The sequence below is a fragment of the Oreochromis aureus genome, linkage group 3 (genome assembly GCF_013358895.1).
Source record: "Oreochromis aureus strain Israel breed Guangdong linkage group 3, ZZ_aureus, whole genome shotgun sequence".
In the NCBI taxonomy this organism is placed as follows: domain Eukaryota; kingdom Metazoa; phylum Chordata; class Actinopteri; order Cichliformes; family Cichlidae; genus Oreochromis; species Oreochromis aureus.
Genome location: NC_052944.1, coordinates 2,254,563 through 2,326,651, shown reverse-complemented (window position 1 = coordinate 2,326,651; position 72,089 = coordinate 2,254,563). Strand labels below are relative to the sequence as shown.

Genomic DNA, 72,089 nt, shown 5'->3' with positions numbered 1-72,089 from the left:
GCCACTCGCCTAGCTTGGGAGTCACCGCACCTAGTGCTCCGATTACCACGGGACCACCGTCACCTTCACCCTCCACATCCTCTCGAGCTCTTCTCTGAGCCCTTGGTATTTCTCCAGCTTCTCGTGTTCCTTCTTCCTGATATTGCTGTCATTCGAACGGCTACATCGATCACTACAGCCGCCTTCTTCTGTTTGTCTACCACCACTATGTCCGGTTGGTTAGCCACCACCATTTTGTCCGTCTGCATCTGGAAGTCCCACAGGATCTTAGCTCGGTCATTCTCCACCACCCTTGGGGGCATCTCCCATTTTGACCTCGGGACTTCCAGGTTATACTCGGCACAGATGTTCCTGTACACTATGCCGCCACTTGGTTATGGCGCTCCATGTATGCCTTGCCTGCTAGCATTTTGCACCCTGCTGTTATGTGCTGGATTGTCTCTGGGGCATCTTTACACAGCCTGCACCTGGGGTCTTGCCTGGTGTGATAGACCCCAGCCTCTATGGATCTTGTACTCAGAGCTTGTTCTTGTGCTGCCATGATTAGTGCCTCTGTGCTGTCTTTCAGTCCAGCTTTGTCCAGCCACTGGTAGGATTTCTGTATATCAGCCACCTCCTCTATCTGCCGGTGGTACATACCGTGCAGGGGCCTGTCCTTCCATGATGGTTCCTCGCCTTCCTCCTCTTTCTTGGGTTTCTGCTGCCTGAGGTATTCACTGAGCACGCTGTCAGTTGGGGCCATCTTCGTGATGTATTCGTGGATGTTTCTTGTCTCATCCTGGACTGTGGTGCTGACACTCACCAGTCCCCGCCCCCTTCCTTCCGCTTAGCGTACAACCTCAGGGTGCTAGACTTGGGGTGAAACCCTCCATGCATGGTAAGGAGCTTTCTTGTCTTGATGTCAGTGGCTTCTATCTCCTCCTTTGGCCAGCCTATTACCCCAGCAGGGTACCTGATCACGGGCAGGGCGTGGTGTTGATGGCCCGGATCTTGTTCTTACCGTTCAGCTGACTCCTCAGGACTTGCCTGACCCTCTGCAGGTACTTGGTGGTTGCAGCTTTCCTAGCGGCCTCTTCATCGCTCCCATTCGCCTGTGGGATCCCCAGGTACTTGTAACTGTCCTCTATGTCTGCAATGTTGCCTTCTGGTAGTTCAATCCCCTCAGTTCTGACTACCTTCCCTCTCTTTGTTACCATCCGACTACACTTCTCCAGCCCGAATGACATTCCAATGTCATTGCTGTATAGCCTGGTAGTGTGTATCAGTGAATCGATGTCTCGTTCACTCTTGGCATACAGCTTGATGTCATCCATGTACAGGAGGTGGCTGACAACCGCTCCGTTCCGTAGTCGGTATCCGTAGCCAGTCTTGTTAATGATCTCACTGAGGGGGTTCAGGCCTATGCAGAACAGCAGTGGGGACAGAGCATCTCCTTGGTAGATCCCGCACTTGATGGTGACTTGTGCTATGGGCTTGGAGTTGGCCTCTAGTGTTGTGTGCCACATTCCCATTGAGTTCCTGATGAAGGCTCTTAGGGTCCTGTTGATCTTGTACAAATCTAGGCATTCCAGTATCCAGCTGTGGGGCATTGAGTCATAGGCCTTCTTGTAATCAATCCAGGCTGTGCACAGGTTGGTCAGTCTGGTCTTTGTTAGGGTTCAATATTGAGAGAAGAATCCATAAAAACCACAGATCCAGGCGTGTGCAATTTAGACGGCATTTTAATGAACACATGTGTGAGTTCAACAACCCAATCAGTGTTGAACTGAACTTACAATCATGAGACAAGGTTTTATATGGGTACAATAACAAAGCCCCCCTCTTTTACAAAAATAGACAATAGTACAGCTTACGTCAATCCAAACCACAAAATGTTCCCTGACCTTTAACATTGCTCTAAAAACATTGTCTTCGGTCGGTGCTTCCCCTCTTCGCTGTCGCCGTCTGGTGCACTTCCTCTAAGTACGTCGGCACACTTCTGCATTTCTGTGTGTATGTGTCTGCAGTGTATGCTACGTGCGTGTCATGACCTCTCTCACTATTTGTCTGTCTGTGCGTGCAGAGTTTGCATCTGCTTTTCTGATCCTTAGTTGACCTCAACTTAAGCAACCAACCAGGCTAAGGCCATCCTGTGTGTAATGATCTTGACTTATATGTGAAATATATAAACAACTGTTTCAATCTACCACAACTGCTTAAGGCTTAATCCGCAATAAATGCATACTAAACACCCTTGCACTTAAACTTCTGGCTTCAGTTTCACTTCTGCAAAACATGCTCTGCAGACGCGTTTTGTTTCCTGTCTCATTTTGGCACAGAGAGTATTTTCCCTGTCTCTGCCCTCTACACAGAGATCATAAAAGCATTAATAACATTTAAATTATAGATTCAACAGAACCATTTAAAATGGTTCTTCTTTGGACCTGTAATAAAGGCTATAACCATATATCTGAACATCTGAATGCATCTAAATGCAACCTCACTATTAATACTGAAATGTTAATGATGATTATAAAAATAGCAGCAACTAATAGCAGGACAATATTTCTATTCCTGACACTCCCTCTCTTGACCTCTTGACCACAAGAGGTCACCATACTGTGTGTTAGGTCACTGCTTGGCCCATTCAGCTGCTCCCTGTCCATCCCAGACATCATGGACATTTAGGATCACTGTTCTTAGCTCTGACCCTCTCTTGGCATCCTGTGACTTAACAAATCAGACAACCTCATGTCATCTAGGTGGTCTTAGTTATAAAATGCCCGCTCCCACTTGAGAACACTTCATGCTTAAGTGGTCTCTGCTCCTCTTCTGGGTCCCTCTCTTCTGGGCCTCCTGCAAAGGATAGAAAACACTTTCTCCCTACTATGCTCTAAGTTACTCTGTTCCTCGACTGTTCTCAAAACATGAACCTAATTTCATATTTGGTTTTGACTTTTATTCCTATATAATCTTAAACATCACTCATCTCAATCTACAGCTTTCTAACAGTCTTACAGCACTGCTGTCATACGTTTCCTGTTTTTCCTTATCTGATCATCAACATCCTGTGCACAAAACTGTCCCTGCTGCTGCAAGTGCCTCTCATCTAAAGTCACCTCTCACCAGCAAAATCATCATAAAATCATTATAAGGGCTTATTCTACTAAAAGGATCAAAGAAAAAACGACCACTTTAATCACTAAGTGTAAGCACATAGTTAATTGCTCCTAGATAAACTTCATCATAGCTAAAACTGAACTCTAACAGTATTTTGAACTCCCATTTTCTGGGTAATAACCTGTTTGAATCTATCATTTTATTTCATTTTGCTGCTTTTAATGTAATGCCTCCTCTAACTTAAACTTTATCAGACTTAACCAACATATATAAGCTTTCTCCCTTTGCTTCTGTTTTCTGTATTTCTGTATTCTGTAACTGCTTTTTATATAAGAGGACTAAGTTAGAGCTGCATCTGTTATCTCAATATTTTATATGTCACTCAGTTTAGTTACAAGCAAAACTCCTATTCAGTTCCTCTTTCTGTCATTTGTTATTGGGCCAACTCAAATTCAGTTAAAAGCTAAAGGAATTTCAGGCCCTAGGCCTCAAATCAATACTGTCCTGTGTGTTGATGAACTCTGTATGTCTGTAAGCGTGTGCAATCCTTCAAAACTCAGGTCATTCTCACAGTAGATTGGCTAATCATAACGTTAACCAAAAGTTTGTGACCCTCAAGAGACGACTCTCTGAGCCACAACTCCGTCAAAGGCACAAAAATGCAATGTGTATGAAAAATCATTTCTACATATATAATCTCCAATATTATTCATCTTATCCTAAAATCAAAAGAAATCACACTTTTTCTACTCATAAAATGTTCACTATTTTCCCCAAAGCATATCCTTTATTCCCACAATTTCCCTTTAAGTTTGGTGTACAACTTCTTATTAACCCCAGCAATTTATCTTCTAAACAGAATTCAGTTCATTTTACTCCTTTCTTTAGAATTAACAATCTCTGCCTCAGTTTTACCATATCTAAATTATCAAACAACCCCAATCATTATAAAATCCTAGTAAAACCCTTTCAAATTAAACACATTAAATCTTAAACCCCTCTCTTTTTTTTGACACATCTCATGTGGCAAAAACTCAACATGCTCCACCCAAGCTTAACAAATTAAAAGGAAAAAAGGTTAGTCATTTCATTTCCCAGAACCGCTCAGCAATTCTCCTCTCCGGTGTTTTGCTTCAGCCCTGAAAACCTGTGTTTAAGGAACAAAATCAATTTAATCATCATGTCAAATCTTCTCCAACTCGTTGCTCCATTGAACTCTGGATCCTTGGAATTTCCTGAAAACAAAACCTGTAGTTTACATTTCATACTCTCCCTCTATGATCCAGTCTGTGTCATGGCAAAAACAAACTTAAACAAAACAGTTATTAATCATGTGTCACCTCAGTTCATGGTAACTTAAGTTACACCAAACAATGTTTCCCTTGTAGCATTTAGCATTCTATAATGTAATAACATGGTCTAACCCAAATCAACAAAGCAGAAATTCACCCAAAGGAACATCAGCATCCCCAGATTTAAGTCTTCCACTTCTCCTGTTTGTCAACCTTTTATTTATTTCCCCCCTTGGTCCAACCACTCACATTCACTCCCATGCATTCACACATGATATTTTTTGCTGATCTGCAGCCTTCCGCGCACGTCATCAGATGCTCCACATCAGCAAAATGAGCTCAATCATTTGTTTTATTTCGTTTTCCTTTTTAGGAAAATAGTTCGCTATACTTTTGACTGGATTGAATCGGTCAATCCATTTTTAGACAGAGACTTGCCGCCAATCAGTCTCTGATTGTAATCAATTATAATTCTGTAAAGCCCACCTGATTTCCGTACTTGGTAATTTTGTCAACGCCGTCCGTTCACTCTCTTCCAGGCCTGCTTAGAACAAAAATGAAAAAAGAGAGCTGATTATTAGCTCATCAAAGTACAAAACAAAATCACCTGACAGGTTTTTTCTAAGTGCACTGTTATAAAAACTATGGGCCCTTTTAGACATGTCCATGTTTATCAAAACTCCCTCTATTAAAAATAAAACAACAACCTCAAAAATCTTCAACAATCTGAAATTTCACCCGTTCGACACACTGAAAACCTCGCCAAAAGCTGCACCGTTTCGTACACAACAATAACCCCGGTTAGGCACTTTACCATACTCAGATTCAGCCTAACACCTTACAACAATGTGTCAACACTAATTTATAGACCTCCTAATCAAATTTGCACCTCTGAACAATCTACCCCTCCTTTAAGGCCTCAATCACACACACACAGGAAGTGTTAAGAAAAATGAAGAGAGGAAGTGTCTCTGCTCATAGACTCACAGCTCAACTGCCAACTTGACAAGAAAAATACATGTTTACACCTTATCACATTATTGAACGATTTTCATATTCTTTCTATACTAATCACTTACTTTGATCAATCAGTGCAAGAGCACTCCTGAGTCACTCTTATAGACACTTTTCTTTTGTTTTTCCATCTATTTTATGAACCATTCACACCATTCTCTCACTCATACAAGCAGCAAGCAGATCTTCATTGCATATGCTTATGTTCTTAGCCAGGTTTTTAATCAATATCTGTTCATTAAGCTTCAGGAGCTTGTCTTTATAAGGTTAATGCATTTTCTGTTTGTGTGTGTATGGGTATATGTTATTTTGCATCTATGACTTCACAGTCTCCCAGACTTCTTCCCAACTCTCCAGTTAAGCAGTCAGTTTTCTTTTTCCCCGAGTTACTAACCCACATTTTGATTTCCCACCTTAAATTACCGCCCTCCTGGTCTTCAGCCAGGAGCTGGGGCTTGCTTTTCAGGTTCCTGGACACATCATGCTGTGAACAATTCAACCAGAAACTTGCCTTAACTTATCCATAGATGTTAACCTCTAACTTTCTTCCGACTGCTGGATCTGGAGAGCCGGTCCAAGTCTGCTTTACTCCTGAAAATAACAAAACTAAGACATTTTCATTATTATCACCAGTGGTTAAATAACCCATTTCTCTGTCTCTGGTCAGAAACACCAATTATGCCATGCATGTAAGCGTGTTCTTCCCTGCATTTTATGTTAATTGAGTGTAAACTGCTTCTTCATTAAATTAATTCATTGAGTTCTTCGTTGCCTTGCGATGTATTCATGTTAATGTACACTACGTGTAAGCTGTTTCTTCATTGCATCCTATATATTCATATTTAATTTATGCATTTCACCACTGAGCTTTAGATTCAAACTATCTCACTTCTGATTCATTTCAAAAATAATCTCACATGTAACAATTTGTATGTGTGTTTTCTATTCATTAAGGTAATAACAATTATTTCTTTCATTATTCTTACCTTTTCTAATGTTTACCTCTTTGTTATGCTATGGTGGACATCCCTAAACAATTCATGAGTTCAGGCTTCAATTTTCAATCCAATTATATCCTATATTCTCGCAGTCAAACTCGTCCAGCTTCATCTCTCACTGGTCCTCTCTGCACAATGTCCTGTTCGGGCTTCAAAGCTCCAGCAAACACAGTCTCAACTCAGCTGTTGTCTTCTTCTCTGTTTCTTTACAGTCTTTCTTTCAGATTAAGTCCCAGCCTGGCAAAATATCACTCAATGTGTAGTGCTCTTCCACAATTCTTTATCCCACTGTTCAACTGCCCAGCCTGTATTTTCACAGTACATGTTACATTACTCTTACATGCTGCTGCTGGTCGTCAGTCGTCATCAGTGTTACTGGATCAGTGGCACTGCCGTTTGCCTGCTGTATTCAAATCCACGATGTTCTATCGGTCTTCATCAGGCGATTGACTGTCCTTTGAACTTCTTCTCCGCTTCAGGGACAAAGTGAGAGATCCAGCCGCACAATTTCGAGCCAAAAACTGGCTTATTCTCCCAATTCTTTTAATCTACTTTTCTGCTGCTGAACTCAAGGTTGCAAAGTTGAAAGACGCCCACCTGTATTGACACACTAAACCATACAATTAGTATCATATTCATTTTTATCTTAAAACCTCCCTTTTGCTTCATCTGCCCAGAGTTAAATCTCTCTCTCTACTCTGGGTGCACACTTGTCACCGTGAGCTTCCCTTTTTATGGGCATGCATTTCCTGTCCCACACACACACATACTTCCTGTTGCAGCAGCCTGGTTACACAGAGCCATATTTCCTGTTCCTCAAACTAATCTAACTCCTTTGTTTTTTGTTTTCTTGAATTAAAAGCACTTTCAAACTTTAGCACATCCTACTTTTCATCACACAAGAAATATATTTCACACTCCTTTATTCCATACACACCTTTTAAATGCTCTAACCTCTTTCAGACGCCATAACTCGTCTCACACGCACTGCCTTTCTCTCTCTCAAACTTCTCCCTTTTTCACTCACTCCGGCAAATCATCCAGAGACATTCAAATCAAATACTGACAGCATTCACACGGTTAAAATCACTCAAAATACGCTTTCATACGAGTATCTTGGACATGCCTTCCATGATCAGACAGAGCAAGCCAAAAGAAAAAAGAAAAAGAAAGACTGAAACCTCTCATCGTCTCACACACAACTTCTCACCAGACACACATAACTGAAAATAAAACACACCAGCCTTTATGGCTCAAAATATATACATCTATCAAAATTCAGTCATTTTCTAATCATCCACACTAATATATTCACACTGTATTTACACTCTCATAATAAGCAAAACCAACCTCTTATATACAGGCATTTAGCAAAAAGCTCAGTCCTCTCGAAAACTGAAACCACCCTCTCTGCGCGTCACTGCTGCTCATTTGCATTTACACACACAATCAGTGCACATCCGGCTGTGCATTACTGACACAGAGACTGATCCTGCTCATAGATCTCATATTTTATATTACAGACGTCTTTAATTACAACTGCACAGATTTTTTTAGGCCTCTTAAATCCTATAAATTTCGACAAATTTATCCATAACGGTCCGACCGATAAAAGTCCCTGACTTTTTTGCGACCAATTTTAGCCAGTATTCCGTCCCTGACGGTGGCCCGATTGCTAATGCCCTAACCAAATTTATCGTAGCCAAAAAAGCGCAAGAATAGGGGACTTGAACCCCTAGCTTATCTCAGGATGCCCTGTACCCCACGGTCAAGCCAAACCGAGCTAACCCTACTCGCCGGTAGGTCAACAATGCGCGTCCGCATCGAGGAGGGATCGCAACGTCCGGGCTATGCGCTTCTTAAGGGTCCCAGACTCCTCGTCCTAAAGTAATTTAGAATAATTTGAAACAACAATCTACACCCAAAACAGGATTAAGATTAAGGACAACCCTCAACAGTTTTGGAGATTCCCGAGTCCTCCTCGAATGTTGCCCGAAACTATCCCTAGTCGCCGCTAGGTGAAGGATAGATTTCTCTATCCAGCAGGGAGCGTCACCTCCGAGAAAGTTCTTAAGGGTTGCATAACCAATGGGACTTGAACCCACACAATGACCAAATTCCCTATCATTCTAAAAGTTCACTTAGCAGTCCAACTGCTTTAATTCTCTTTTCATTCCTTTATTCTCATTACTCAGTACTGTCACTTATACTTCCTTATCATTACTTCAACCGGTAAACTTCATCAAAATTTCGCCAAAATTAAAAACAGACATTTACCAGTAATTCCAGTGAGTAGACTTTAATTTGACATGCCCAATGTGACACCTTTTGGAAATATATTTCAACAGGCAGTGTCTTACCTTTAAATGCCCCGGGGAATGCCTGCTCACTTTCACCACTGATTACCGTCTGCCCGTCCAATTACCACGGACCCCGGATCTCACCAAAACCCCAACATTCCTCTCTCTCACCGGAACGAGCCCCCAAATGTTAGGGTTCAATGTTGAGAGAAGAATCCATAAAACCACAGATCCAGGCGTGTGCAATTTAGACGGCATTTTAATGAACACATGTGTGAGTTCAACAACCCAATCAGTGTTGAACTGAACTTACAATCATGAGACAAGGTTTTATATGGGTACAATAACAAAGCCCCCTCTTTTACAAAAATAGACAATAGTACAGCTTACGTCAATCCAAACCACAAAATGTTCCCTGACCTTTAACATTGCTCTAAAAACATTGTCTTCGGTCGGTGCTTCCCCTCTTCGCTGTCGCTCGTCTGGTGCACTTCCTCTAAGTACGTCGGCACACTTCTGCATTTCTGTGTGTATGTGTCTGCAGTGTATGCTACGTGACGTGTCATGACCTCTCACTATTTGTCTGTCTGTGCGTGCAGAGTTTGCATCTGCTTTTCTGATCCTTAGTTGACCTCAACTTAAGCAACCAACCAGGCTAAGGCCATCCTGTGTGTAATGATCTTGACTTATATGTGAAATATATAAACAACTGTTTCAATCTACCACAACTGCTTAAGGCTTAATCCGCAATAAATGCATACTAAACACCCTTGCACTTAAACTTCTGGCTTCAGTTTCACTTCTGCAAAACATGCTCTGCAGACGCGTTTTGTTTCCTGTCTCATTTTGGCACAGAGAGTATTTTCCTGTCTCTGCCCTCTACACAGAGATCATAAAAGCATTAATAACATTTAAATTATAGATTCAACAGAACCATTTAAAATGGTTCTTCTTTGGACCTGTAATAAAGGCTATAACCATATATCTGAACATCTGAATGCATCTAAATGCAACCTCACTATTAATACTGAAATGTTAATGATGATTATAAAAATAGCAGCAACTAATAGCAGGACAATATTTCTATTCCTGACATCTTGCAGTCTCGGCTGACTGTTCTGTCTACCAGTAGCTGGTGTTTTGCGCCTCTGGTATTCTTGCCAATCCCTTTCTGTGCCCCGCTCATGTATTGACCCATGTGCCTGTTCATCTTAGCCGATATGATGCCTGACAGGAGCTTCCATGTAGTACTGAGGCAGGTTATTGGTCGGTAGTTGGATGGGACCGGTCCCTTCTTGGGGTCCTTGGGGATCAGGACCGTCCGACCTTCGGTTAGCCATTCCGGGTGTCTCTCGTTAACTAGCAGCTGGTTCATTTGTGCTGCCAGACGCTCGTGGCATATATATATATATATATATATATATTTATATATATATATATATATATATATATATTTGAGAGAGAGAGAGAGAGAGAGAGAGAAAGTAAATAATAACCTCACGGGAGAATCGATATCTCTCTATGAGCACACCGTCGCGCCCGAGCTAAAGGATCCCGTCTATCCCGCAATATACGCTAAATTCTGTAAACTCTCCTTATCAATCTTGCACCTTCCTTGCTCGCAGTACAAACGGACAGGACATGGCTGCGACAGACTTCCCAAATCCACCTTCGCTTTTTTAGCCGTGGTCTCTCATCTTGATTGCACGTAGTAATTTACTATTACTACTCTAAAATATGAATTACATCTGACATGATCTACTACATGTAATAGAATGATTAATAGTACATTTCCCTTTTTTTCGGAAATGACCTGTATGTATCTGTATGAAATCAATAAAAGAATCAAATACATTATCTTTAGTTACATTGATAATATTTATTTATGGTAAAACAGTGGCGAAATATCGCTCTTGCTTTCATATAACTGCAGCGGACATACCTGAGAGGCCGCGATCTAATCCTGTTTACATAAAGTAAACCTGCTCCCGAGCAGGCTTACTTTTACGGCTCTGTTGCTATGACAGCAAGTCCCAGATGAGCTTCGGAGAACCGAACGATCCAAGATCACGCCAAATCGTCAACATTCAAATCCGGCTAACTTGCTTAGCGAGGTACGAAGAACAGGCCCCTGGTCATCAGTCAGGACTGTTTCCGCCATCACCAACCGGCTTACAACCCAAATCTGTGCCGAAATCATGGATGAATTTTATAAAATCCACTTAGAGAAGTTCAAAAACTTCCACAAGGTGATTTTCAAAGCCCTCTGTAAAAGGTGGAAACATGCAAAAAATATTCTGGAATTTATGGCATTGGATTGTCCAGACCACAACATCACAATTGTTAACATTTTCATAGACGAGGCAGCCAAACTATCTAAAAAACCAAGTCGCATACGTTGTATTTTTGCATTTGTAGGCCGAATGTTCACCAGGAAATGAAATAAGGTTTCTGTAATGTAGGGAAATCCTGATATAGACTCAAAATATTTTTATAAAACTAATTAGAGACTTTAAATTGGCTAGTTTTAAATCATAATGGCTCTTTAATCAATCGAGTCATTTCTGAAAACCTTGACAGGTCGCAGCAGATGGCCCCGCCCCTCCCTGAGCCTGGTTCTGCTGAAGGTTTCTTCCTATTAAAAGGGAGTTTTTCCTTCCCACTGTCGCCTAGAGCTTGCTCAGAGGGGTTTGTCTGTTGGGTTTTCTTTTTAATACTGTAAGGTAACAAACTCACAGTAATACACTGTAAAGTTGTTACCTTACAGTATGAAGCGCCTTAAAAAGACCATCATGTCATTTCCTTTGGCGCGATACAGACTGAAGTGAATTGAACTACCAACATAACTAATTCAGCACTTCAAGTTAAAATCAACAAAAAATGTAAAATTTTACACCCTGATTTCTGTTCATTTTTATTGCTTGTGAGTTGAATATGTGCTATTTAACCTACTTCCTGTTTCCTGCAAATGTGTAACCTATTTTGAAATCTTTAAACACACTAAACATGGCAGAATACATACAGTACACACACACATTTAATAAAGGAGAATGTGACAGTTTTATTTCTTATCTTATTTCAAAACACACATTGATTTATGTGTTAATGTTTTTGTTTTTTTAGAAAGAGACCAGTGTAAAGAAAAGGGGAGAGGGTGATTGACAGCAGAGAAATAAGAATAAATGAGATCTTCAAAGACATGCAAGTGAAAATAAAATTGTATTTTATCCCAATGATCTTGTGTGATTAACTGTTTAAAAGAATTGTGATTTAAATCATAATTCATCTCCCAGCCCTGTTATTAATTACTATTATAGGATTATTCCAATCATACTCCTCACTTCTAGTATGACAACAGTAAACTGTGGAGGAAAGTCTGTGTCTCAAAGAATCTGTCCGCAGTCTGGTGACTGCGTCTTTGTGTTTTTGGATTATTAAAATGTTTCGTTTCAGTTTGTTTCTGGTTACATTTTGGTGATTTCTAGTTCTTAGGTTTTGTTCCCGTGCCTCCCATGTTTAGTGTGTCATGTCTCCAGCGTAGGTTTCGTTCTGTCTTCATGTTTATTCATCTGTTTCTCAGTCGCATCTCTTGCTCCCTCTGCTCCTCATGTCACAGTGTCAAGTCTGTGTCTTTGAATGTCTCTCGGTTGCTGCAAGGACCTGTGGACACAGGTGTTCTGAAGCTCCGCCTTAAATTTATATTAGTCATGAAATTAGATGCATAGGTTCTAAGTAACCGTTTAAACAGCAGCATACGTTGCATCAGAAAATCCTTGGCTCTTTCAAACGCTCCCTGAAAGGGTCAGGGAATGTTAAGGGTTGCTCCGGAGGCTCCAGGAGACGCTGAAACTGCAGTGGAGAGGATGGAGCAGGAGAGGTAGGCAGAAGGTGGAGGGGGCAGAGCCACAGAAATAGTGGAGGTGGAGGGTACAGCAGCAACTCCAGGAGTGGAATTAGAAAATGAGGAAAAAGTTTGGCTTTGTCCAAAACACAAATGAAACATTCCAATTATTTCCACTACCTTTTGGAGAGGAAATTCCTGGTTCCTGTATGCATGATTAAAGTGAGTCAGAGCTAACTACAAACTGTGCTGGGAGAAAAACTTTTTTAAATGGCGAGTAATTTCAAGTGCAAAGTTTCTCAGCACGGTGTCACGGTGGTTTGCACTGTTGCCGCACAGCAAGAAGGTCCTGAGTCCAGTTCTAGTGATGTGTCGGTCGCGAACGAAACGGCTCTTAGGCTACGTTCACACTGCAGGCGAAAGCGCATCAAATCCGATTTTTTCGCCCCTATGCGACCCGTATCCGATCATGGTATGACAGTGTGAACGGCACAAATCCGATATTTTCAAATCCGATCTGGGTCACTTTCGTATGTGGTACTGAATCCGATACATATCCGATGTTTTAGAAAGCGACTGCTGTTTGAACGGTCATGTCGCATTAAATCTGTCTTTTACGTCACTGACACGAGACAGACGCCGATTATCAGCGCCGGAGAAGACATCGCGAACGCTTCCTGGCCATCCCGTGTAGATGTCAGTGAAACTGTTGGGAAGACAACATGAACATTTTATTTTTACTGTATTTTCTGCAGATTCTGACAGAAACCTGCAACTATCCTTTGAAGCACCGCTCCTCTAAAACAGCAATAAGGATCATTATTAGGTTATTTACATTATTATGTAAATAACAAAATAACTTAAAGCAAAAGTTGGGAAACATAAAGTCCGAAGTCTTTATATTAAGGGCAATCAGTCAAACAATATTGTTTGCTCTGGGTCTAAACAGAGCGCGTTGTGTGTGACGTCTTCTTTTGCGCATGCGGGTCGCTTTGAGCGTTCACACTGGAGAGCGTTTGCTGTCGCATTTTATTTGTAGTGTGAACAAGCAGACAAAAAAAACGGATTTGATCAAAAAATCGGATTTGAGCATTAAGACCTGCAATGTGAACTGTTGAGACAACGCCGGTCTCTGCGATTCTTTTGGTCCTGGTAGAGATCACTCTGAGATGTTTCCATGTTTTACACCAGAGGTTCCCAAAGTGTGGGGCCCGCCCCCTAGGGGGGGCGCAGAGCCATTGCAGGGGGGGCACGGTATGAAAAGAAAAAAAAAAAAAGCGCTTGGACACTGTGGACAGGTTTTTGACGGGGCTCCCACATAAACGCAAAGCAGGAGATGAAGCATCGCCAAATATGTTTCCAAACCAACTTCCCTCCAAGCCAAAGACTAGAAAATATGGTGAAGCATATCTTCCCTTTGGCTTCACCTGCACAAGTGCCGAGGTAGGTCTCCCCTGCAAAATTAGTTTCCCTGCGTCGGGAGCAGCGCTGGGCTCTCCAAATCACGGACAAACATTATCCCACATTCTTGATTTTTGGTTCACAAACACTTCTTGTAATAACTAACTACTCCTGACATTTTGGACATGTTAGCTCTTTATGCAGTAAAGTTACAGCGGGATACAAATAATATCAGGCTGATCCTGCCGTAATTTGTTCCCCCGGTTCAAATCACGGACTAACAGTATCCCACAGCTGTTTATGTGTTAAAACCTATTTTGCACAGAGAGACATTTTTTGAAAAATGTATTGACAGCAATGTTGAATATTATTACACAGGAAAAAAACAACTACACGTAAAATAATCACACCGTGATGCCTCTGCCTTTCTAAATGGAGGGACAGTAACTGCGTGTAAAACCTGAAGATAGTCAGATTAACAGTATTTTGTCTCTATCTGCCATTCTGCAATTCATCTCATGTAAACAATAACGTGGCGCACAGCGTGACGTGAAAAGAGGCACATCCCTTTGACGTTGCGTGACGAACTCCGTAATCCTCGTCCACACGTAAACGCAATAAAGGAGTTTTAAATAATCTCCGTTTTCGGTAAAAGAGTTAGTAGTATATTTTATTACTACCTGTAATTTATTGCCATTTACTTGTATTTGCTTAATTGTTTACTAAATGTTTGAGGTGTGAAATAAACCGCAATGGAGCAAAATATGTGTGTGTGTGTTTGGAGGATGTGTTTGTGGGGGGGCGCGAACATTTTCCTTGTAAAAAAGGGGGGCCTGGCAAAAAAAGTTTGGGAACCACTGTTTTACACAATCCTTTTATTACCCATTATTCTTACAGATGCATCTGGAGATCAGCACACTGCATCCCTATGCAGTCCGATGCTAAAGGCTGATCTAAAGAACTCCACACAACAGTTACAGTTATAACCTCTGGTCTCCTCCCCCCTACAGTAAACACCCCCACAATGGAAATACACTAGTACAGTGGCCAAGGGTGCTGACACCCTGACCCCCATCTCCTTTTAAGGTAGTGTCCGTTTGCCCTTTGTCTGCCCCTCACCCTCAGTAACTCTTGCTACTGTCCTGGGGGTTGATTGTCCTTCTGCCCTGTACCTCAGTTCTTTGTTTCCATCCCAGGCCTATTTTGTATCCTTACACCCATTACCACAATATTATAATGCTGCAAGCAATCACAACTATATTCTCTTTCACTTTGATGTACATTAAGGAATCTATTCTAAACAGAACGTAGCCTTAGAGCCGAATCTTTGAAGTGAACGACGCGAGCCGGCTCCTTATTGGGAGCCGTGGGTTGTTTTTTTTTTTCTTTCTCTCACCCTCTCTCGCACTTTTTTTCCGCTTCACTCCGCACGCGAGCCTTGTACTTTGCTGGGCAGAGGGGGGAGGGGCGGCAGTAGCACAGGAACAGAGCCGGAGGGAGAGAGAGAGAGAGAGAAAGAGAGCCAGGAACAACAAGGTCACATTAGAAAGGTATAGTAATCATCCACAACTGTTTTCAGTTGGATGATAAAGGATTCAGAAAGTTTATTCATGCAGGCCCATATGACAGAGGATGTGCATCTTCTTTTTGTTTTCATATTTTAATGTATATTTAATTGTGTTGTGGTTTGCAGTGTTTTGTGTTGTTTCACTTTAAATTTGTTTAAAAGGAAAAAGCTGAAAATTTAAATAGTTAAAAGTTGAAATGTGAATAGTTTTTGTATTATTTGATTTATTTATTACATTTTATGTGGAGTGAATAAATAAAAGTATATTTACGGTGGCCCCTAGAGACAAAACACGTAAAAACTCCAAAACACGTACAAAAGACAACAGAAGTGCTGCAGGATGCTCGGCGCAGTGTTGAGCTTTTGTTACCTAGTGGCTACACAAGCCAGGAAGTATTAATGACCGGTTTGGTGTGTGGTAGTAGCAGGTAAATTAACTTTGTTTTTAATTATTTGAATATATGAGTGCTCGTGTATAAATACACAAACAATACACATATGCTTTCATTTGTGTAATTTAAGTGATCTCGGTAGCTGTTTTGGAAGTTCAGTTAACCCTAGAAATGTGTTTTAGAGTTTGTACGTGCTTCGGAGTTTGTACGTGCTTCGTCTCTAGAGGCCACCACATATATTTATATATAAATATATATAAATAAAACCACTTTTTTACATTAGTAATTCATTTCGTGCATAATTTTATATTATTGTAATAATAAATTAATTAAAGCAACAAAACAACCTGAAGAGAGCCGGAAATCCCATCACTAGTATCAAAATACTTTCTGACTTTGAGTACATTTTAGAGCCTGTACTTTTTAAATTTCACTCGTGTAAAGTACTCGGTACTTAAACTTTTACTTTTAATCTTTAAACATGTATCTGTAGTACTTGTTAAGTAAAAAAAAACACAGGGTCTGTACTTTTGCCACTGCTGCGGCTCAAACTTTGAGTATTGTTTTCCTCATTTTCAGTCATGAAATCTCTTACATTAGGCTGCAATACACAATACTGCAATATCATTATAGAAAATAAATGTAGTCCGTATGTGGACCGTTCTAAAAGAGAGCGAGAGAGAAAATAAGGATACTTCTAGTAAGGAAACGAAAAGGATGTGCGCTCTTTTCTGCGTCATTTTCCGTTTTCGGGTAGCGATGACGACTACTGGCGACAGCTCTCAAAGCGCTGCCAAATGTTTTAAGCTGAAGGTGAAGACCGGAAGCCGCAGTTTGAAGCGCGCCCGGCTAACTTGACAGTGGCATGTCAAAACCAGTCGTTCATACGAGACCCAGCCTACACGTCGTAACTGTGAAAGTGGATGTGAGAGGAAGTCACATCTATTAGCCTGACCTACCAGCCCTGTGGCTGTGGTTGCTATTTAAAGTGGCTAACAAGCTAGCTAACCTATACCCGCTAACTTCACGATTTTGAGGCAGTTTACAGACGAACGGTGTGGCGAACGGCGGCGCTAGTACTACTCTGTTTACGGAGCTCAACACGCCAATTTCTCCTCCACAGAAACGTCCTGCCACAATGGGTGAGTACACTGCTAGCTAGCCAACTCCCTCTGTGCCGGGTTTGCTAACCAGCAGGGCTTTCGCCATTCAGTCGGGGCATCATCAGATGCTTATTATGAAAACGGCCGCAACATGCGACGTATGTATGACGGCGGGCGTTGTGTGTCGGCGTTACAGCCACTGCGTTTACTGATCTGCTTCCACCGTGTCTGTTTAACGCTGTTTTTAATGAAAAGCTGACTGTAGCTGGATCGTGTGCGCGTGTCTGTCCAGTGCTCGGGTGGGTGGGTGGGGTAGCGGCATCCACTGTCCGCGCTTTCCTTTGTAACAACGCTATAGCTGGACAAGTGTTGGGTTTTATCACCGCTTTCCCGCAGCGTAGCTGGGACTTGAAAGCAGTCGAAGGAGCCCCTGGTTGAATGAATGTGCATCCTCTGAAATGGCAGTGCGCTGCTGCTGATGGAGCTCATGGCACTCTTCCATATCCACAGCTGTTATGCAATACGATCCAGCAGCCCACTTTGTGCTGCTGGATATATTGCACTGCTCTCTGTGACGTTATTGTTTCTGCATCTTGTTTGTGCACAGACTGAGCACAGAGCTCATGTACCGCTACATCTTTGTAGGTTTGTGTATGAGCTGGCCTTAAAGCATGCTGTAGATTCACTGTGTGTCACTGCTTACCTGTCAGGCTTCAAATGCAGCACTTCTGTGAAGAAGAGGCCTCAATGATTGACAGCAAAATACTCCACCAACTGTATATTTGGCATCATGTCTGCATCCATCATGTCTGTTCATACCATTTGTGTGGGTTGTGCAGTGCATTAGCAGCTGACAGCCAGATCACTGCATCAGCACCTGTGATAGGCCTACTTTAGTTCTTAAAGAACTGGGTTTGTGTGCACAACACTTAAAGCTGTCCATAGTCACTACTACACGAACTAATGAGGAACATCTTATAATCTATTTTAGATATTAATCCAAACAACAAGTGGTTTGTTGTTGCATGTGATTCAGTTTGCGTGATCAGCTGATTGATGACTTGTAGTGCTGGTAATAGTTGGGGCTGGGTCAGGTGACCCTGAGTCCTCCCTTAGTTAGGTGTGGCTGCTGGGGGCTTTTCCACGATGTGCTGAGTTTCCTCTTTCTTCACCTTTTCTTTACTCTTGTTGATTAAACGCTGACGGGTGTAATAATTAGTTGTTACTAATCTCTGGTTCTCTGCCACAGCGTGTCTTTTGTCCTGTTCCTGTTCTTTCACCCCTAACTGGTCCCAACAATAAGCCACTCCAGGTTTCTTCCTGTTAAAAGGGAGTTTTTCCTTCCCACTGTCACCAACTGCTTGCTCATAGTGGGTGTGTGATTGTTGGGGTTTTCTCTGTATTATTGTAGGGTCCTTACCTTACAATAAAAGTGCCTTGAGAAGACTGTTGTTGTGATTTGGTGCTTGATAAATAAAATTGAACTGAATAAAATAAAAAGAAGAAAAATGAATGAAATGAGATCATTAAACATTTTGGACAAAGGAAGGAGGCTGATGATGGAGAGGTCAGTACGTGACCAGATCTTCAGGGATGTTGACAGTGTTTCTGCTGTCACACCTTCCTGTCACAACACCTGCTCGTCTTATACCTCCATCCCACTCTAAGCTCTTACTCTGCCATTGTTCTCCTGACATATTGCTCTCTCTGCCGCAGCAATACTGGATTATAGACCTGATACTGATGTTAATATTTAGTAGTTCAAGCTATCTGATAATCATATGTCAGAATGTGACATTTTGAAAATGATATTACCTCAGGCAGAGGCAGATGAGGGAGCAAAAAGAAGAATTACTAGAATTAAAACCTAATTGAAAAACATGGCAGTTGAATTAGTTTTGTATTTCTACTGCTTTTATTGGTGCACTCTACAGGTGAGGAGCAAAAATGGAATAATATGGTAAAAATCTGACTTTCAAACTGTAAATATTTCTAACCTAATGTCATAAGAACGCTGCATGGTCTCCATCTGTAGACTTCCACTGGAAACAACATGTGTCCGGGAGTCTGGTCATCCAGTCAATGACTGGTTCTAACTGAGCTCCAGCATGACAAACACTTAACCACACAGCCTTGTGCTGTTAATCCACTTTCATTATAAACATATGTAAAATGAACTTGGGGACAACATGTACACTTAAATCAGTTACTTTGTTCACTCATGAATGGGGCCCCTTTTGCATTGTTCTTATGCAATGCTATGTTTAGTTGATTCATGTAACACAGTGGTTCTCAAACTTTTCACAGTGAGTGTCACCTCATAAAATCTATGGCTCTTGAAGTACCAACCTTATGACTGACATTAAAGTACAGTAGTGTGGGCCTATTTAACACCACATACAGTTTACACAGACAGTTTTATTACTTATATGAATGTTATTCATTAGGGCTGGGCCATATTATACCGTTCATGGTAATACCGGTACAATGTTAGGCAACGATAAGAAAATAAAATATCGCGATAGAATATGGGAAAGCATGGCCGCAACGGAGAATAAGAAGGGGGAAAGCGGATCGTTGAGTGAAACCGATAAACCAGAATTAGTTTGTAAAAATGGTGCAACTTCAGTGATGTGGAACTGGTTTGGTGTTTGTCCGTCAGATACACAACAAAGCACATTTTTTTTGTACAACATGCAAGCGGGCCGTCGTTATTACCATATTTGTCGGACTAAGGTGCTCGTAAATCTGGGAGTAATCTGGGTCCTAAACTCCGTCCGCTTCATGTCCCAAAGTCAAACGAACACTGCAGCATCACTGAGAGTTACAAACTGTCTAAATTCTTTCATCTGTAATAAAACGATCAGCGTGGCTGTTTTACCAGGTGTAACTATGAAGTTTAACATCCAGGCATCCATGAAAACAGGATTTATTACATTTAACAGAGTTAGAAGTTAGCAGGAAGTTAGCGGAAGTTAGCTCACTAGTTTCGCTAGTTACCTAAACATGATATAGCGGTCGTGTCCAAATTCATGGGCTGCATCCTCCTGAGGACCCGGCCTTCGCGGTCTACGTGGGCCGGGTCCTCAGAAGGTCGGGTAGGCCGGAAGTAAACGGCTGTGGAATTGGACGGTCTAGCCTTCTGATTAGCGTCACCGCTGTCTCAGTGGAGTTTAATAAACTCGGCCGTCTGCTCCTTGCTATCTAAAATATAACAGGACACTGGCGTAAACTCTCGACCATCTCACACTTCTGTTTAATCGGTTTTCTGTTTGACGTTTATTCAGCTGTGTGAAAACCACCCGGGGGATTAATAAAGTTTTATTTTATCTAATCTAATCACTTTAATCTCAGCCAAACCGATTTACTCACGAACAAATAAAACACTGAAAAAAGCCAAACAATATCATTTTTAGGTTGTCTAAGTGACTTATATATTACGTTTAACCTGAGTAGCGAAAGTCCGCGGTGATCTGAAAATGTTGTGCCGGGAGTTGTGCCGTTCTCGGCGGCTTCAGTGACCCTCGAGCTCCCGGCTAGCTATCGAGCTGGTGGGTAACAGACGTCTCCGAAAACGTCGAAGCACTTTTGCAAATATGCAATATCTTGATAAACCGAGCAGATATTTGAAGTTTACACAGCTACATTCTCGCCTGAAAATATGTTAAAAGTTTATTTTGTGACCCAGAAAGATTAATAAAAGTAATTTTAAAACTTAGGAGCGGCCGCCATTGCCAGAAACTGGAGTTTGGCTGGGCGGCGCTATGAATTCTGGGATATGGTGGGCCACGAAGGACACACCCGACCCATCCTTCAAATTCGGGGAAAAGGAGGACGCATTTGTCGGCTGCATTCGGAGGAGTCTACGAATTTGGACAGCCTTCGGCGCGTCGCTGTGACGTAATCGGTCTACAAATGCGGCCTCAGGAGGATGCAGCCCATGAATTTGGACACGACCAGCATGTTCTGAGTGAGAGATTTCTGAAAACATTAAAACATACAGCTCTGCTGTCACTTCCAACATAAATGAAGACAGAAAACTAAACAGCAGTGACGTTTGTAGGGTTACTGAAGTTGGGCTAGCTGATATATAATGATGTGCTACGTGATCGCTAGCGACACAGCTATGTTAGCATAACATAAACACAGTGAAGCTGGAGGATAAAACTTTTTTCCACTCGATAAAAGTTAACGTGAGGGTTCCCGATGGTTAGGGACAAATGCGATCGCATGGCAGGATGCTGTAAACGGACCAAACTTCAGTCAGGAGAACAGCTGAGATAATCCATCCACAATACCAGGTTAGTCATTAATATACTGCTGCATGGGCTGTAGTTACAGCGTAAGGGTTTAAAAACTGAGCTTTAAAATGAACAGTGATGATAAAAACTGAGAGAGGCCGACAGGGATCACTGACTGTTTTTAGGGGCTTTTTGAGATTAAATAGAACAAGATGCAAAACATGTTAAAAACACAAAAGCCTTATTAAACGTAGTGTAGTTTAATAATAATGGATTGCATTTATATAGCGCTTTTCGAGACCCTCAAAGCGCTTTACAATTCCACTATTCATTCACTCTCACATTCACACACTGGTGGAGGCAGCTACAGGTGTAGCCACAGCTGCCCTGGGGCAGACTGACAGAGGCGAGGCTGCCATATCGCGCCATCGGCCCCTCTGGCCAACACCAGTAGGCGGTAGGTGAAGTGTCTTGCCCAAGGACACAACGACCAAGACAGACAGAGCTGGGGATTGAACCGGCAACCTACCGGTTACAAGATGAGCTTCCCAACCCCCTGAACCACGTTCGCCCCTGAAATTATTATTAGTTTATTCATACGTCATCACTTACTGACCGCATATCCCACCTGTTGTGAATGTTTTAATGCAGTACAGTTCTTATTATTATCACTCATCCTGTTTATGACAGTTAAAATGAATAATAGAGCAGGGTGATATGGCAAAAATATTTATCACGATGTACATTTGAAAATTTGCGATAACGATATAACTGACGATATAATTGATGCGAGACAAAATACAACTCCACAACTTTACTAGCGCCAAAAAACCCCCCATCCATTTATTTTCACTTAAACAAGCAGCTGTTTTTTATGTGCATTAAAGCTATATAAACATTTAACAGTTCAAATGCAGATTCCTTGCTGAAAGTTTAACCAAAAGGCATTTCCAGTAGAAATGGGCTGACATATCCTGAGCATAACCATGTATAATATCCACTGAAGTTAAAAAGAGGTGCTTTGCAACATTAAACTGCAGTGTGCCAAATAAAATAAGTCAAATACGTATTTTTCGGACCATAAGGTGCACGAGATTATAAGGCACAAGAAACAAAGCAGTCAGATAAATCAAACTTTATTCAACTCATTCTTCTTGCTTCCTCCACTTCTGTACCATTGATTCATTAATGTTGAATTCTCTGGCAGCTGCTCTATTCCCATGTTGTTGCAGTATATTAATGACTAACCTGGTATTGTGGATGGATTATCTCAGTTGTTCTCCTGACTGAAGTTTGGTCCATTTACAGCATCCTGCCATGCGATCGCATTTGTCCCTAACCATCGGGAACCCTCACGTTAACTTTTATCGAGTGGAAAAAAGTTAGCGTTCATCCTCCAGCTTCACTGTGTTTATGTTATGCTAACATAGCTGTGTCGCTAGCGATCACGTAGCACATCATTATATAGCAGCTAGCCCAACTTCAGTAACCCTACAAACGTCACTGCTGTTTAGTTTTCTGTCTTCATTTATGTTGGAAGTGACAGCAGAGCTGTACGTTTGAATGTTTCAGTCTGAACATGCTGTATTATTTAATCTGGAGACTTCCCACATACCACCAGTAGCACGCGTACCACAGTTGAATGACTGATATAACATATATATGAGTTATTATGTGTTGCTTTAACGTGTCAGGCCAAATGACAGGTGGGACTGTGAGGCTGCTTCTTCAGAGTAGACATGACTTTGGTTTTAGTTCTACATCAGTACGTTTTGAACTCTCGCCACATTTTTTCTGTGACCTTTTTGGTTGCATCATATGACATAATCATCAGTACGCCACACAGATGATCTTGATGTTATTGGAAATATTCTACCTCGTTAAGCTGTGTGGTTATACATCAGTAACTCCCAGTCTCTTTCTGCCACTGAGAAGTGCAGTTGAATAATTTAACAGTGGTGTTAGATTAGTACTCGATAATGGCAGCACCGGAAAGTGTTAGTATTTCGTTGTATTTATGGATTGTTTACAAACTTAAGCCAACTGGTGTACTGTCCAGAGCAGTGGTGAGGTGGAGTTACTGTAGATCCCAGAGACAGATACGTTGCAGACATAATTTGATAGAAACCAGTGTAAAATTAAAAAAGCAGTATCATGTGTGTGGTGTGGCTGCAGCTGCCGCACAGAGACGTGCAGTCAGCAGGTACAATCACTACTTTAACATTCGGCCTTTGAAGCTAATAAACATCATTTCAAAGCTTTTTCCCACAATTCCACAGTCTAAGTCTGCCTGTCAGACTCTTGGTGATGAAATGTTTCTGTTTCCAGACAACCTGAGTGACGCCCTAGAGAAGCTGAAGATCGCGTCAACAGACAGCGCGACTGACAGTGTGGAGAGCTGTTTGGACTGCCTGCTGAAAGCCCTCGCCAACAACAGTGAGTACATGCGTGTAACCTCCATGTGCGTCTGTCAGTGCGCCTCCTTTGTGTCAGAACTACAACTCAGAATCAGCATATTTAGACTTTAGCTCATAAATCAGTGTATTTACAAATGAACTGTACTTAACCCGTCCTCTGTTTTTAGTCTTCTGCATGTTGTGTCCTCGCAGAATGATCAGTTTTTAAATGTGCTCTGAATAAATGAATTGATTGGTTGAGTTACAATACACACAGTTTCATATATGGACCACTATAAAGACTGCAGGTTAAATAACCTTACTGTAAATATGAGAAATCTAAATAGTCATAGGTTTGGGTTCCTAAACAATGGTGCCTGTGTCCACACCTACTGGTGAGCAGGTGTGGGTGTGGCAGTTGCCAGGACAGCGGTACGTGTCTTATTGCATAGTGCCATGTGTGGGGGGGGTGATGGCTTGATTTATAGGAGTTGCATCCTTAGTTCCACTGAAAATAACTCTTAACATTTCTGCATACTGAGACATTTTGGACAATTTCAAGGTCCCAACTTTGTGGGAACAGTTTGGGGATGGCCTCTTCCTGTTCCCACACGACTGCTCATCGCTGCACAAAGCAGGGTCACGGATGAGTGCGTGGAACAACAGAGTCCTGAGCTCAACCCAGGAGAACACCTTTGGGATGAATTGGAGCGAAGAGTGTGAGACGGGCTTTGTTGTCCAACATCAGGCTCTGACCTCACAAATGCACTTGTTCCCACATCTCCAGTCCTAAAGCCGGTGCCGCTCCGTCCTGATGGACGTGTTATAGCTGCAAACATCGTATTAAACCTGTGGATTAAGAAAGGCTCATATGTGTGTGAAGGCAGACAAGCAAACACTTATGGCAGTTTATTTTATACTTATTTGTATGTATACCTTTTAAATTTGTTCAGGGATTCTATCATTAGGACAGAACCATAACATGAGCCTTTCATTAAAGTGCTGATGTAGATGCTTGGAGCAGGTGAAATAGAGGCTGAGCCCAACAAGACAAAGTGATGCTGGCACTCTGGGTTATTGCTGACTCGTGCTTCTGAACAGGAAGCATAGAGCGATTATGTCACTGCTCTGCTAATGTTCTTAGAAAATGCAGAATAGAGATTTGAACCCAACAGTGTGTGCGTGTGTTTTTCTGACAGGAGTATGTTTCAGGGGGTTAACAAAGCGAGTGAGACGAGGCTCTGGCACTGTGCTTACAACTACTGGTTAGGGCCGCAGCCATCGCTCATGTCAGTGATCTGAGTATCGATTATTCTGACGAGGAATTGATTATTCACATAAGAAGTACTATTGTCTTATTAATGAGCAACAGTAAATATTCAAACAGCAGGTCTTTCAGAGTGAACCACTCATTGATTTGCAGTTTAGAAACTGCAGAGTTTAAAAGCAGACAGCGTCTGTGGAACAGAAAAACTAACACGTACGTATGAGGGTTGGGCGATATGTAAAAATAGTCCAACAGACAGTCGTCAGTCCAATAATCGACGATGGGCGATACATTCGTGCATGCGCAGACTTTTTGATGGGCGGAGGAATGTAATCGTGCACAGGCTGAAGTCCCAACATGGACGAACTAATTTCCCCCCAAAATTAGGGCTGTCAGCGTTAACGCCGTCATCACGATTAAAAAATGTTAACGCGCTCATATGTGTGTGACGGCAGACAAACTGCCAGAGATGCATTGACAGTCTCATTTCAGGGATTTAGACTCAGATGGGTTAATTGTTAATCGCGTTAGTCGTGATGACAGCGCGTTAACGCTCACAGCACTAAAAAATATAAAGTTGCCCATTTGAGATGAACGAGATAGAGCGAGCAAAGTACTCAAACCCGACTAACCTGCACGAGCATGCACGTGTGCACCATCCCGCTGAGTATGCAGCTATCAGCAGCTTCTGCAGCTCCATCAGCGGGCGTTTGGCGCACTCTGACGAGGGCATTTGCTCGCAGATGAAAGAGGGTGCTGTTAAAACAGCGCTATTATGTTTCTGTTGACTGCTTCTGTTAGCTCCATCATTATTAGCAAACTTACTCATGGCCCGTGTAAAAACGATGGCCGATGGCTCAGCCTCTCGTCAGTTTAAAGCTGCTCTGCAGCAGTGGAGGCTGATCAGCCGTGAAAGCTGCTGCTAATTCCTACAGGTGTTACTTCCAGCCCCCTCTGTCTGCATAGAGCAGTGTTGGACACACTGTGGTCCCAGACCCTCGTCAGCATCAGCTGAACAGTGCTGTACTGCAGAGAGTAGAGTGATGTGAGAAAAAGGGGATTAACGATGGACAGAGACAGACCATCATAACACTTATAAATGCAGCTCTGTGCTACAGAGAGACTGCAAATCAATCCCTTTGGGCTCCTTTGATCGGCTTCATCACCTAGTGGGGGTGGGGGGTCATGGTTTGGTCCTGCCTTCGCTATTGTGGTTGATGTGGAGGTTGGGATGGGCTTAGGGCGCCAGGAGAACCCCTAGAGACGTTATTCCTGGAGGGCACAACCCGGGGGGTTGTGGTCATAACCTGGTGAGTGGCTCTGGTCGCTCTTAGAGGGTGTTCTTCTCGTGGCTGCGTGCAGCGGGGCTGGGGGATGATCTGTACTGGCGGACGTAGGTTACTGGCCTGGTAGCCTGGCTGCCCCTGAGTGGATCCGGGGCAGGCGGGGGCTTGGGGTTGGGGTGCCGTCTCCGTGATGGGGCTCTGGCTGGGCCTTGGGGGCTTCGGTCCTTGTCGGTGTGTCGCCGAGGTTGTGGGCGGGTGGGTGCACGGGGGCTCAGCCCTGGCGCAGGGTGCCTCTGGTGCATCGACCTAACTGGGGGACTCTTCAACTGGCAGGGAGGTTGTTCCATCCTTGCAGAAGTCCACTCTGCAGGTGGGGAGAGACACAGGAGAGGTGGAGAATAAGCCTAGCCTGGGTGTCTGTTGTCTTGTGTAGTCTGGAGATGATTGAATGTTGGGGTGGGTATAGTTTCCTCTGCGGTGGGGTGGGCTTCCCCAGGTCCTGTGGGGCTTAGCGGTGCTGCTGCCGTGGGCCCGATCGGGATGGGCCTGGGCTCCCTTGCCTTGGTGGGTACTAGGGGACGGGGTGCCCTACGGGGTCAGCCGGGGAGCTGGCCCTAAGGAGGGCATCTTGCCCCTCCTTCTTTCCTCCCATCCCGGCTGCCTCCCTCTTCCCGCTCCACCACACCCACCCACACAGGTAGGGCCTTGGGGTGCGGGTGTGTCACCAGGGTGCAGGGAGGCATTCCCCCCCCCCTCTGTCCCCTTCTGGCCACCTTTGCCTCAATTTTATTTCACAACTTAGACATCCACATTATTCACACTCTCATAACACACACACACACATATATATATATATATATATATATATATATATATATATATATATATATATATATATATATATATATATATATATATATATATATATATATATATATATATATATATATATATATATATATATATATAGGGCCTTGAGGGTGATCACGTTAACGGCGTCAGAGGGACGGTCTGTGTATTCAACCCTACCTCTGGCGCCGGTGCCCACCTCTCAATTTTAAATCGATGTGGACATTGAGGGTTCTCGGGAGGGGCCGTGCTAACACCTGCTGCTCTCTGGCAGCAGCACCATGCCCTCCCTTGTTTTAAATGCACTTTAGAACAACACGCAGCAACACTACACATGAGCGGGAGGAGGGAGGTATGGGGTCTTCACACACCCCGTTCTCTCTACTAGCCATCGGGCGGGGGCTGGGAGGAGGTGTTGGCTGTCCGATTGGCATCCCTGCTGCTGCGGAGCCTGGGGCGGTCTGCTTGCCTCCACCCGGGGAAAGGGTCACATCTCTTGGGTCTGGTGCCGTTTCCCCTCTGGGGCGAGGGTACCTGGACCCAGGGCATAGAGTATGTTTGGGGAGTATGATTGTGTGTACATGTCTATGTATGTCTATCCCTACGTTGGGTGAGTGCTGAGTGTTTGTATATGTGTGCATGAGGGTGGGAAAGCATGTTTATGTCTGTGTGTGCCTGTTTGTCTGTGTCTATATGTCAGGTCGGGTCTTAGACTCCACCTCCTGGGTACTCCCAGGCCCTCCAAGTGTGGAGGCCTATCTCCCCTCACCACACTCCCTGCTGGTAACTGATGCCCTCAGGGGTTGGTGCATTGGTGGTTCTTGGTGTCCGGGCTGGGCGCTCAGGTATGCACCGGCTCACTCCCGTGGCTACTTGGCGGGGCCTGATGCCTGTCGCTCGGTCAGGCCTCTTCCGGGCAAAGGGGCCCTCGGGCCTCCGGCCTCGGGGCCTGCAACTCGGTTCACTCTGGCACAGCTGGCTGCCGGCAGAGCCGGCGGGCACGCCGGTGCAGCCCCTCTGGCTTCTGCTCCGTGGCTACTGGGTGACCCCTCGTCTGGGGATCTCCTCAGCCCTTCCCAGGAGGGTGGCACGGATGCCCCTCCGGTGGTACTCCTTGGGCTCTCGCACTCTGGGTCCTCTGGATGTCTGGAGCCTGGATCTCCTCCATGCCTGCTTCATGCCCTGGGGGCGGGGCTATGGGCCTCCACACCCTCTAGCAGAGCGTTACATGGGGAAACCTTTTTGTATACAAGCGCTGATCCACACAGGTGTGCACACGGGTGTTCACTGTTCGTGAGACATAAACTACACCTTTCTTAGCTGCTACTTCAAAGCACATTGTGCGCTGTCTGTCCTGCGTGCTGCACAACAACATTCAATATTTAGTATTTACTGCTGTTCACACTTAGCTAGATTAACGTGATGGTGTTGTGTTTAGTATGTTGCTTTGTTTTTGTTTGGTTTTTTTTGCTTGTCTTCTCTTCTTTTTCTCTCAACAGGTGATCCAGGAGATTTTTTTTTTTTTTTCTTTCTCTTTGTCTTTGTAAGTGCCCTTTCTCACTGTCCCTTTTCCTTCTGTTTTCTTTTCCTTCCTCTCTTTCTTTCTCCCTTTCCTATCCCCAGTCATGTCTGTCCCATCTGTAACAACTGAAAATAAAATAAATAATAACAACAAAGTTTGATCAAATGGACCAATACGGCAATGCCATGATGATCCATTTGGCAAAATAAATCCATTTGGTATCCTTGTTGGTCTTCAGACAACAATTCTGACGGCTTAAGAACCAAATGGGACAGACAAAAAAACAAAAAAAACAAAAAAAAAAAAAACAAAAAAAAAACAGCGTTATTATTTTTCTGTTGACTGCTTCTGTTAGCTCCATCATTATTAGCAAACTTACTCATGGCCCCTGTAAAAACGATGGCCGATGGCTCAGCCTCTCGTCAGTTTAAAGCTGCTCTGCAGCAGTGGAGGCTGATCAGCCGTGAAAGCTGCTGCTAATTCCTACAGGTGTCACTTCCAGCCCCCTCTGTCTGCATAGAGCAGTGTTGGACACACTGTGGTCCCAGACCCTCGTCAGCATCAGCTGAACAGTGCTGTACTGCAGAGAGTAGAGTGATGTGAGGAAAAGGGGATTAACGATGGACAGAGACAGACCATCATAACACTTATAAATGCAGCTCTGTGCTACAGAGAGACTGCAAACAAAGTCAGGGTGTCAGTCAGTCCAGGTTCCTTCAGCACTGAGAAACAACCTGTGACAGGAAGAGGTCTGGAAAATAAATAAAGACTTTCCCAGTGGACCTGTCCTCTTCTGTACTGGGCTCACTGGTCTGCCAGTGCAGACAATCTGTCCAAAGGTTTATTTCAAAAACTTTCATCATGCTTTGTCATTATTCTTAAATGCTTCTGTTTCTTGTAGTAGCTGCTGTTGATTCAATTAATATTATTGTTGCTGTTTTCTTGATGTCTGATGTTTGACTTGACACATCATGTGTTAAGTCCTGTCTGCTTCATTTGGTTTAAACGCTGCGATGCTGTTAACCACAGGACAACCGTGGAGAGCTGCTGGAGCTGTAAAGGACTCCAACATGTTTTTACAAAGAATTTGCCAAATGTTAAACTCCTTATATCCACTGAACATCAGTGACTGAGCGCTACTAGCTGCTACCATGATGTCAGCTGTGTGTTATCACCTGAGCTCTGTTACACCTGCTGTCTCGGTGTTTTGAAACATGTCCCTGATAATTCTTTGTTTCTGGAAGTTTCTGTTCAGCTGCTGCAAACATCAGCGTCCGACACAACAAAAGAACCATAATGGAACATTTCCTATTCATCGTTTTGCACAATAACTCACAATAATCCCTCTTTTGATGCTGCACAGAAATCCGTTTTCTGTTAAGATGGTAAATAATTGTTCATTGGACAGAAAGATGTCTTTCCTTTAGTTCCACATGCATGAGTCAGTGCAGGATGTTTGGAAGCAAACTAATCATCTGGTTGTCAAATACAACAGTATTCAGACCCTTTCCAAAAAATTAGAACTCTCATTTTTTGAAATCCTGTTTTCGTGGGTTTTATGAGCTAGAAGCCCAAATTATGTACAAATAAACAACTAAGTACTTGAAATTGTTGAAGTTGTGGGCCCTGAATCTATGATCTATGAAAGTTTAACGTTTTGAGTGGAATTATGGAAATAAGTAAAGTTTTCCATGATATTCTAATTTTTTGGCAAGGCTCTGTAATTCAGCAGTATTTCAATAAACACTCTTAATGTTTGCCTCTGTAAGAAACAGCACGATGTTCTTGTAAAGCCTCGCCTGATTTAATGTCAGTGCAGGTAGAGGCTAAGTGCCACAGGAAGTAAATATTAAGCTACATTAACTACTATTACTTAAAAAATGAAAAAGAGGATTGAGACGAATAAAGTTGGGAGATTTTAGACGCATTCACATAATTCAACTAAACTGTGTTTTTCCTTCCTCAGGCACTGAAGCCAGCATGAAGATCCATGAGATGGGCGTCCTCCCCCTGTTCCCCACCCTGTTACACCCCCAGTCCTCCTGCACACCCAAAGTAGCCAACATTATAGCCGAGGTGGCAAAAAATGGTGAGGTTTGCTTTCTAGCTTTATTCATCCACTAACATGATGCTTTTCTACATCTCACCCAAGAGGGAGTGAGTGAGCTCCTTTGTTCCTTCCCTCATTCCTTCGTTTGTTCCTTCCTTCATTTGTTCCTTCATTCGTTCCTTCCATCCTTCCTTCCTTAAGCTGCCACGCCTTAATGTACCTGTGTAGTATTGTGGTGGTTTGTAGGACTGCGCTGCATACAGACCTGATGTCATGCCTGGACTCTGCTCCTCTGTTATCGGGGTTCTTAATGCCTTATATCTGGTTGGTTAGCCTGCAGCTGCTTGTCTGCCTGGAACTTGACGTCATGCAGGAACATGTAGGAGGAGGAGCCCAGTTGTTCTAAAGCACCTTTGGTGGCGTCTTGGGGACCTCTCGCCGTATGCAGCACAAATGTTTCTTTATACCAGAGGTGGGAACTGCAGGCCTCGAGTGTCCTGCAGGTTTTAGACATGTCAGCTGATGGCTAAATGAGGAGGCCTGGTAATGAACTGATCATGTGATTCAGGTGTGTTGACCCAGGGTGAGATCTAAAACCTGCAGGACTCCGCCTCTTAGCCTGTCCCAGCTGCTCTGTTGGGCTTCTCAGCGTGTGCTCCCAGCTTGGCTCTTCTGCTCTGCTACTGTGTGTTGGATGGTCTCTGGGGCACCTTTGTACAGTGATGATGATGATGATGATAGGAGGTAAGCTATCACAGGTGACCAAGTCCTCATGGAGGGGCATGTTCTGCATCACCATCAGTCTTAGCTGCCTGTTTCATTCTTCGAGGAGATCATCACATGTAACAATAATAATAATACATTTTATTTGAGAGTGCCTTTCTTAAACCCAAGGTCACCTTACAAACAGCACAAACAACAAATACCCCCCAAAAAAAATAAGAACAACAAGAAAAAATAAACATGATTTGACATAAATAAGGGAATCTATATTATAAGGCTGAAGGAAGTGAGTCCAGAGCCGAGGAGCAGAGCGACTGAAAGCCCCACAGTGGAAACTGTGGTGATATGAAGCAGATCACAGAGATAAGGAGATAAGGTTATGAATGCACTTAAACGTGAACTAAGATTTTAAAGTTTATCCTGGTTTCTATGGGCAACCAGTGAAGCTGCTGAAGAATCGGGGTGATATGGTCTCTTAAGGGAGCACGAGTTATGACCCCAGCTGCAGAATTCTGAAGAAGTTGAAGTTTATGGAGGGACTTACTGGGGAGACCAAATAGGAGGGAGCTGCAATAATCGATAAGTAATAAGACTATAGACAAGGATGGCAGCAGCAGAATTAGGTTTGGAGGAAATGTAGAGCTGGGCGTCATCAGCATAACATGTAACACATACATGTAACACATACATGTATGTTACATGTATGTGTTACATGTATGTTACATGTATGTGCTTTGTTTGATCCTGGACTGTGGATCTGACACTCACAACCCTCCCCTTCCCTCTTCCGACTGCTCATAGACTTGACATCAGCGGCTTCTTTCTCCTCCTGTGGCTGGTGGGGTGTATGTATTGATGGCTGGATTCCTACCTGGCATCTCTGTGGATCAGTTCTGACACTCACGTGTGTGCTGTGGACAGGGGTCATGGTGCATTTGTCTGTGTTTATGTGCATTTCAGAGCCAGACTGTCTGTACAGGTTATCGTGTAAGCACAGGATCCTTGCATGGCTTCTGTTTTCCACAGTGTGAGCCGACGGGTTGGTTTAAAGACAGACACTGATCAGAACAAGAAAAGGTTAGGATGATGAATGGCTTTCTAGCATCTGCAGCTGATCATCACTCCCCACCAGTGTGCCAAGCTTGGCAGTGACCTGCTGGCATTTATCTGTCACTGCTTCTGGAAACGTCTGCAATCAGCCAAGTGACTGCTGGGCTACAGACAACTCTCTACCTGTCCAACAGTTTCACCTGTTACATAAAGCTGCATAATTGAGCCTTTAATGTAAAATGAATCATTTGCTTAGGCTGCTGCTGTAGTGTCTTATCCACACGCCAGCCCAAATGATCCCCGCTGACTGATGAGGCCTCCTTCCCACAGACAGGATACGATGACTCTGAGCTGACTGTCAGTTGTTCTTTCAGCAGTCAGTAATCTTCTTCCTCTTTCATTTCCCTGTCTCTAACATGCTGGTACAAAGACATCCACACACGTCTGGGAGAACAACTGATTAACAAAAAGTCTGTCTGAGATTAGAGTCTAATGAAAGGCAGATGTGAGTGTTTTCAGTCACTCGGGTGGGCTCGGTTGGTTTAAGCATGTGGAGATGAAATAAATGAACTCTGGGTTTGCTTCTAGTTGATGCTTTGAGCTTGATAATCTGACACAGTTAGATGCTGACCTGTTTTCTGATACCTGCTCTCCTTTCCAGAGTTCATGCGGAGTCCCTGTGTCGAAGCCGGCCTCATCCCTCCTTTAGTCCAGCTGCTAAGCTCCACTGATCAGGAGGTGTTGCTGCAGACTGGCCGCGCTCTGGGCAACATATGTTATGACAGCCGTAAGTAGGAGTCATCTCTCACACACTCAGTCTTTAGTATCACACAGCACACGATACAAACAGGAGTTGGACAAAGTTAAAGTATGTCATTTATTTATAGATAGATAATGTAATGTTCATATTCTGATGATGCACCACTTATTGTCACTGCTGCTTATTGACCATCCTGCCTCCTGAACCCTGAATGAAGTGTTGCAGCTGTACGCTGTGTAGTTAGAAGCATTAGAGGGGAAGTGTATGAGTGCTGTACTTGTTTCTAAGTGTAATTAAGACCGGTTAATAATCTTAATAATAGTGTTACATGTAGCCTGTTTGAGCCTGTGTCTGAGACCTGAGGGTGGGGCCGCGGGTTTAAGGCTGATTGAGCTCTCCAAGCTTCAGGCCTTGATGATACGCTGCTGCAGACACTGCAGCTGCAGCGCTGATGGGCGGGCAGTCGCACTGCTTTGAAGGCTGCAGTGCATGTGTGGTTGGTACATCTAAACAACGACATTTAAGTCACAGCTGTCGGGTCCATGCATATTCTGTTGTGTTGCTAACAAGCTGGGTGTGTGGGGAGTGTGGTGTGGGGTGGAGAAGGGGTCTCGGTGAGCCTGTACGGTTAACATAGAGAAGCAGCTGCTTGGCATCTTCAGAGAAACACACCAGCTTCCCCAAACACTGCTGTGGTGAATACCCCAACCTTCATACCCAACAGGACCGACAGAGGGCAAAGGGAGGGAAATAATCAAACCATTAACAGAAATCTCATTTTCCTTTCAACAGTAGGGAGCATCTTTGCTGTGTCTTGCACTCACTTGCAGTCATGCTAGTTGTGCTTTGCTGTGTGCGCACGTGTGTGTGTTTTGTGCAGGTGTGAGCTGATGTTAAAGGTGTAGCCGGTGTCAGTTTGTGTAGTGCTCTGCCTTCACAGACGGGGCAGAATTCAACCAATGCTAACTTTGGACGATAGAGCTGATGTGACTCTGCAGTCACTGTGAGAGGCTCTGTGGGGCTGAGCATCCATGTTGTGAACACAACCTGCTGCTTCCTTGTTAAAGTCCCTCGTAGTGTCGTTGCTGTGTGGAGCTGTTTGGCAGTTTAAAGGCACCCGCTAAAGCAGAGAAGCACAGACTGCTGTCTGCTGTCTGTGTGTTTCAACAAGGTGGGTAACAGCATGAATCATCATCGAAGCAGAGTCATCGGTGCAAAGTTTAGACGTGATTCCTAAATGTGGGAATCATCACTAAATGTCTGGGAATAAACATTCCTGTCAGGACGGCACGTTCCCAGCTGTGCCACTAGTTTGGAGCGTGTGCAGAGAGAGCTGAATGGCTGTGTGATACTTTGTTACCACAGCGCCCGCTTCATGCACACTTTACTTTTGTGCCACATTATGTTGTCCGCCATAAAAATCCAGATTTTTATGTGACATAAAAGGGTCATATTGCAGTACCGTTGCTATAGCAACACCATGCGTGTTCACATGTCCTAGCACGTATAACGAGACACGGCCCGTCATGAGAGTCGGGACCGTGTGCCAGCCTCTGATGACCGTCTCACACCAGATTATATGCATTTGTTAAATGTAGGCTCAGGTGGCAGCTGGACAAAGTCCTTATAAAGGAAAAGGCTTCAGGTGATGGAGGACTGTAGATCGTACAGCAGTACTTTAATGTCGGGTTTGTAGTATTAAGGCAGTTTGGAGTACTGCAAGGACCAACAGGAACCTGCTGCCTGACTGACCGAAATGTGCTTCAGTACTCTGAGACTGCTGGTGGTAAATGTGCCCCACGTTTGGTATACTTTTACTTTAAAAATGGATTTCCACATTTCATGAGTGTGTGTGTGTGTGTGTGTGTGTGTGTGTGTGTGTGTGTGAAAACAGTTGTGTTAGAGCTCATGCAATCAGCATGAAAACTTTGTAAATGTAAGATTTCACTGTTTATTCCAGTGTAATAAAAACGTATGAGGGGAAAAATGTTTATTTGGTCAGTAATTTATGAACATAAATGTATGGATTGGATGGTCGTCCACTGAAGACCTTACTGTCCTGCGTTGATGACATCAGCATCATCCCTCGGTCTCTGCGCTCTTCAGGCATTTTGCTTTAAACTTCACAGGAGGGGACATTTGTGCCTCAGGATGGTCAGAAGAACCCAACACCTCAAACTGAACAGATGGAAGAAGATTATTGCCGGTGATATTACGTGACTCCTTCAAGTTGGAGGTTTCGGGTCACCTCATTGAGCAGATTGAGAGTGAGGTGGTTTGGTAATCTATATCCCATCTTTGTGTGTCATTCCAAACAATGGAGAGAGGGCTGACGCTCCTATCACGCACTGTTAAATCTCAGCAAAGCCTCCTCTGCGCAGCCGTACCTGCCACCATATCCAGCCCAAAAAATCAGACAGCTTTATTTTCTGATTTAAATATCGGTGCTGCAAATTTGAGTTATCTGCATATCAAGAAAGGAACTCTGTCACAAAAACGTTCCCACCTCTTCCATGGAAGTCTGTGCTCTCTTTATAAATGCCAACAATACTGGTTTTATGCCCAAACCCAGTTTAAACTGGTGTCACACAGGACTAAATCTGGAGCCTATTACCTAAAAAGGGATCTACCTCAGCAACATCCAACAATACAACACAGTAACTTGCAAAATATTCCAGAAACCAGTTCTGCGAAATGTGGAAACCACAGATTAGTTTGACTGTTTGAGCCAAAAACACAGTTGAGTACAACAGGAGACCAGTCCAGGTAACTGGGGGTTACAGGGGGTTGCTTAGAGACCAGCAGAAACCTTGGACGTGTGTCACCTACACTCGTAATTTGGGGCATTTAAGGAGTTGTTTGTTTTTTCCAGAGTGAAATCATTGTAACCAAATGATTTTTCTCTGATCTCCATCGGCTAAAATATATAAATACAGCCCACTAATGTGTGGATAAATGTCCTTTACAAAGCTGCACCTGGACCACAGGCTTTGCCATCAACAAGCCGAATCCTAGCTGGATATTTGACCGCTTGATTCCTGAGGACCATGCTTTTAAGAGTATTACACAAGGGTTCAGTATGGTTGATGTCGGGACTTTGGGAAGCCAATACTCACTCGCTTCATCCATTCCAAAACCAGTTTTGATGAGCTGCATCACAAGAACTGGACTGAAAGTCGGGGGATACTGGTTTTATCAGCATGTGTGGAGGAGAGTGGTCTACAGCCATCACACAGTGGGTGGGCTTCATTTCAGTCAGTGGTGTTGAAGACCAGCACCAGTTTGTCATAACTGATGCGAGCGCAGACAGGTCTCGTCAGATTCTGACTGGACAGTGACTGGTACGTGCACTGGTTCTTGTGTCGCACTAACAGCACAACTCTGGGATCAATATCCTGTCTCGGGATGCTTTGGCGTGCTCGCTGGACCGACGGAGATTCAAACACACATGCTTTGATTAGTAGATGACCTGCTTTCAGCTCCTTTACCATCTGCAAAGCATCTGAATAGCAGCATCTTTATTTCTGCCACACTGACCATGCAGTAAACACATAGCTTGGTTCATGAGCAGTGGCTGCTAACCAGAACAGAACAAAAACAACAGCATCTAAAGAAGACGTCACACTGAACCATAATAACGACCTGTCGACTGGGACTTCAAGCTTAACGTCACCACAATGCTTTCCTTTGTAGTTCACCTTTGACCTTTGACAGCCTCGGATTAAATGGATTTATATTTGCTCTGCTGCTCACTTAACCTTGCTTTTCCATGTCATTTCCAGGTTGTGGTTGTTTTTGCTTGACTATATTTCTTTGCTTTGTGGTTGATTTGTGTCCCGGCCTCTTTGTTTTGCAGATGAGGGCAGGAGTGCAGTTGACCTGGCAGGAGGGGCTCAGATAGTAGCTGAACACATAAAGTCCCTCTCCCAAAATACTGAGCCGGAAAATGAGAAGCTCTTGACTGTCTTTTGTGGCATGCTGATGAACTATAGCAATGATAATGGTAATGACCATCTTCCCCAAAGAAGCACTCTAACTCATCCTAACTAATGAGCGGATGTTCTGTTTTCCATACAAAGACAGTAGAACCTGACAGGTTCTTTTCTTGCCTGGTTTTAACTCTCCTGTGCTTTCTACTGTTCTTTGTTTCAACTTCACATCTAAGGTAGTGTGCTGTTATTGCTGCTGCGAGGCTAGCGGTGCGCTCCTCCACAGTCATACCTCATATTGCTCTTTGCTTTTCCCCGTGCCGCTGCCTGACTCGAGGGGCGTGTCTGTCACTGTCATTCAGCTGTAATCTTTTGTAGTTGATGTTTGTGTATCGTATGGTTGGGGTTAGCTTTATTTGGATACAGGCGTGATAGCTTCTATATGCTGACCGCAGACGCTGTAAGACATGGATGTAGCTTTCTGAAAAGTGAAGCTGATGCAAAAATGCCTTTTAAGGTGAATTCTTTGGAATGGCTGCCCAGGGCGTCATATATGCACGATCTGATATCGTCGTGTTGGTGTTGTTCCCACATCATTACACTAAATGTTGTTCCAGGATCAACATTGCAAGTGACCAATCAGAATGCTGTGACGTCATACTTTTGCGACTTCGGGAAAAACCGCCGTAAAACAAAAAACTGTACTTAAGCTGCGAGAATCCGCCTCTGTCCACCGATCAACGGACCCTGACCCTGACCCTTTAATAAACGCTAAGCAGAACTGATATTGTCCTTGCAACATTGGAATTTCATAAATGCACGAATGGCTTGGTGCACAAAAGAATAACGTCACAACAATGTGATTGGTCACTTGCAATGTTGAACCTGGAACAACATTTTCATGATGATCTGGGAACAACACCAACACGACGATATCAGATCATCCGTCATATATCATGGTTGCTTCCAGTGACGTATACCTCTGGAAAAACAGCCCTGTACCTGGGCTCAGGTCACACTGACTAAAACATGTCTGTTTGTAGGCTGCAACCGTGCATCCAGTAATTCTGTGCTTGGATGCTTAGTTTCATGCACAGCTCTGTAACGCGCTGTAACAGACCTGCAGCAGAAACGTGTTTAGAAGCAGCAGTTTGTCAACACAAACACTGATAACACAGCAGCAGCCACAGTTTAATGTAGAGCCAGACTCTGTTTGCACACACACACACACACACACACACACACACACACACACACACACACACACACACACACACACACACACACACACACACACACACACACACACACACACACACACACACCGAGTTATTGTTAGTATTAACATCTACACCTTCATACTGTCTGGTTTTCAGCTGCACTAAAACTTTGCATCCATCGTCAGAATGCTGACGGCTCGCCTCTCTTCATTGCCGTCACCTCGTACTTCTTTAAAGGCTTACAGACACTAACTCTCATTCACTGCACACTTAAACATGCACAAAAACTCCTAAACTGAAAATGCTTAAAATGGCACATGAATACAATCAAAGTGTTTATTTCTTTTTTGATAGATGTTAAATGCAGTTACACTTTAAAACAGTACAATTTCTAACATGAAAGTTTCATTTTGAAAGACCAGTGTTGTTGTTTTTTATTATTGCTCATTAATAAGACTAAAGTATTTGTTACGTGATGCAATAATGGACAGATTACTAGAATAATCACAAGCTGCAGTCCTACTCGATATATTTTCACATATTGGTCCAGAGCTCCTGACACTGGATGATGTCTGGATCCCGTCAGCTGTGAAAGGCTGATGGGGTGTGGGCGTCGCCCCGCTGGGCGGTGTGGGCGGTGTGGGCGTCGCCCCGCTGGGCGGTGTGGGCGGTGTGGGCGTCGCCCCGCTGGGCGGTGTGGGCGGTGTGGGCGTCGCCCCGCTGGGCGGTGTGGGCGGTGTGGGCGTCGCCCCGCTGGGCGGTGTGGGCGGTGTGGGCGCCGCCCGGCTGGGCGGTGTGGGTGTTGCCCCGCTGGGCGGTGTGGGCGGTGTGGGCAGTGTGGGCGTCGCCCCGCTGGGCGGTGTGGGCACTCGAGTTTGTGAATGCGATTACTTGATAATCAGGTGACGTAGGTCTTTATAATTCAAACCAGAAGTGAGGTCAAAGGTCATGTTTTCTAAAGATCTTGTGACTGTGAATAAGGTGATGTAGGATTTCAAACTTAATATCATATTTCATATCTATCAAAAATCTTTACAAGTTTGAGTCTTGGTGACCTCAAGGTCAGAGGTCATAGTTTCTAAATGGGATTTATAGGTGACCCTAGACAGAGGCTGAGAGGTGGCCGTGGTGCGTGTCGATATTTTAGCAAGGTGGTTGACTTTTCAGGTGTAGCTACTGTTGAAGTAATGACCCTGTGAGTGATTACTTGTAATAGACACAAGGTTTGATTATAGCATAGTTTAATGTGCAGAGATGCAGTGGGCGCACAGTTTAAACATGATCAGTGGCGTCTAGCTCACCTTTAATGTGATCATGTTAAAGCATCTTATTACCGTTACGTTGCATTCAGTGTTTTTTCTGTCACAGCTACAGTTTTGGCAGCTGGGATGTGGGCCAGTGTTTTTCCTAGAATTGGTAGAGCTCGTTTTAATCGGTTGGTTTCTGAGAGTGATGAACCCATGAGACTGACCCAATAGTAACTGCATTAGAGGGTAAACAGAGCCACGAATGGCTGCAAGCCATCTCCTTCAAAGTGAACCACGATGACAGACTGGTTTCCAGTGTTCATACAGCTTAAGATACTCACTGACTCACTGGTTTGTACAGGGCTGTGGGTATATCAGCTCATTGGGTTTGGGGGGATTTCAGTGATGTCGTTGGGTGGCTGTCTTAAGTCAGACCACAGTCTTCATCCACTCTGTCACTGCAGGTAACTGTGCATCATCTAGTTTCATTACTCTCCTTCCTTCTACCATCATGTCCATATACTCACTGTTGTTTCCACTGTGCTGCAGGCTCTGCACCTCCCACTCTGACAGCAGCATGTTCATGTTTATTGCACTGAGCTGTCAGGTGCTGTCTGTGTGTGTCTGTGTGTGTCTGTGTGTGTGTGTGTGTGTGTGTGTGTGTGTGTGTGTGTGTGTAGACATGTATATATGTGACCCACAGTGATAATTTTGGGTATTAAAGGATTTCTTTGAACTGTCCTTTTTCCAACAATCAGAGTATTAGTGTGGGGGGTTGAATTGTATGGGTCATAGGTCACATTTAAAGGTGGGGAAAGTTGTGAAATATTTTTGTGGTATTTTAGTGAGGGTGTGTCTGCTTGGATTGATAGAAAGATATATCATAATGTATGTATCATTAATCTCATAGAAAATTGCTCAGTCCTCTGCATTTAACCCATCCACTCAGTGAAGCAGTGGGCAGCTACCAATCCAGCGCCCGGGGGCAGTGTGTAGAGACGGTACCTTGCTCAAGGGTACCTCAGGGTAGCCGTTCAGTGGATTTGAACCCCCGACCTTCCGATCATGGGGCGACCACGCTACCTATAGCCATAGAATAGCAGAGTTGGGAGGTCCAGTGCTTCCACTCTGTGCTTTTCACAGATGAGAGCAGATTGACCGTGAACACGTGTGACAGACGTGCAGCAGTTTGAGCAGCTGTAGAGAACATTATGCTGCCTGCTGCATCGTTGAGCATGACCGGCTTGCTGGTGGGTCAGTGATGGTCTGGGTAAGCTGATCTATGGAGGAACACACAGACCTTTGAAGGCTAGGCATGTGACTAAACACATGTGCAGCCACATTACTGAGTAGCATTATGATGAAGAAGGTGGTACTCCGGAAAGTCAGCAGTGCCATGAACGTGACAGGCTGCCACAAGATCCTCACTCCTGATCGGTCATGGGGTGCAACAAGACGGCGGCCGTAAGCGTGCTTCAGAGCTGTGCAGAAATGCGTTCACCAAGACAAAGGGACGCTGAGTCCTGGACCTGATGGGCTGGCCAAGTCAAAGTCTGGACTTGAGTCCTATTGAAGTGATTTAGTTTGAGTCTCTGGACCAAACTATTTGGAACTCGGATCAGAATTAACACAACATGTTGTTTTCAAATGATCATTTCATTGACTGAGGCATTGCCCCATCTTGTTAAAGCATAAATTAAGGTGAATTCACCACTTTCTAGTGAGTTCCTCCTAACCACAACCTGGTCTGACGTTTCACTTAATGACCTTGTAGCACCATATCACCCTATTAGAGCACTTCACTCTCGCTCTGCAGGCCTACTTGTTGTTCCTAGAGTATTTAAAAGTAGAATGGGAGGCAGAGCCTTCAGTTTTCAGGCCCCTCTTCTGTGGAACCAGCTTCCAGTTTGGATTCGGGAGACAGACACTATCTCTACTTTCAAGATTAGGCTTCAAACTTTCCTTTTTGCTAAAGCATATAGTTAGGGCTGGACCAGGTGACCCTGAATCCTCCCTTAGTTATGCTGCAATAGACGTAGGCTGCCGGGGATTCCCATGATGCACTGGGTGTTTCTTCTTCAGTCACTATGTGTTTATACACCTCTCTGCATTTAATTATTAGTTATTATTAATCCCTGGCTCCACAGCCTGTCTTTGTCCCGTCTTCCTCTACTGATCCCAACTGGTGGCAGATGGCCCCGCCCCTCCCTGAGCCTGGCTCTGCCGGAGGTTTCTTCCTGTTAAAAGGGAGTTTTTCCTTCCCACTGCTCATAGGGGGTCATATGGTTGTTGGGGTTTTCTGATTTCATTGTTATTAATGGCTCTACCTTACAATAGGTGCCTTGAGGCGACTGTTGTTGTGATTTGGCGCTGTGTAAAAATCAAACTGAGCTGAATTATGCAACACACTGACAAACTTTGTGCCTTTCTCTGGTTTTTGCAGATTCCCTACAAGCCCAGCTGATCAACATGGGTGTAATTCCCACTCTGGTGAAGCTACTTGGCATCCACTCCCATAACACAGCCCTGACAGAAATGTGTCTAATTGCCTTTGGGAATCTGGCTGAGCTCGGTGAGTTTATTCACACATGATTTAGTCTGTGATAGGACCTGCTTTGGTTTGGGATCATATTAAAAATCACAGGTGCTTGATGTTTTCACTCTCAGTCAGTAGGATTCAGTAGTAGTAGTAGTACCAGTATTCAATGATACAGACGATAATTTCTTGTCACGTATACATGTGAAGCCTGAGTGAGGACTTATTAAGTTTAGCTTTTTGTAGTAATGAGACTTTTACATCATCAGTGTTATTTCTTTTTAAGAAACTTAAATAATTGCACAATACAATTTTAAGCAAATGAAAATAAAAGATTAAATATGGAAATTAAAATGTAACTTTTTCCCCATATATGTTCTTTTATGCAACACAAACAGACATTTAAACGCCCTCACATTCACACACACACAAAGTAACACAAAAGTAATAAAGACAAGATTCCCCCTTTTTTCATGAACATGCTCCGCCTCCAGTCTCCGCCTCCCTATGAAATTCATGCATAGCTTCCAGATATTCACAAAGTCCCATGAATACTAGTCGTTCCAGGCCCAGAGGATCTGCAGTTTCCTTCTTCCAGAGTCCCGAGCACCATGTTGGAGGAGCATCCATGCTCCTCCAACATGGTGCTCGTCTGGCTGGAAGTAGCCCATATTCCCAGTGCACAGACTTTAACCTTTAGGGCATTTTTACATGAAACACTTGGTAACATCTTTCCAGAATTCCTTTGTTAACTAAGCATTTAGTACAAATGTCTAATATCATTGGACGTGTGATGGAGCCTGACGGGTGTTCTCATGTATATTACAGAAGCAGTTAGCTCAGTTAGCTGCAGACAGCAGTGAATACACTCGGTCTGCTGCACTAATGTGAGGTTTCTAATGCTCGCGGTGCCCTGTTGTGTTTTTTAGAGTCCAGCAAAGAGCAGTTTGCATCCACCAATATTGCTGAGGAACTGGTGCATCTTTTCCAGAAACAGATGGAGCACGAGAAGAAGGAAATGATCTTTGAAGTTCTGGCTCCACTTGCAGAAAATGGTAACGGATTCTTTTTCTTTAACATCTTTGTTATTGGAGTTATTCTTCAGCTCTTCAGGCAGGAGCCCGTGGAGGCTGCAGGGCTTCAGATGGATATCATGTTCACCACCTACTGTATAGTAAATGATGCTGTGACTCATCAGGCTAACTGCTAACTGCACAGTCATGGCAGACAGCTCCTGTAGGTCTCAGCTGCCTGCGTTCACACACCAGTGTGCATGTGTGTTTGAGCTGTTATCACCATTCCAGGCACACCGAGTCCTCCCACACTGTCAGTCTCCAGGACAACGTCCTACTTAACTCCACTCCAGAGATGGCTCTCTCTACCTCTTTTATGCGCCGTGCTTTTCATTAGATTTGTACTTGAGACACTGCTCTGTTCTGTAATAACGAGGCAGAAACCCTGAACGTCAGCGTCCTGATGGCGCACACTTTCAGTGTAGCATCTGCTCTTACTGGGAAAACACTGGTTACTGCACACAGGCTATGCTAGGACGACATGAGTAGATGGGACGAAGCAGTTTTTGACCTTTAGCTTGAAGCATGGCTCAGTGCTCTGTGAGACAGAAGGATAGGATAATACTGGCGAGTTCACCGACGATGGTTTCATCTCATCCACACTGACCTGAGCCTGTTTCTGCCTCTATGACTGGTCTCCCTACAGGGAAACAATATTGTCAGCCATCTCTGTTTAGTTGTCTCCGGTTGCCATGGCAGCCGACTCATTGGTGCAGGTATTTTGCAGCATCACCTCTGTGTGATGATGGATGATTGTCATTGCTTTTTATCTCATTTTGGGGATAATTGTTTGTTTGTTGTTAGGGATGGGTTGTTGTGTCATATTTCTCTCTTTTTTATTAGTATTACAGGTGAAACGCTGACACAAGTCTTTACAGAGTAAAGCTGGTGACAACCTTTCTCTCTCCCATTCCTGTAGCTTTAAAATGTGATGCATGATTTAATTATCTGCACTGATGCAGCTGTGACTGTCTCAGCACTAACGATGTGATTAAACCAGTGCTAACTGTGTCCTGAGGTCATAACTACACACCTACCACCCTTCATTGTTTTAGCTCATCATCGTATTAATTGCTGCCAGTTTGGCTCCTTCTGAAGCCACCCTGGTATCTACTTCTCAGTAGAGCAGCTGGTAACCACTTACTCCAGTTCAGTGTCTTTCATGACATTTGCTGGGACTTCTATACTAATCCTGATGTCATGAACCCACAAACTCTGAGGGCTTTTACAAATATGAGGACAGCGTTTCAGTGTTTTAGACCTGATGCATATTTCACTGTCAGTGAAGTCGCGTTGTTAGCACTGGATCAGACACGTGCTGCTTATTAATTTAAGGGTTACACTTTTATTGGAGCATGTTTAAAAGTTTTGATGTAGATGTGACCCTGAAGATTACAGCAGGGTGCAAACCCCGCTGGGTGGATGGGCTGAGGAGTCGTAGGAGTTTAGACTGATACAACAAGTGTGTTTACTAAAATGTTGGACCTGTTTGAATCTCAGTGACCTCGACCTCCAGGTCAGAGGTCAGCTTTTCAAACTTTTACTATAAGTGCTTGTAGGAGGCTGAAAAGTAGTGCTGGTGGCCACCAGTACTTTTATTTCTCATGTAGGCTCCTGAAGAGCTCAGGCCAGTCGTGGAGCTGCAGCAGCTTGTTTCAGGCTTTGGTTCTCTCTGAACGTCTTTTCTGCCTCCCTGTGTCAGATGTCATAAAGCTGCAGCTGGTGGAGGCAGGCCTGGTGGAGTGTCTGCTGGACGTCGTGGCTCAGACAGTGGATGGAGAGCGGGAGGAGGACATCGCCCAGCTGAAGACTGCCTCTGACCTGATGGTTCTGCTGCTGCTCGGGGGTAGGGGGCCTCCTCCTTGTTGGTTTCAGCAAGGTTACACAAAAAGCTTAATACAACTGTTACACAGCAGCCTTCAGAAGCTGGACTACAACAACATACACGTCTGCATGTGATAACGTCTCATATTGTGATGTCATTGTGTTTACGTTCCCTAATGCGTATAACAAGGAGACATGTCGGAGCAGCTGGAGCTGCATGTCTGCCTCAAGTACAGACTTTATAAAAAGAGGCTACGTCAGCCTCCACTAGCAAAACACAGCGCTTTGCAAAATATGCAACCAGATTGTTCTTGGTAAAAGTAGAAACGGCAAACTTGAGGCAACAACACACTGTGGAGTACAGCGAGGTTAGGCCGGCACGCCAGAGAAGCAGCAAGCGGCCAGTGCTGCATGCCCAAACCACGCCAACGGCTGAAGTGAGGGACAGGAAGAGCAAACGCTGGGAGGAAACCACTGATCCCAGTTCAAATGGTGCAAATGGAACTACCCCAGGAAGCTTCTGATGAGTCACATGATTCATTTAGTTTAGTCGTCATTAAACTACAGTGTTGAGCACTTATGTTATACTGTAACTGTCAGTGTCATTATCAGTGCACATCATGCAGCTTCTGCTGGCACCTGGAGGCAGTAGTTAGATTACATGATGTGTTTGTGTATCATCAAAGACGGAAACAAAACAGGACAGAAAACGTGAGACATCAGGTTCTTTCTCCCACCTCACATTGTTTTTGCTGCCAAATGCTCGAACACCACGATGTGTAAACAATATTTTATTGATACACATAGTTTCTGTGGCCATAAATGGAAAATCACATACTGTTTTTAGCAGCACTATAGACCTGAGGCTACATGTCTGTGGCTCCATGCGTCGTCCTTCCTCTCTCTGCAGTCTTCTTCACACATTAGCAACCCAACAGTAACTCGGGGCTGATAGCTGCTCTGAAATATTGCTGTCCTGTTACTCTTGTTTCCTGTCTTTGTGCAGACGAGTCCATGCAGAAGCTGTTTGAGGGAGGAAAGGGCAGCGTCTTCCAGAGGGTCCTGTCCTGGATACCATCTCACAACCATCAGCTGCAGCTGGCCGGGGCGCTGGCCATCGCTAACTTTGCTCGCAATGGTAAGCTTTGAGTCGCTCTCATGTCTGAGTGAGACTAGTCAAAATTTGGATTGTCTGAATTTGGTGAAATGTGGAGTGAAGTGACCCCACATTCTGAAACATTTTGCCCTCCAGCACCAGCGTTTGACACTGGACGTCATCATGTTTGAGTCTAAAGAAAAAGGAGCAGCATGTTTCACTCCCTGCTGCACTGAAAATAAACATCAGTAATGAGCAATAAAGCAGAACAGAGATTTGTATTCATGTTATCAACGTTAACATGGAGCATCATTGGCCAGACTCACCTGGTAGCTAGTAACAAAACACTGAATCGTTATTGACCTGGTGATAGTTGGAGAAACAACTACACCCAAACCTTTCTCCTACACTGATTTCTGTCTTCACCTATGCAGCACATATCCATCCAGTCCCTGCTGATCGCCCCAACGTATTCAGTCACACATCAGCCCACCATGCGTCATCAGTCCTTTAAGATCCATGTTTTGATAGTTAGATTAGCAGAGAGTGGCTGTTCTCTCTGGACATGAACTCCTGACGTCACTCTTACAGGAAATGGGGGGAAATGATATCGTAGTCAAGTCATGAAACTCACAGACAGCAGCACCTAAATATCAAACAGTTATCACACTGCTACACCAGTAACCCCAGTAAAGACACACAAAACAAACTGGATCAAATTTTACATAAAACACACTAAGTGAACTTCAGTAACTTACATATAGACTTGTTGAGAACAACAATGAAGTGGGGAAATATCTGGCAAGTCAATGATAAAGTAAAACATCAACTATCAGTTTCTCCGTGAAACTCTTTGCCTATAATTTCTCTTCATCACCCCACCCACATCATCATCATCAAATATTTGGCTTTTTATGTCCAGCTTTTAAAGACAACCTGAAACAGACAAAGTTTAAAATCATCTAGAATTACTCTGATTATCCAAAGAGCAAACATATAAACCCTTAACAGAGACCTGAAGTAAAACATCATCCAGACCAGATGAACTCCCCACGGGATTTTAGAAACACTTGTGGCCAGTTTTACCACCATTGTTCCAAAAAGTAACCACAGAAATCAGAACCACCTCCAGTATACCAAGGCCATGATTCTCAGAGCTAACACAGACCCAGCCCACAGACATACAAAAGTCCCAGCCAGCAGAACAGTGACTCAAACATTAAACCACATTGATAAGGTTCACTGGATATTTCATCACCTGATAAATGACACAGTACACTGCACTCAGAGCCACAAGAAGCAGGAACGGAGTCACATCACAAAGTTTAACGCTTCACCGGGGAACCCGACAAGGATACTTACCACAGCAGCATGCCAGAATAATACAACACAAAGTCAGCCTTTATGCAGATTATTATTATAATATCTGGAAGATCCACAGAACTCATTACAGGAAACTTTCAGTATAATCAGTAGCCTCCGTTCTGCCGCTGTGTGAGGATGCTCGGGATTCTGCAGCTCAGCACCCTGAACTTCCATTTAAGGGCATATTAACAGATGCTTAACCTCTGCTACTCTCTGTAGTTAAAAAGATCAGAGATGATTACAAGCCCAGCATCGACCTTCCGTTATCATCTGAATGAGTTAAATCCAGACTAGTGATTTATTCTCAGTACCCCCAATAAGCACCCTAGCAGCACCAAATTCTCCCCACTATTTCACCTCTTTCAGAATATTTTATATCCTTCAACACAGAGTTGGAGAAGAGCAGTTTCTTCAGTAGCAACAACTAAAATCTATAATCAAATCTAAGATTAATCTAACAAACCCACTACCTCCAGCTAGACTAACAGAAGCAACAATGGAAGTCATATCAAAGATATACCTGTGAGCAACAATGCAACTTATCCAGTTTATAACATTTGGCAGGACTCGCCTCACCTTTCATGTATTTATTTGTTTAGTTTTTGATTTCCCCGTAGCTGGGAGGGTAACAGCTGGATCACTGTGGGGATCCATTACACCAGTATCACAGGCTCCCTCCTTAGAGTCTGGGGTTTTCATTTAGGCTACATTCATTGGATCAGAGTCTGGGGTCTGTTGCAGCTTTAAACAGTCTAGATAAGGATCATTTGTACACCCACATAACCACACAATGCACACTCATTTTTTCCATTCATATGCATTCATCCACTGTCTTCTGCTTGTCCTGTTTAAAATCTGCAAATGTATACGACGGGGTATTTGGAGTGTGGGCGGAGCACTGCTTAGCCTGGTAATGTGAAGATATGCACCGACCTATACTGTTACTGCTGTTTGCAGATGGCAACTGCATCCACATGGTGGACACTGGCATCGTGCAGAAGCTTCTGGAGCTGCTGGATCGGCATGTCGAGGAAGGAAACGTCACGGTTCAACATGCAGCACTGAGCGCCCTACGGAACCTGGCTATACCCGGTGGGTCAATATATCAGTCCACTCAGACCAGGGTACAGGTTACACTCCCTGATGGATGACAGTGAGATGGCTGTGGACACTGCAGTTACATAGTCGCTCTTATTCTAAGCTTTGTGGAGTTCTTCCATGGATGAAAATGGGATTACACGCACCCGTGCACGCTACACACGCACCCGTGCACGCTACACACGCACCCCTCCACGCTACACACGCACCCCTCCACGCTACACACGCACCCGTGCACGCTACACACGCACCCCTGCACGCTACACATGCTCACATGTACACTGCCTTCACACGGACACGATCTTGGTATTAGTATCTTCCCCAAGGATATTGGACCAAGTGGCCGGCATAGTACACAGGAACATCTGTGCTGAGTATGACCTGGAAGTCTTGAGGTCAAAATGGTGGAGGATGACCGAGCTAAGGTCCTGTGGGACTTCCAGATACAGGCGGACAAAATGGTGATGGCTAACCAAGCGGATACAGTAGTGGTGGACAAGTAGTGATAGATGCAGGGATAAGAAGTGACAGCAACATCAGGAAGTACGAAGAGCTGGAGAAGATGTGGAGGTGAAGGTAACAGGTAATCGGAGGGCTCGCTGTAGTGACCCACAAGCTTGGCAAGAAGTCGTATCATGAAAAAAGTTAATTTGTTAATTTTCAACAAAATTAAGATTGTACAAGAGGTTTTATTCTATTTACCAGTTATTTAGATCGTTTCCTTACAGACTGTGAGGGTATAACATATTTTAGAAACTACTAACAAACAAATTGTAAAACAAACAACACGATACCCAACATCTAAATAATGAAAGCTTTGGATAAAAGATCTCATTAGTTATACTGAAGTAAAGAAAGTGAGCACTCGCTGTAAAAGAACCAGTCACTGCCTGCATTTTCAAACTGACCACGGAGCTCCACACGGCAACATAAGAACAAACATTTAAATTAAGTGTTGTAAAGCTAGAAAAGTCAGTGTATCATCCACTGTTCTCCCTGCTGCGCTCAGTCTACAGCTCTTTACATCCTCAGCTCTGCTGTTCAGGCCAGGAACTAGTCTGATCCAGTGGCTCTGCTCTTTATTATTACCTCTGCACACTGTGGATTCTGGGCTGCGTCCAGCTGTGGATTTATGGCACACTTAGCTCTCCCTGTGTTTGTAATCTGCTCTGTCATGGCTCCACCTGTGACTCATCCAGCCTGCAGTAATTACTCAGCTTTTACCCAAATACTGTCTGGTAGACACTCCTTTAATAGTAGCGTATTGCTAATGTGGCTTTCAGGTATTTGCTGGTAGAGCTGGTGCTTCCGTGTGAGTCAGCCATGATGGTACTTCATGTTGAAATGGGAGCTTTGCCGAGTTCTGGAATTCTTACCAAGCTGCTGTTCAGGGTTAGGAACGCCAAGTCTCTCAGCTGTTAGTGAAAGGAGGAGCTGTGTGCCTGACTGATGCTGTGTCAGCTTTATTTATTGTCATGGTTCTGTCCATGCAGCCGTAATATTCCTTTGAGCTTTGTTGTTGTTAACAGTGTTTGTTCCCTGTTATTTCCTCTCCAGTGGTGAACAAATCCAAGATGCTGTCAGCTGGTGTGGCAGATGTGGTGTTGAAGTTCTTGCAGTCGGAGATGCCTCCAGTCCAGTTTAAACTCCTGGGAACGTTACGCATGCTCATCGATACCCAAGGTAAACGCTGGATTCTGTCTTTATCTTTTCACAGTCGTGATCATCAGATTACAGCTTTTATTGATGTTGTATCCAACGGCTGAAATCAGCCTATCACTATGATTATGATGATGACGGCTGGAGATAATTAGGAGAGATTCTTAACAGCCTTAATTTCGAGTCATTAAGACACACAAATATGAAAGCAGCTACTCAACATGGCACGTATGCAGCATCAATGACAGCAGCCTTGCTTGCCCACTGTGTGTTGGCTCAGCTGAAGCAGCAGACCACCTGGGAACCAATGGGAAGCTGGTGGAAAGGCTCGTGGAGTGGTGTGAAGCCAAGGATCACGCAGGCGTAATGGGCGAGTCCAACAGGCTTCTGTCTGCCCTCATTCGACACAGCAAGTCCAAGGTCAGACTCCACACGCCATCAGTCGTCCTCCAACACTGTAGGTGTGTTTGTTAACTGTTCAAGTCTCCAGCTGGTCTTCAGGTTTCCACAGTGTGAGCTCAGTGCCGTGGTAATCCGGGGATCGATAAGATGGATAGATAAGGACTGAACTCTGAGAACTAACCACACCCACAAGTGCTAATTATATTGTGTAGTGAAGATCAGTTAGCTGACATTGATTAGAATATCCCAAAAAGTTCGTTCTGGATGTGTGAAGACATCTCACTAACCTACAAGATCTTCATTTAGCCTGGCGCTGGAACATCTTACTGTTAGTCACTGTTCAGCACTGAGACCAGCGCTCTGTTGAGCCAGGCTTACCTTTGACCTTTACAGAGGAGAATATTCAGGATCATTTCACAGATGATCAATAATAATAATTTCAGTAATACTGGTTTATATTTTGACTCTGTCCCTCTCGTCCATATTTGTGAATTAACTTTCTTAGCTGATTAGAGGCCAATCTCCAACCTTCCTTTCACATCAACCATTCTTGAAAACCTCCTCTTTCAAATTCAGTTCAATTTTATTTTATTTGTAAAGGACCAAGTCACAATAATAAGTGCTTCAAAGCACTTTATTTTGTAAGGTAAAGACCCTGAAGTAATACTGGTGAATGAAGAAGAAACACCCAGTGCATCATGGGAATCCCCGGCAGCAAACACCTGTTGCAGCATAACTAAGGGAGGATTCAGGGTCACCTGGTCCAGCCCTAACTATATGCTTTAGCAAAAAGGAAAGTTTGAAGCCTAATCTTGAAAGTAGAGATAGTGTCTGTCTCCTGAATCCAAACTGGAAGCTGGTTCCAGAATAGTCAATATTCAGGCCCAAAGGTAATGTGTCATTTCTTATTATTACACCTAATCTATGGACTTCTAGGGTTGGATTTTTTTGCATGTGTGGATTCGATGTCTTTTATGGACGATGTGACTATGTTTGATTTATTTGAACTGATATTTATCAGATAGAAACTGTTACATGTAAATAATTTTAATAACATGTTATTACATGTAGTTCAGTGTAAAACAGGTCACAGTCAGTGCATTTGAACCTCTGAGTGTTTTTAATTCTACAATTTTGTTTCTCTCTCTTTAGGAAGTAGTGAGGACTGTCATCCAGGGAGGAGGAGTCAAACACTTAGTTACCATGGCAACCAGTGAGCACATGATTATGCAGAATGAAGCCCTGGTGGCTCTGGGTCTTATAGCAGCCCTGGACTTAGGTAAGCTCCAGGGAATAAATGCATACTTGACTTGTGTTAATCTGCACCTGACGACTAATCTTTACCTAATCAGACACACTGATGATACATGTCGTCATCATTGACACAGAAAATATTTTAGGCGTAAGGAGGCGTGGTTACGCACTACTTTTGAATTTCACATAATGGACTCTGTAGTTTGAAGGTATTTCAGGAGACCTGTTCCACACAAGCTGCACATGTTTAGAAATGCGATGCTGAAGTTGACACTTTGTAACATTTGTGCAGCATGTACTGCAGCATGGATACATCTGAAAGGTTTGCATTTCAGTTGCAGCTGAGAAGGACTTGGTTGGAGCTGGTCTGGTGTCTGTGCTTCACAAGCTGCTGTCCGATGAGAGGAGTGCACCGGAGATCAAGTACAACTCCATGATCCTCATCTGTGCAGTCATGGGCTCAGGTGAGACTGACGTGCTCAGACTTTAACCAGTTAGTTGTTTAAACCCACTTACATGCTTCAGATCTATGTGATGTTAAAACTATGGACTGAATGACCTCATATTGGGCAGCAACTAAATATGTTGTGCTGATGAAACTCTGGTTAGATCCAGAGTCTTGAAAGGACACCTCGGTGTTGTGGTGGATGGAGGAGGATTGAAAGCAGGAACGTCTGAGAAAAAGTCAGAGTTCTGACATCCCCACCGGTCCTCTTCGTATAATGCAGCTTTAAAAATGTCAAATAACAGCAGGATCCCTGAGAGTAGCAGTCTGCATAGACCGACAAATAAAAGCTGAAACAGTTCAACCGGTCAGTGTTTGGCACCCTGGTATCAGAGCACTGAGGTCACTGCGTCTGCCTGAGTCTTACCGTCAGTGTCCAAGTGATGGGACAGGAGTGTAGGAGGGTCTCTGCAGGCTCTCTAAGCTCTGCACGAACGGTTGTGTGTTTTAAGCTAACGTGACTGAAAGTGATTAAACACGGAGCTGTTATGATTACATATACAAACACTGGGACATGTGCCTTATTTGATAACGGAGCCTCCCTCCTGTGTTTCTCGTCCACAGAGCCGCTTCATAAAGAGGTCCAGAGCTTGGCATTTATCAACATTGTGTCCAAGCTGAGGGCTCACGAAAACAAGACGGTATCACACCAGGCGTCGCTCACAGAGCAGCGACTAACAGCCCAGAGCTAAATGACTGAGTCTAACCCCACCCACACCTACCCACTGAATGCCTGCCTGACACCTAATTATCCAGTGACACCTCACCACTGCGCTCCCCTGTGCCCCATCGTCATGTGCCAAGGTACCATGTCATGTGAACTGCGAGCCAGATATCCACTTATGTCTCTGCCACCTCCACTAGGGTTAGACTGATGTGTAATACTTTGTGCTTATATACAATCTGAGTATTGAGCTTTTATTTTGAAGAACCCATAATTATAAACTTGTCAAAGTGAAAACCTCTGTTTTTAGATACACACACTCTCCTCTGAAAGCCATATTTGTAGTTTTATTCCGACGGGTTAGCAGAAGGCCGGCTGAGGAAGGCTTCACACACACAACCCTTAGACTGATGTGGAGCCACTAATAAACGCATTAGTCTAACCCTATCCCCCTCCTCTACACGTGCATGCGTCTCTGGTACAAGGAGCTCCACGAGGGCCGGGGCACCATAGACTGCCCAATGCAATAGATTGAAGAAGACACTCTTTTATGACCATAGCTGTGACGCCATCCGCCGGTAAGCCGTGGAAGAAAGTGTGCACAAAAGAGCAAAAAAAGCTTTCCTGTTGTGGATTTTCTTTGGTTTTTCAAAGCAGACAGCCATGACGTGCCCAGCTGTGTCCCATGTAGATAGACTATACGCTGACTAGGAGCTGTGCATGTTTCAGTCCTGTTCAAGGTGTGCCACGTTTACCTGTCCGCTGCTTGCATACTTCAGAGCATAGCCAGCCCTCTTCCTGCTGACACCTCGAGTCTTGGACTCTCTAAAGATTTTATTCAGTTTTTAAATTGTGTTGTCCAAACAGTTACACAAACAAAAGGAAGGAAAAGTACGAGCAGAGGGGGAAATTGGACGTGCGCCCTTCCTGATAAATGATGTATAATGACCTTCTGCAGGAGCTCCTGGACTTTATCCAAGACCATCATACTGTGAATAATGGTCTTTAATTGCCACCTCCTGGAAGTTTTACAGGAATGTGTACAGCGTAGCCTCAGTAACAGCAGGAGAGGTCCAGTCACAGCATCAGTGAGAGCACAGGGCGTCCTGCATGTCGGATATATGAAATCATTCCAGTCAGTACATCGTAGCTCAAACCAACATCAGTGAGCTGTTATTGTTTCAGGACATCTCAGAGCAGCACCAAGCGAGATCAGGCCCCACAAACGCAGCCCCCGCGTGTCCGTGGGGTCACTGCCGTGTACAGTCTGTGGCGACCGCACAGCTTCAGCTCGGCAGCAGGGAACAGGGATTAACAGTTAATTGAACGCAGACACAAAGCAGCTCCCACACGGCGCCCTCTGGAGGACAGACGTGGTTTACATGCAGCAGGTTCTAGTCGGTTGGTTCTAGCGTGCACTCCTCACCCTGTTTCCTGGTCTGGGCCCACACCTGTCCTTTTCTTTTTTAAAGGTATGAATGGTTATTTATCAGAGTCGTGCTCTTCTACAGACACATGCCAGTAGAGATCTATCCTTAGTAACTGCATAAATTACTATAAACATATATGTTTGTTGTACATGTCATGAGTTGTATATTTTGGAGGATTGTAACTCAGATAATTGTAATGCAGATAATTAAAGACGATAGCTGGTGACGACTGATGTGTTCTTCTGTTTTGTCTAGAACGAAGCTCGAGTCCTCGACTGTGAAATCAAAGAGAATCTTTATATTTGAACTGAAAATATTATTGAACTAAGCAAACATCGACAGGTTACTTGAGTCGTGTCACCTGATGAATTTGTTTTCTGTGTTATGGTGGGGTCACTGTTTGGACCAGATTCCCACTCAGTCCATCTGACTTCAGGATGAGTCACTTCCACCACAAACAGTCAGTGCAGCAGCTTTTACTGTAACTCAGCATTGAGTTGAGGGTTCAGCATTTTGCCCAAGGGCACTTGGGCATGCAGGAGGTGCTGGGGGATTGAACCACCCATCTGAGCCCACATATGGAATCGGCATGTTCTCCCTGTGCTCACATGGCCCTTCTGGGTTTACTGGACCAACGAGACCAGTAGAACTCCTCTAGGGAGGATTATCTTCTGTGCTGCGTTGACGACCCTGTGGAGTCCAGCTGGACTCCACAGGGTCGTCAGAGCACCTCTAAAAGGACACCAGCAGTTCCTTGGTTAGGGTGTGGAGCCGCTGCTGGGCCTTCATCCAGGGGCAGGCCCAGACACTTGAAGTGACAGATCCTCTCCACACAGTTGGGACTTGGTCTTGTATTAAATAAAACTGATTTCGAAGCATCAGTGTTGTGGAACCGGGAGCAAACAGCAGCAGTGTTACAGTTCAGTAACAGTCCAGAATAACTTCAGTATCTCCTCCGTTGCAGTCTGCCTGTACTTAAGTGTTTCGCTTCAAACAAGTTTGTATCCACATTTAACACAAACCTTCTTGTATATTTCCACTCTGCTCTGTTGAAGTCCATCCCTAAATCATCTCTGGAGGCTGACATGACACTTTGAATTGTCTCTAAGGAACACAAACACATGGCATCGCTATAGCAATGATATGGCCACATGACACTTTTCTGCTGTGGACAACACGTGGCACAGCTCTAGTTCCATGTAACCTAAGCACTGTTACAGACCTACAGATGAACTACAGTCTTCTTTGCCTATGTAGAGTTTTGGAAACATCTTCCAACTTGATTTTCCCAAACTTGTTCAGGAACATCTCTGACTTGTTCCGACGCTCCTCCAGCCTCGTCTCGGCCATAACCTTTGGTTCTTCGTGCTGAAAGACTCTGCTGCCAGTCTTCATGCACACCATCATCTTCCCTCAGTTGTGACCATTATCCCTGTCCTTGCTTCAGATACTGCTACCATCATAGTGTGCAGCACTCTGCTCAGACAATCAAGGGTTTGACTCATTAGGGTGGAGAATGGATCTGGTGTTGAACATCCGTCTGCTTCATGAACAGGTCCTCTCTGGAATATCAGCAGTGACAGTCGGCAAAGTGATTCATGCGAAGTGCAATTCATAAACGTATTTAGGAGCCCATGAATATTTACTAACCATAAATATTAACAATTTAGAGACGCACAATGATCAGTAATGTCATCACCTTTATTAATATTAAAAGCAGTCCAACAGTTTGAGACAAAGACATCACAGGAGGCAGTTACAGTCCAGTGTCTGTGGCGTGTTCTGTGGTCAGACCTCCAAAAGTATCACTGCAGATTCAGTAGTACTGACAGATTTAGGGTTAGAAAACCAGGTTCATTGTAAAATACATATTTATTATCAAAAACATTATTGATCCCTTTGTGAGTAGAAAAGAACTCTGTGGAGCTCCGGGGACACTTTCTAACCAGCGTAACAAGGAAAACAATGTAGTTAGCACATTAATGCAAGGACATGCTGTGAGCCAATCAAATCACTTTAAATCACCAAAGGAAACACGGAGCATAGACGCTCGTTTTGGTGAACGACGTCTGTTTCATTCAAGTGAAAAACGCTGGATATGAAACACTGAGGATGATTATTCTCACCAAACGTAACGTTATGTAGACGCGTGAATCAGGACATGAGCAAACCAACGAGTAGAATCAGAGGGACACCTGAAAACAGCAGAAGTGTAAAGAATGACTCATTTCTTCACATGTGATGGAGCGAGAACACCAGCCAGTAACTGTCAAATTACCCAAACTACTTTCTTTAAACATCTTACTTTGTCCTTCATGTAATGGGTTACATTGTAACATGTAATGCTTACACTAAGAATCATTAGTTACTGTAACTGAACAGGTCATTTTTATTGGTTTTCAGAATCATTTTCTTCCCTTTGTATCCAAAGCTGTGACTTTACTGAGCAACAGTGTCAGGATATGTTTTGGGTGGAGTCACATGTAGCTTTGTTTTTGAGATAAACCACCAAAGCCCAGCTGGAGCCTCAGATCAGCCTCAGCTGAACTCTGTGTTTTCTAGTTTAGTCACATTGTGACAGTTTGTGATGCAAACTGAAATGTACTAACATTTTCAACAAGGTTTTTCCTTTACTGTATTTTCCACAGATGATATCAAACAGACAAAAACAAAGTGGTGTCACATTTTTGAATTCTAAAGCTGAGAAGTGAAGGTTTGGGCTGCTGCCATGTTAGCTCTGTGGAGCCACAGGTTAGCTTATATAGACTAGAGGGTGGAGCGCTAACTCTCAGCCAGTGCTATTAGCTTCATTAGTAAGATCCATAAAATAAACAGACTAATAAAACACCAGAACTGTCTGCACCACACAGGGAGCAGAGTTATGAGTCAGACGAGCCAATAACAATTCTAAAAGTGCGGGGTCAGGTTCAAAGGTGAGGCCTGCAGTGTCAGCTACCTGTGCTGATATACCTGTCAAAGATGCCACACCCACATTTCAGTTGTCCAGGTGAATGAGTTCTTTAGAAGCAGCCCACTATAGATGTGTTACCAATGTGTCTGTTTTTTGTCCCAGAACGTAAATATGCTTTAAAGCAGCGGTCCCCAGCCCCCGGGCCATCGGCCGCTCCGTGAGTCGCTGAGGGCTGTGAAAGTTGAGGCTCGAGGGTGAAATTCATGGTTTTGAGAGTTTTTATCGTTATTTTTTTTTTATCGGTTTCATCGCTAACTCGGTTTCCCTGAGTCTTTTCCCGTGTGTTATGAATAAATCTTCTCTTTTTTGGTACCAGCACTGGTTTTATTTTGTTGTATTTATCCGTGACACCTTAAAGGCCGGTCTGTGAAAACATTGTCAGACATAAACCGGTCCGTGGTGCAAAAAAGGTTGGGGACCGCTGCTGTAAATGACTGTAAAGTTGAGTCCATGGGAACTGGTTCCCTGTGAGCCAAGCAGCACTGAGAGAAGCTACAGTTGTTGCCACTTCTGCCTTTAAATAGATCAAAGAAATAATAAATCCTCTTTAAACAGAAGAACGTTTTCTGTCTTTCAACTTCTCAGTCAGTCTGATCACAACGAGCTCTAAGGTGGAGTTCTTCAATAAAACGGATTTCAATCTGGAATGAGCCGATTAAAGAATACTGAGGTGTCACACCGGAGCGAGGGGTAGGGCAGTGGGAGTTTAGCTATCCACTCCAGCAGAGCTACAAAGTGGTGATGAAAGTGGCAGCAACATCCTCAAACACTTCCATTCTTCAGTAGAGAATCAAGTCATTGAAGTGATCCCTTCTTTCATTCGTAATGTGTATTTACAGCATGCTCAGCTGCTGTCAGTATGCAAAGATATCCACAGCGCTCCACTTACAGATTCCTCCCTACGGTGCTGCAGTCAAGCACAACTTATGCAAAGGTAGAGGAAGCGAGTGGTTGAGTGTGAGGAGCACGAGCCGCAGTCCTAACGATGGGCCGTAATGACTACAGTGAAAAATATCTAATATCAAAAACATTATCAAAACTTCTATCTAGATGTAGCTATCAAACCTGGAGCACAGCGTACGCTAAGAGTGCGCTCAGTCTTTGTACAGTAGTTACTCACAGTGTTTATATACAAGTCATTTCACATATTAGTGCCTTGGAACAAAGGTGCTGGTTCAGTGAAGGGAACGGTGCGTGATCAGTGCTGATGCTCCCCGACGGTGATGTCAAAGTTGGAGCTGATCCTAAGGAAGAAGGACAGAACATGTTAGAGGTCACATCTGCTTTTATATAAACTGTGTAAGTTTGGTTGAGTTTAAGTGTTTACCTCAAACGCTGCATTAGGTAAAGAAACTGGAAAGGAAAAGACAGAAAGAGGCATTTAGTAACGACCTGTACGACTCAGTGATGTCATCACTAACAAGGCTCCGCCTCCTGTGGTGACAGCACATAAGAGTGAGCTGAGGGTTAGGGTGACACCACGAAGGATCTTCTGCAGGGTCATGGAAGACTTTCACAGGTTATAACTCAGGTACAAGGCTTAGAAAGCAAAGTGGCCAAACTCTGTGTCTCAGTGGGAACATGGAGGTGACAGGCACGCTGACCATGACTGCATCTGATGTACAGTAGTGTCATTTCACTCACTGTTACAAACTCCTGAATGTGCAGAATGATGACTAAACTGGTCCCAGCCTCATCCTTGTGAGTTTAACTGGACACTGACAAACAGGGTCCAGTCAGACATTAACAGCACGTTTGCTTTACTCGACATGTTTGAGTTGCACCTGTACCTGATGTAACCTCTGAGGGTGTTTTGCCTGAAATGATCGATGATGCGTTTATATCGACTGCTCACAGCATGACCATAAAACACCTGCACTGGGCTTCCAGTTCATTTTGGCATTGATCTGAACATCTTAACGCTTATGTTGAAGCCCCTGCATTGGCGTGGACCCTAACCCTGACAGCCTGCTTTGTTCCCAGGTCTCCATGACTACAGGTCAAACCGCTGTTTCTGCTGCAAACAGCTGGAACCAGCTTTTTGGGGGGTTTTTTACTTTTAGTTTTTATTAATTTTCCTGGACTATTGTTGATCGTTATTTCATCTTACTTCTTCTGTTTTTGTTGGTTTGAACTCAATGACACAGTGTTACCCAGTCTACCCACTACCATCACATTAAGGATGTTACAGGCAGCATAACATTTCCACGGCCTCTCCAGACCCTTCTCATGTCTGTGCTCAGGGTGACCTTTGCCTCTATGAAAAGCACAGGGCACCACTGCTGGACCTGCCAGTTCTGGTATTCTCTGGCAAATGCCATCAGAGTCCACTGGAGGCCGCCCTCATGAAGTCTGTTGTTTGGTCAGAGACATGTACACAGTGGCCTGTTAGAGGTCATCCTGTTCCTCGTTGCACAAAGAAGCAAATACTGGTCCTGCTGATGGGTTAGGACCTTCACCAGTCCTCTACCTGTCCTCTACTGCAGACTATGCTAGGAGACAGCAAACAGCACTGACTTGATGTTATACTCTGATTAAACTTCCGCTGCTATGCTACCAGCACAGTAAATAGTAAATACATTAGTGTAGTTTGACCTTTGACCTCAGGTTTGCTGAATGTTGTGGGTACAACACACAGTGAAGGCAAACCTAATATTAGCATGCTTTGCTAATGTGCAGACAGGAGCATTCAGATGCAGCTACAGGGTTTCTGTGCAGTTTAGCACAACAGGAGCCAAGTCTGGAGGAAGTGAGCTGTGACTGTGCCGCTAACAGCACATGTGCTGTCATCACATCAGATTATTTATACCTCACTTTCAGCTACTGTAGCCAAACATGCTAGCTGTTAGCTAGTTCCTGCATTCTGTTTAGTCAGGTTCTTTGGCCCGAGGATTCCAGCGTTTCTGTTCATCATGGTGTCGTTATGTGTGTGATCAAAATCACTCAGTGTTTCATTTCTAACTATGACACTTTAAAACCAGCACAGTCGCTAACGTGCTGCTAACTACAGCTCTAAGCAGCTAGCTAACACAGCTGCACTAAAACAACAGGACATGCTGCATGGAGAGCAAAGGGAGCCAGGCTTTGGTTGGTTGTAAATACAGAGTGTGGACGTGGGACAGGCGTACGTGTTCAGGGGAAGTGCTAACAAAGCTACATGCTAGCTGTTGGTTTTTTTAGAAATTTTTTTATAAAAATATATTTGTTATAAATACACATTTTTTAAAATAATAACAATAATAATAATAATAATAATGAGTATTGTGGCACATTCTTGCTTCCACACAGCACTGTTAGGGTCACATGACTACCCCACAGCTGCACCTTAAACAGCACACAGATCATCCACAGCAAAGCTCAGGAGAAGTCTCCACAGGGATCCATCACACCCACCGGTGACAAACACACACGGGTGTGTGTGCGAGTGTCTCACGAGTAGTAAGCCGACGCTTTCTTGCTGGAGTATGGTGGGAGTCGGCGCATGGAGAGAGGGGGGGGCACCCTGATGAAGCATGGAGGAGGAAGAATGAGTGTGATGATGAAGCTCAATAAGCCTTGTCCCTACACAGCACACTGAATGCTACGCCTGATTCATCTGTCAGAGCTCCAGGATGAAACTGATGTTAAAACTCTCAAACAGTGATGGGAATACACGGCTCTATTCCAAGCAGACAGGAGCAGCAGTGTTTGTGTGGATGCAGATTTATTATGTGGGATTCTAATGAATAAATGTTGCTCTTTAATTCAGACTGCAGCCGTAACCTGTGCCGATGTTTGCTGACTGTTACACTCTTATTAATACAACAGCTTTATTTATATTTAAGTGACTGATACAAAGTTGATTTACGGATGTTTTTGATGATCTTTGCTGCAAAATAAACCGAATGTAACTGTGAAACAGGGCGTGTTGCATTTTGTTCCCAGTGTGTCGAAGTCCTGTTTGGAAGTGAAGCCACACTGATCTGATTTACTGAAGCTAACATGGAGCAGTGCAGAGTCAACAACAGGAATCAGAAACACGTCCTCGACTACAGAACCAAAGCACAAAGTCAAACTCCTGAGAACAGCAGTCCAGTTCAGCACCTGACCTCTGACCTCCACTCTTTCAAACAGCAACAACAATCGAAGTGTAGTGTGAACCCTCAGTGAGGTCGCCTGCAAAATGATCACTGGCTGTGTTAGAGTTTAACACCTCGCAGGAAAGAGCTACGTTTGCATTTTTACAAACTGCGAGGCTGCAAAACACAAGAGCATCAAATATCTAACTGTACGGCCACACAGTGTTTAGAGCCACAGTATGGTTAAATACAATATTAAGACCTGAGAGTATTTTACACAACATAAAGCGATGGGGACGCTCTCCATCAGTGTGTTTAACAAACCAGTTATGGTAACCAGTACAAGCCCAGTTCCAACAGTCGGGACAATGTGTAAAATGTCAATAACTGTCAACAGTGATTGGCTATCAGGAGCTGAGACGGACGAGAGTCTGTCAGGAGTAAAGATGGTCGTCCTGATGGAGTCTCTGGCTCGCTGCGTCACCATGGTCTCCAGGACAAAGCAGCAACGTGGGAAAACTGTTCCCTACGACTGTGGAGGTTTGAACACTAAACATCTGGCACATCAGCACACGGAGAACGCCACAGCGAGCAGCTGCAGTCCTCGTCCTGTTCCTGCCACAGTGGGACCCAGCAGCTGCTCGCCTGCCGTCTCAGACTGTAGTTAAAGGATGGAGGACGGATTTTCTTTCACATCATCAAATTAAACGAACCTTTGTTCTTTGTAAAATTGTGCATTTTGTCAGTTTCAACAGTTCATATGTTGTACTGTCAGATTATTGCGTCTGTTATTATTCACATTTTACACAGTTTGTCCCAAAACTGGGGATGTATCTCCCAGTACTGACAGATGTGTGGACACGTACTGGCCAACAGCAGCTGTCTGCAAATCGTTTCATTTATCGACAGAAGACGTGAGATGTTGCACAGTCGATCCAGCAGAGGGCGCTCGGACTCCTCTGCTGGAAGGACCAGCTGATCGGAGCAGAGCTGTCTGTTCTCCTTGTTAGGACTCAGTCAGCAAATTCAATGGAAATCTGTTTTTTGTGCCTATTTCAGATCAAGTATCAGGTTATAACACGGCCTGTGTCAGCTTGGCTCGAGCTGCCGATCAGTCAAACATGTCTGCATGCAGCGTTTTCTCACCAGCTCGCCCGCACAGCCTCGATGTCGCTCACTAAGTTCTGAGCCAAACAAATTCCAAAAATCTGTGGATGAAAAAACAAGAAGAGTTGGAAACCAGAAGGATCCGAGAGCTCGATGCTCGACAGTGCACGGCACCGACCTGCAGGAGCGCAACTCCGATGAAGATCCCAGCCACCAGCGTGAGGTTGTCCTGCAGCCACTTCTCAAACTGGGGCACGCAGCCTTTAACGTTGATGTGGTCCTTCTGCTCTGAGTCCTGCACACAATACAAACACCAAATATTCATGTCCCGGGGTTTCTGGTCCCAGCAGGATTGGATCATGTGAGAGGAAGACGACAGTAACAGAAATGACCTGTAACAACGAGGCGCCTCACAGGCTGTTCAGGCTGTTTCCTTCTTTCTTTGCAAGGTTCAGACTTTTGATACTCGGAGATAATTATTTGTATCCTTGTTTACTAAACGTTGTTTCCACATTTAACAAACGTTTTTGTCACGACTGCGGTGAACTGATACTGTGAGACTGTACCAGCCTGTAATGAAGCATTAGCTGATGGATGCTAAGTATTGATCAGTAAACAGGTGGACAGGATTAACGTGAGCTCGTTAGAGATAATCACACTACAGCACATCTATAACCAACTGTGACCTGTGACCTTTGGATGTGAACTGATGCATCACAGCCCTCATGCGTACGTGTACACACACAATGGCAGCAACAGTCTGGAACACATTTAGTTCTACATAGTTTTATTATTATCACTCAGATCAACCTACTGACCTTGAATAAGAGGTCAGAGGTCATATATGACATATTTACCTTCTGTATGCTGACATACACGCTGCACTAAGTCGTGAGGCTGACCAATAACTGACTACAATGACCCGACTGCGCCCCGCACTGGTTTACCAGCTACTTACTGGTTTGGCTCGAACGTCGTAGCCACACTGAGTGTTGATCACATCCTCCTGAAAGCAAAACACAATCATGGGTTTAACTGTGTGCAGGTGGAGTCAGCTGACCACACTGGTGACAAACAGGTTTACAGCACGTCAACATCAGTAACGATGTGTGAGGACGTCGTACCGCTGGGTCCTTGGTGCAGCAGGAGAAGGGAACGCCGCACTTTTCCCGACTGGGATTTCCATCAGTGCAGTTAAAATAGATGTTCAGGTTCCAGTCATCTGCTCCGAAAGCACCACAGCACTCCCACTGCAGCCAGGCACAAACACTGCTGTTAATGGGACTCCACATTATCAGAGCTGCACACGCTTTAAGGTGGTCCAAGGACGGATACATAGAAAGAAACGCATTACAAATGGACAGCATTGGCCACCTTAAATGATCCAGTGTGTGACTATAATGAGACCGTCGAGCGCACAGACTGCACCGCAGCGTTACAGCTTCATGGGCACGTCATGTGTCTGTAGCAGCATACAGACGCGGACGCTGGTACAACGACAGAGCGATGCACACGGCCTGATCAGGTGATCAGTGTGGAAACTCTGGATTTTCACTGGTCTGTGTAAACAAGCTCCTGCTAACCAATCACGTCTCTGGAAAACATGAAACTCCACGTTTGGCTGAAGTGCTGAACGATGCCGGTCGTCTCCACCTTTAGCAGGAACCAAGTTCCAGACTATCAGCGGAGGCTGACATCACGGCTGGGCTTGTGCTGCTACACCAGCGACACGTGGCACTTTTATAAAACACCAGTATGATCATGTATGATGATGATGATGGTGTGAATAATGTCTGTGACACAGTTTGTCAGTGATGGTGTGAACTCACATATTCCTGAGTGAAATCGATGAGGTTCTGCAGGTCGATGTCGTCCCGATACGCCCGGATGTTGTTGTTGATGAACAGGTTGAGCTGGTCTTTAATCCAGTCCTTAAAGACAAACGCCAGAACTCCCGTCGTTAACTCCAGGAAGAAGATGATTCCAAGGAACACCGAGAACTACGACAGAAGCAGAACGAGCAGACGCTCATCACACTGAAGCCTGCTGCTTTTTGATGGGTGAGAAGGATTTGGAACATACAAACTTCAGTAGAAACGTGTTTTCCCGCAGCGCTCCGATGCATCCGGCAAAGCCCAGGATGAACATAACCGCCCCAACCACCATGAAGAGCCAGACTGGGTCCAGACCCCCCAGGTCTGTGATAGATGAGATGTTGGACAGGACCCCCTGCAGAGGACAGACGCAGCACTCGGTCTGAGTCGGCACACGTTTGGTCAACAGGGCCACAAACCACAAAGACCAGAAGGCAGCAGGAGAGGACACACAACCTACTCTAGCTGTGGTACACCAGTAAGAGTTACTGGTGAATAATCTGTAGCACCCAGATGACTGACTGTAACACTGTAACCTCAGATACTCATTGAAACGACTGAGCACCAATATGAGCTGGTGTTCAAAGACCAGTGACGAGTGCTGTGGAAACACTGGACTCAGGTACAACTGGCTGTAAGGAGACGTAGTGAGGACATTTATTCTCTCCTGGATCCAAACTGGAAGCTGGTTCCACAGAAGAGGGGCCTGAAAACTGAAGGCTCTGCCTCCCATTCTACTTTTAAATACTCTAGGAACAACAAGTAGGCCTGCAGAGCGAGAGCGAAGTGCTCTAATAGGGTGATATGGTACTACAAGGTCATTAAGATAAGATGGGGCCTGATTATTTAAGACCTTGTATGTGAGGAGCAGGATTTTGAATTCTGGATTTAACAGGAAGCCAATGAAGGGAAGCCAAAACAGGAGAAATCTGCTCTCTCTTTCTAGTCCCTGTCAGGACTCTTGCTGCAGCATTTTGGATCAGCTGAAGGCTTTTCAGGGAGTTTTTAGGACATCCTGATAATAAAGAATTACAGTAGTCCAGCCTGGAAGTAATGAATGCATGAACTAGTTTTTCAGCATCACTCTGAGACAGGATATTTCTAATTTTAGAGATGTTGCACAAATGGAAGAAATCAGTCTCACATATTTGTTTAATATGTGCGTTAAAGGACATGTCCTGGTCAAAAATGACTCCAAGGTTCCTCACAGTGTTACTGGAGGCCAAGGTAATGCCATCCAGAGTAAGAATCTGCTTAGATACCATATTTCTAAGATTTTCAGGGCCGAGTACAATAACCTCAGTTTGATCTGAATTAAGAAGCAGGAAGTTAGCGGCTCCTGCAGTTTCACTCGGTGTGTGTTATCTGGCTCCAATTACAAGTATTTGAAAATGAATCAAAAAGCAACATTGGACACCTCTAAGTGACATCATCTTTCCAAAGTTGCGTATTTCACCTGTGTGAATACTTCCCACATTAAAACAGACCATGCTGTCACGTGACCCTGGCCATGCCTGTGACAGCATGGTGTGGGAAACACTGAGCCGCCTCAGCTGTCACACATTTCTGACTTTAGTAAAGTTAACATGAAAGAAAAAGAAGAAAACTGCTAAAAACAATAGTTTCAGCAGCTGAAGAACAACCCGTGAAAAACAAGTATATTAAACCAAAAGTACAGGCGTGTGTGGAAAATGACTAATGGTTCATTAAATGAGTCATGGTTGGATGTGAGGTCACATGATCAGTGTGGCTGCCCCCCCCCGCAGGACAGGAGCAGGTCACAGGAGTGACGCACAGCGCTCATCACACCACGCTGACGTCTCAGCCAGTGTAATGACGTTGTTCTCACGGGTGTACTTACCTTCTCGCTCCACGCCCACAGTCCGATTCCCACTAAGGCCATGCCCAGCAGCTGCAAAACACGGACCACATCTTATTAAGGTGAAGATGCAACACAATGACATGACGTCACCGACTCAGTGTTATTTAAAGGTTTCCCCTGTGATGTTTTCCGTGTGTCACTCAGCAACAATAAGCAGCGTGTGTGTGTGTGTGTGTGTGTGTCCATCACACTGAGGCCCTCAGCTGTCATTAAAGCCGATTAGCTGTGTGCTGTGGACTAAGCTGCAGCTGCCTTCACGGCCGTTGCAGGAGGAACGTTGACGTTACTGTGGAATACCGGATCGATGCTTCAGGCCTGCCCCGTTACCGGAGCGATAATAACGCGCACACACGTCACCCACAGCTGCTCACCCAGAACAGGATGTTGAATCCAAAGATGAAGTATTTGATGCAGCAGCTGACTTCGTGGCCTTTGTAATGATTCCCCGACATGATCGTGGGTGCGGAGGAGACACGGCCTGCTGCTTCACGGGGTTTGTGCCGCGCGGGAGGGAACAGGTTCAGCGCTCCGTGGACGCATGTCACCGTGGGCTTCCAGTCCGCACAGAGGCCATGACACGAAGGAAACGAGGAAAGGAAACAAACAGCAGCCGCGATCTACGCCGGACAAGTGCAGCGCATCTCTGCGCCCGACAGGCTGCAGGAGGCGGGGACAGTGCGACGGATAGTCGGAGCTGATTGGTTAGAACAGCAGAAAAAGGCAGAGCATTCCACCAATAGGATCCAAGGAACGCTGATGTACTTCCCGTGTCGTTATTCCAGCGATCATTCCAGATCAGACGCTAGTTTGCAAAAATCTCTCTAATATATTTAATGAAGACGTGTAAAACTTTTCCTTCATTTATGGTCATAAGGTCGCGCGTGCTGCTTTAGGCACACAGGAAGCGTTTCACCCGGAATCGTGTCAGTCCCACGAAACCAGATCAAGACCAAAGTGTTTATTATGACACTCATATTTGGAGAGACGGACACATACATGGATGCACAGTATATATAAATCTCATTGTTCACATGCGGTAGTGTTTCTCGTCTTTGTCTCGCTGAGACCTGCAGTGAAACTGTAATTACAGTCAAATGAATGTTTGCTGTGTCGGCAGCAACACTGTGCTTCTCTCTGCTGCGGGTGGACGTGACCAGAAACAGCTCGTGCATAAATAAAAGCATGTTTCTGCTTGATTTTCAGCTTCATGTGAAGTGATTGGATCATTGACTCAAGTGTTCTTTATGCCAGCACATCCTGATACATGCTAGTTCATCTCTCTGTTCCCCTGCCTGTTGTTTCTGTTCCTTAAAGTTAAGTTTCAAATCTCTCCAAGGATCTGTCCTCATCCTAAAATGTTTCTGAGATTTCCTTTTGTGTAACAAAGAAGAATGTGTTCCTCACACCAACGCATCCATGTTTCCCTTTGACTAACTCCTGGTATTACCATGTGATCCATAATGGTAACCACGCTCAGCAGAAACCAGCCACAGCTCATTCTTTATGCTAATGGTTTATTTCAGTCCAGCTTTCAGAGCTATCAAGAAAGGTTAAAGGTCGATAGCAACAATGGATAGAAATGATTTAATAGGCAGGAGAAGATTTAGGAAGAGTTCAACACGGACAAACGTGAGCAGCAGTGACAGAGGATGCTCTGTGTTAGTGGAGAGACAGCTGACACAGCTTACATCACAGAGCTCCACCTGCTCTCACTCACCTGCTGACGTAGCAGCTACACTGACACAGAGCACAGCTGCCTGCAGGCTGCTGCTGATGTTTACATCATCCTCTAATGTAGGCCACAGTCAGCTCCCTAATACTGACTCAGCACACCAGGTGTTCCCCAGGGAAACAGCCCTCATAAAGAATAATTACATGTACATTACTATACAATATTAAACAGGCTTACAAATCCAAAAACATGATAAAACATGATACTTGGGCTCTGCCTGCATACTGAGTGACCCCAAAATCTTTGATGAGCACAACTTAAACTCAGAAATGTTCCAAAGCTCCCAGCTCAGTGTCGTCGTGCTCCTATGTGACTGTGTGAGCTTTCATGTCATAACTGGGCCACACCGCCTACATTAGACTGATAGTAGAGAGAGAGGGTGTGACTGGTAGAGCACCAGTAAGGGTTCACTCAGAGAGCCTCTGTGGAGACAGTACAGACTCTGTGTCAGGGCTTCATGCAGGACCAGACTCCCGCTCTCGTCCGTGTAGCGCAGCTGGAAGCCCACAGCCTCCACAGGCTTCGCAGCCAGCACAGCTGACACATCGAAGACGTCGTAGCCAGACGGCGGCCGCTGGTCCAGGGCCAGCTGTCTCTCCTCCAGGACGGGACGTTCGTCCAGACGTCCTTGTGAAGCAATGACACTGTGCAGAGTGACAGACACGCTGAGCGGCCGAGGATGGAGGGCTTTCCTGAACAGGACCAGCTCTGCACCCATCATGAAGGGGCTCAAGCTGGTGATGTTGAACCAGATCCATCCCTGTGGACCTGCAACATGCAAAGCATCAAGTACAGCGTGTGTTAGAAGGAATCACACATGTGAGTCGTGTAAAGGCTCAAAATCAATAATAATACATTCTTCAAATATGCACCAAAGATTCATTCATTTGAAAAATTTAAAACAAAACAGAAAAGTCAGCAGTGGATCAGGCGAGTCTACACAGCATGTCGTCTTTCTCACTTCACAGCAGCAGCAACGAGCAGATTTCAGATAATTGTGTCTGAATGTGAAGACATTTGAAAGAGCAGAGAAGCTAAAGGTAGGAAACTCTCAGAGGGAGGACATGACCGTGAAGAGAGGGAGCAGACAGGAACAGGGAAGTCCAAACTAAAGGCCAAACATGGAGGCGCTTACCAAAATAAAAGAGCGAGGAGGCTGAAAAACACAACAACAAAGAAACAACGGTAACCAATCAGAACCACAAGTCTGTGTCAACAACCAGGGCGCCGTGGCAACAGTGCTGTGAGCACGTGGTTTGTTTGAGTGGACATTAACAGTGAGAGGCTCACAAGGTGGAAGCCGTACGGCTGCACGTATAAACATGTCACACTGCAACATCAGGGTTTCTCAGTAACACGACTTTTGTTGCTGCAGCAGAACGAAGATGCAGAGGCCGTTTCATGACACACGTCAGTGATGCACATTTAAAACACACCTTAAGTGAAATATAGCAAACAAAACACTTCTGTTCCTATTCTGGTCCAATTGGACTTCAGTTAGTTAACAGCACAGCTCCAGATGCAGATGCTACCTGTCCATGTCCAGCAGTGTTCAGCTGGAGCACAGCTGTAAGCTAATGTTCACTCTTACACTGAAAGTGACCAAAGGTTACAAAGCTGTACTGTAGCCACACTGATGATGATGATTGCATATAACTACACTAAGCAGTGTGCTGCACTGTTGTTTCTAGTGGAGTGAGGAGGATGAAGAGGAGGGAGAGGATGGAGGGATTGTACGAGAACAGTTTGCTGGAAAAACCAAAGTTGTTTTATGGAAGCTTTGTGTGCAGCAGCACCCTTCAGCGCGCCGGTGGACGAGCACACATGGATGTGAACGGCAGCATTAATAAACATGGCTGAGACGGGATGGCTGCCACTACGCTGATGTGACGTGACGAAGGTCCTCTCCACTCATGAAACTGGGATACATGATGCTCTGTGGTGAGCCTGCATAACAAAGGGGGGAATTCAAAAACCAGCTACAGCACCAGTTTGCTTTGCTACTGGTCTGTGGAGTGGCAGGGGGATTTTCCAGTGTCTGTGCTGAATAATGCTACTTTACCTGATTTGGTGAACTGGCTCTGTGAGATTAACAGACTGAAACAATGTGCATGTTTCTCATTTTAGCTGCTTTGGCACAAATGCTGCTTTAACTTGTTGATAACTAAAGATTCCACCTTAAAACCGCTGGATTGGATCTCTGATTATTCTTAAACGCTACAATATCCAACTAATTAAGTTGCTTTTGAAGGTAACATTTTAATGTGTATCCAGCTGAACTGAGGCTTGCACGTGTGAACAGGACTGACTGCATTTCCATTAATATTAATTAATGCAAGCCTGACACTGTGACTGGGAGCTGAGCCCTTAAAGGTTGTTTGTTGTCAGATGGAGCTGGAGGTGCAGGCGGGACCCTGAAGCACTGCACGGCGATGTTTGTGGGCCGGGTGGATCCCCAGTCCCACCGCTCTCTGACCACAGATTGTATGGATGGAAATATTTGTGGGACTATAAAACCAACAGTAAACAAACAATAAAGCCCCAGTTTGACCACAACAGGAAACTAATGAAGTCCATCAGCTCAGGACAATACTAACAACAACAACAACAACAACAACAACAACAACAACAATAATAATAATAATAACAATAAATTCTATAGAAAAGCTCCTTTCAAGACATCCGAGGACACTTAGAAATGGAATAAAACACCCAGTAGAACAATGACAACACACAGCCAGCGGTGTAGCAGCACCTCTGTGTGAGTGCAGTGCTGACATCATGACATCAGCAACACTGGACATTTAACGCTGATGTCGTTGTTTCCTGTTCTGTCTCCAGTAGTGAAGAAAATATAACATTGCTGGAACGATGAGACTCAGGGCTGTGAGCCGACGCCACAAGGCTCTAAATGAACCAGCATATGACTGTATTACAGCTACACAGGTTTAGAACAATGCCACAGGTTTACTGCTGCGTGCAGCCAGACAAGCACCTCCCTCCTCATGTGTTTTCCAAAGGGTTGAAATTTGAGATTTTTTGTGCTCGACCTGTTTTTCTTTGTATTTTCTAAGAGCTGAGCAATAAAGAGGCTTTTATTTTTATTCCTCGTCTTCTGAGTCCTGCATTGTGCATCCAACTCCGGCCCTCCACACAGCTGACCTTGGCAGAAGAGCATGGATGGCTCCAGTGAGGAGCTGGAGCCGGTGCTCACCACGCTCTACAAGTGCCCTGACACACCGGTCAGGCTGGATGCCACAGACACTAACAGACACATAATTAAGAAGAATCACTGCTTCTCCAGTTTTCTAGATCCTCATGAAACATATGAAGCCTTACATGACACCGTGTTCCAGGTTAGGTTTGACTGAACTGTGAGGTTTTGGAGGCCTCATGGTTACTGAACTCAAACGGTTAATGAACACAGAGTTAAGCTGGCTTATACATATATGACGTTTATAATATGTGCTGCTATATCTCTAACAGTTCTTCATCAACACGTGGTCATAGCAGCATTTAAAGGATTACTATGTTAAAGGAAGACTTCATCATTTGAAGTCCTTACCGTCCACGCTCCGAAACCCCTGCACCAGCGTCCCATCTGATTTCCCTAAATCCTGCACCTCCAGCGAGTCCAGGTTCTGATAAATCTTCCTCATGTAAGGATGTGGTTTAGCATGGTGGCTTGCTGACACTTTGTTGATATGCAGCATTTCCAGAATAGCTTTGTCGAGCTCCTGCTCATCCTCTGCATGTCTCTGCTGATCCATCAACAACAAGCCTGTTACAGAGCACAGCAGGAGGAACCCCAGCGTTACGTCCACAAACTCCAAACGTATTCTTACAGCCATTCTCGCTTTCATTGTTTCCACCTTTATCCGAGAGGGTCAGATATCAGCTTCCCTTCAGTCCACCTGGCAGCGTAACAGTGTGTGCAGGGACCCCAGGGGCTGTCAGATCTTAGTGAATCTGAGGAATGTTACTTCCCCTCGAAAAATACTCTCACATGGAG

The 72,089-nt window shown here is 44.4% G+C and overlaps 2 protein-coding genes across 5 annotated transcripts; one reads left to right on the top strand and one right to left on the bottom strand.

Moving 5' to 3' along the window:
* Window positions 1-16,677: 16,677 nt before the first annotated feature.
* rap1gds1 (RAP1, GTP-GDP dissociation stimulator 1) lies at window positions 16,678-54,682 on the top strand. 2 transcript variants are annotated; one of them, XM_031725809.2, is made up of 15 exons: window positions 16,678-17,046; window positions 23,577-23,684; window positions 30,535-30,657; window positions 33,053-33,178; window positions 37,008-37,154; window positions 41,991-42,119; window positions 43,013-43,138; window positions 44,859-45,002; window positions 45,987-46,118; window positions 48,399-48,533; window positions 50,097-50,222; window positions 50,479-50,618; window positions 51,753-51,879; window positions 52,190-52,318; window positions 52,924-54,682. In XM_031725809.2, the coding sequence occupies exons 1-15, from the start codon at window positions 17,043-17,045 to the stop codon at window positions 53,049-53,051; spliced, it is 1,824 nt and encodes a 607-aa protein (XP_031581669.1). In that variant the 5' UTR covers window positions 16,678-17,042; the 3' UTR covers window positions 53,052-54,682. The 2 variants fall into 2 exon arrangements, with proteins under 2 accessions (XP_031581669.1, XP_031581670.1); XM_031725810.2 differs by lacking the exon at window positions 37,008-37,154.
* Window positions 54,683-56,512: 1,830 nt separating this feature from the next.
* Window positions 56,513-67,505, bottom strand: LOC116309259 (tetraspanin-5-like). 3 transcript variants are annotated; one of them, XM_031725815.2, is made up of 11 exons: window positions 66,717-67,502; window positions 66,325-66,375; window positions 64,672-64,818; window positions 64,419-64,589; window positions 63,714-63,839; window positions 63,548-63,595; window positions 62,768-62,884; window positions 62,629-62,690; window positions 60,818-60,926; window positions 58,752-58,777; window positions 56,513-58,668 (listed from the first exon to the last, which is right to left on the bottom strand). In XM_031725815.2, the coding sequence occupies exons 1-9, from the start codon at window positions 66,795-66,797 to the stop codon at window positions 60,854-60,856; spliced, it is 876 nt and encodes a 291-aa protein (XP_031581675.1). In that variant the 5' UTR covers window positions 66,798-67,502; the 3' UTR covers window positions 56,513-58,668; window positions 58,752-58,777; window positions 60,818-60,853. The 3 variants fall into 3 exon arrangements, with proteins under 3 accessions (XP_031581675.1, XP_031581676.1, XP_031581677.1); XM_031725816.2 differs by lacking the exon at window positions 66,325-66,375 and having other exon boundaries at window positions 66,717-67,505; XM_031725817.2 differs by lacking the exon at window positions 60,818-60,926 and having other exon boundaries at window positions 66,717-67,499.
* Between the last annotated feature and the right edge of the window lie 4,584 nt (window positions 67,506-72,089).

What these genes read in the sequence shown, in the direction of transcription:
- rap1gds1 (XM_031725809.2), top strand. An exon ending in AGCCGAGGTGGCAAAAAATG is followed by an intron (nt 30,658 to 33,052) that starts GTGAGGTTTGCT and finishes TCTCCTTTCCAG; the next exon opens with AGTTCATGCGGAGTCCCTGT. An exon ending in GGCTCCACTTGCAGAAAATG is followed by an intron (nt 43,139 to 44,858) that starts GTAACGGATTCT and finishes TCCCTGTGTCAG; the next exon opens with ATGTCATAAAGCTGCAGCTG.
- LOC116309259 (XM_031725815.2), bottom strand. Translation starts at nt 66,797, where the DNA reads ATGTCGGGGAATCATTACAAAGGCCACGAAGTCAGCTGCTGCATCAAA. An exon ending in TCGATTTCACTCAGGAATAT is followed by an intron (nt 63,840 to 64,418) that starts GTGAGTTCACAC and finishes GCCTGGCTGCAG; the next exon opens with TGGGAGTGCTGTGGTGCTTT. An exon ending in GAGGCTGTGCGGGCGAGCTG is followed by an intron (nt 60,927 to 62,628) that starts GTGAGAAAACGC and finishes ATGCTTCATCAG; the next exon opens with GGTGCCCCCCCCTCTCTCCA.